This window comes from Nicotiana tomentosiformis, chromosome 8 (assembly GCF_000390325.3).
Source record: "Nicotiana tomentosiformis chromosome 8, ASM39032v3, whole genome shotgun sequence".
Taxonomy (NCBI): domain Eukaryota; kingdom Viridiplantae; phylum Streptophyta; class Magnoliopsida; order Solanales; family Solanaceae; genus Nicotiana; species Nicotiana tomentosiformis.
Window position 1 is genome coordinate 88,901,062 of NC_090819.1, and position 71,573 is coordinate 88,972,634.

At 39.3% G+C, this 71,573-nt stretch overlaps 5 protein-coding genes across 5 annotated transcripts in view; 4 read left to right on the forward strand and 1 right to left on the reverse strand.

Annotated features, from left to right (window-relative positions):
* Positions 1–2,240, forward strand: part of LOC117276515 (uncharacterized) — a 2,306-nt gene extending 66 nt beyond the window's left edge. The window contains exons 1-4 of the mRNA XM_033655839.1: positions 1–200; positions 821–905; positions 1,106–1,481; positions 2,011–2,240. The exon at positions 1–200 is cut by the window's left edge and continues 66 nt beyond it. Of these exons, the coding sequence (XP_033511730.1) occupies positions 1–200; positions 821–905; positions 1,106–1,481; positions 2,011–2,240 (891 nt within the window). The remainder of the gene's footprint in view (positions 201–820; positions 906–1,105; positions 1,482–2,010) is intronic.
* Positions 2,241–20,974: 18,734 nt separating this feature from the next.
* LOC108944952 (uncharacterized) lies at positions 20,975–22,142 on the forward strand. The gene is made up of 3 exons (XM_018770431.3): positions 20,975–21,112; positions 21,193–21,294; positions 21,482–22,142. The coding sequence occupies exons 1-3, from the start codon at positions 21,062–21,064 to the stop codon at positions 21,887–21,889; spliced, it is 561 nt and encodes a 186-aa protein (XP_018625947.1). The 5' UTR covers positions 20,975–21,061; the 3' UTR covers positions 21,890–22,142.
* Positions 22,143–24,387: 2,245 nt separating this feature from the next.
* LOC104095183 (uncharacterized) lies at positions 24,388–29,264 on the forward strand. The gene is made up of 8 exons (XM_009601237.4): positions 24,388–24,644; positions 26,366–26,510; positions 26,590–26,758; positions 27,075–27,345; positions 27,590–27,855; positions 27,958–28,173; positions 28,416–28,518; positions 28,791–29,264. The coding sequence occupies exons 1-8, from the start codon at positions 24,494–24,496 to the stop codon at positions 28,850–28,852; spliced, it is 1,383 nt and encodes a 460-aa protein (XP_009599532.1). The 5' UTR covers positions 24,388–24,493; the 3' UTR covers positions 28,853–29,264.
* Positions 29,265–30,135: 871 nt separating this feature from the next.
* Positions 30,136–31,149, forward strand: LOC104095182 (early nodulin-like protein 8). The gene is made up of 2 exons (XM_009601236.4): positions 30,136–30,416; positions 30,541–31,149. The coding sequence occupies exons 1-2, from the start codon at positions 30,212–30,214 to the stop codon at positions 30,936–30,938; spliced, it is 603 nt and encodes a 200-aa protein (XP_009599531.1). The 5' UTR covers positions 30,136–30,211; the 3' UTR covers positions 30,939–31,149.
* A 1,111-nt stretch (positions 31,150–32,260) lies between these two features.
* On the reverse strand, positions 32,261–39,126 carry LOC104095181 (putative N6-adenosine-methyltransferase MT-A70-like). The gene is made up of 7 exons (XM_009601235.4): positions 37,833–39,126; positions 37,334–37,432; positions 36,641–36,724; positions 36,215–36,570; positions 34,384–34,600; positions 33,489–33,568; positions 32,261–32,954 (listed from the first exon to the last, which is right to left on the reverse strand). The coding sequence occupies exons 1-7, from the start codon at positions 38,961–38,963 to the stop codon at positions 32,675–32,677; spliced, it is 2,247 nt and encodes a 748-aa protein (XP_009599530.1). The 5' UTR covers positions 38,964–39,126; the 3' UTR covers positions 32,261–32,674.
* Between the last annotated feature and the right edge of the window lie 32,447 nt (positions 39,127–71,573).

The window sequence follows — 71,573 nt, forward strand, 5'->3', positions numbered from 1 at the left end:
CAAGAGATATTTGATATTCTGAGAAAACACAACATGAATCTCAATCCTGAAAAATGCGCTTTTAGAGATAGTTCCGGGAAGTTTCTTGGCTTCTTGGTCTCACAACGAGGAATTAAAGTGAATCCTGACAAGCTTAAGGCCATAGAAGATATCCTTGATCATTTGACAAGTATAAAGAAAGTGCAAAGATTGACTGGCAGGTTGGTGGCCCTTAGTAGATTCATATCAAAGTCCTTGGAGAAATGCCATTATTTTTTTCGCTTTTAAAGATAAAAAATGATTTCATATGGACTTCAGAATGTTAGCAAACATTTGAAAGACCTAAAAAGGTACTTATATAGCCATCCGCTATTGTCCAAACCGAAAGAGGGTGAATAATTATTAATTTATTTAGTAGTATTGGAAGTTGCGGTGAGTGTAGTCCTGGTCCGAGAGGAGGAAGGTACACAATTTTTTATTTTTTATGTTAGTAAAATTTTATCGGGAGCGGAGACACGTTATCCGCACCTAGAGAAGTTGGATCTAGCTCTCGTAGTCGCCTCTCGGAAGCTTAGACCCTACTTTCAATGTCACCACATGGCCGTTGTGATGACTTTTTCCTTGAGGGGCGTCCTTCATAAGCCTGAATTATTGGGTCGATTAGATAACTAGGCGGTTGAAGTTAGTGAATTCAACATCGAGTATAAACCTTAGATTGTAATTAAGTCATAAGATTTGGCTGACTTTGTGACTGATTATAGTCTCGGTATGATGTCTTTAATTGCTAAGAAAGCAGCTTTCGTATCGAAAACGAGTTCTGGTGTATTGACTTTATTTACAGATGGAGCCCTAATGTAAAAGGTTCCGGTCTCGGGATAGTACTAATCACTCCTTCGGGAGAAATCCTGAGACAGGCCATTAGAACTGTTTCTTTGATTAACAATGAATCTTAGTATGAAGCTTTGGTTGCAGGACATGAATTAGCTCGGGGACTAGGCTCCGAGGTGATTGAAGTAAAATGCGATTCCCAGCTAGTAGTGAACCAGATATATGGAATCTTTGATACCAAAGAGGAGCGCATGCAACAATACTTGAATAAAGTTCAAGTATTAACTTCCCGACTTAGGGAGTGGACGATAATTCATATCCCAAGGAAGAGAATGTGGAGGCAGACGCGTTGGCCAATTTAGGATCGTCTACAAAAATAAAAGGAGCTGATTTTGGTGCAGTTGTTCAGCTATTGCATTCGGTACTAGACGTGGATGAATATTGTGAAGTTAACTCGACCAACTTAATTTGGGGTAGGAGAAATGAGTTTATAGAATATTTAAGGCATGGAAAATTGCCTGAAGATCCTAAAACTTCCCGAGCACTACGAACTAAAGTTGCTCGTTATTGCCTTGTTGATGGTCAATTATACCGAAGGCCATTTCAAAGACCATTGGCTTGGTGTTTAGGGACATCAGAGGTTGATTATGTGATGAAAGAAGTTCACGAAAGAGGTTTGCAGAAATCATTTCGGTGATTTGTTGGTGTTAAGTTGGTAATGGCCAGTTACTATTGGCCCCTGATGGAACAAGACGTGAAGGTATTTGTACAAAAATATGATAAGTGTCAAAGTCATACGTAATTAGTGCATCAGTCGACAGAGCTCCTACATTCGGTGGTGTCAACGTGGTCATTCATGAAATGGGCAATGGACATAGATGGTCCTTTGTTTCAAGGGCCCGAGCAGGTAAAGTTTCTTTTAATTCTAACTGATTATTTCAATAAATGGGTTGAAGCAAGTGCTTTTGAAAAGATTGGGGAGCTAAAAGTGAATGATTTCATTTGGGATCATATCATTTGCCGATTTGGGGTACCAAAAGAAGTTTCTTGTGACAATAGGCCACAACTCAAAGGTCCCAAAGTCACAAAATTTTTGGAAGAATTAAATATCAAAAGAATCACATCTTCCCCAATCATCCAAGCGCTAACGGTCAAGCAGAGTCAACCAATAAGGTCATAATTGAAAACCTCAAAAACAATTAGAGGATGCTAAAAGCAATTGGCCAGAAGAGCTACCAGGAGTATTATGGGCATATCGAACAACAGCGAAGTCAAGCATGGGAGAAACAACCTTTTCACTTATGTACGGTGCAAAAGCATTGATACTGGTAGAAGTCGGGGAACCGACCATAAGGTATTCCCAGGAAAGCGAGGAGGCGAATAATGAAGCAATGTTTATTAAGCTGGATTTGCCTGAGAAGCGTCAGAATTGAGCATATATAAGTATGGTGGCACAAAAGCAAAGGATGAAAAGAAACTATAACCGTAGAGCAAATCTTCGATACTTTAAAGTTGGAAATTTGGTTTTGCGAAAAGTAACTAAAAGTACCCGAGAAGTCAATGTTGAAAAGCTAGGACTGACGTGGGAGGAACCTTACCAGATTTCAGCTATAACAAGTAAAGGTTAATATTAGTTGAAAATTAAGATGGAGTAAATTACCAAGCAATTGGAACTTGATTCACCTCCAAAGGTATTGTTGTTGAAGATATTTGTTGATACTGAAAGTATGTGCTGCACTCTTTTTTCCTTCATCCAGTTTTTGTCCCAATTGGATTTTTCTGGCAAGGTTTTTAATGAGGAAGCAACGTAAAGCATACTACGAAGAAGGATCATCAGCAATAGCAAAAACTCAGTATTCAAATTCTCATACTTAGCATTCGAACAGGGGAGGGGAAACTATTGTATATCAAAGCATTAAAAGTGTCATGAAGACCGGAGACTGATAGAACCAGAAGTTATATCTTATCAATATCGAGGACAGAATGATCAATCTCGTAAAGCTAAGTAGTGCAAGTTATCCACATGTATTGATACCTTTATTTACTTAAGCAAATAAATATTTATAAAAATATACTTTTAGAAATGGAAGGAATAAATTGGCGTCCTTTTATTTTTATCTTATTTCTTGTCCAAGTTATATATTAAGACTTCTCTCATTTGAGAGTTAGTTAAACTTCAAATGCTTATGCCTAATAAACATAAGACGTCCTCTTCAAGAGCACCGTAAATATAAGGGTCCTTTCTTATGAAATCCTCATAGTTAAAGGGTAAACACCAGAAGTACGAATACCCAGAATCAAAGTTATCATATGTAAAAAAATTTCCGAACTTTATCAAATAGAAAAAATGTTTTGCAAGGAAATTAGGCAAAATATCTTTTATTTCTTAAAATGTCAAACGCAATAGAAGTTTCGACATAGTTACAAGAAAAATATATATTACATCAATTGGTTTTTCTTGTGGAGTCCGAGGGAAGAGAAATATCTTCTATATCTCTTACAGATGAAGGTTGTTATGCATCCGTTCAGTACCTTCATCCTTATCTTCTTTTTCAGCTTCCTCTTCGGTTCCCAAGTACTTAGTACTTGTGCTCGAGAAGCTTGAAGTAGTGGGCTGAGCAGGAATGTTATTAAAGGCAGTTGTCTCCAATTCAAGAGCTTCAGCGATGCAACCATCCATACTTGTAATGTCTTCTTTGGCCTCCTCCAAAGTCTTCCTCCTCAAGTGGTAATTCACATAAGTTTTCTCGAGGAGGAAGGAGTCTTCTTGATCTTGGAGTTTGGTTCGAAGCTTTTTGCTTTTGGAATGCAACTGTTCGTTTTCATCCCTCATGGTGCCATAGGTTCGGTTAAGGTTAGTATTTATCCTTATATTTTTGCGGTTCTGCTCAATGACCTTTTTGAATCTTTCCTTCATTCTGGCTCTCTTCTTCTTAGCAACAGTAGCCTCCTCGATTTTGGAATGCAAGCTTGCTTTCAGATTATGGATTTGCTCCATGGAATCATACTCATGTACTTCTGCTATAGTCACAGTGTCATGTAGCTCAACCCACTTGGTTTTTAACTTCTCAAGTTCTTCGTGTGATTGTGCAGCCTCTCGGCTATGAGCTATCTTTTCTTTCTCAGATTTCTCTAATCGGGCTTCAAGTACACCCATTGTAGCAAGACTTCCTTCTAAAGCCGGGAGACGCTTAGCAAGTTGATTTCGTTCAACAGTGATCTGATCCCATTCAGTAGGAAGTTCTTCTTTAGCCTGGATCTTCTTTTGCAAGCTCTCGAAGGTAAGGAAGTTAGCCTGAAAAGTTAAAAATTGAAGTTATTAAGGGCTATATCTAGTAAGAGAAAAGGGAAGAATGAAGTATAAGATGATACCTGAGCCAAAAAGTGTATGTTGTTATTGATCAGGCACTCCGCAGAAAGAATTTTCATCTTCCGCCGGTCCTTATTCAAAGCCAAGGCCTTCAAGTAGTCAGCAACTTCCACCGGCTTAGAGAGTAAATGACACTCATTCGAAATCGAGAGAGTGACGCTATGTTTTCCATCAGGGTTTCGAATAAATGCCAGTAAAATATTATCGATGTTCCCATAATTAGGTGACCGAGGGGAATCGACATTTTCCATTCGTTCAGTTAGAGCCGGTGGCGAGGCAGGAGCTGCTGCTGCTGCAATTGGTGTTGAAGTATAAGGTGGAGGAATATCAGAGACAGAATTCCTCTGATCAAAATCAACAGATGGAGCACGAAAACGAGACTCTGCATTTTCAAATACTTTTATTTTTGTGAAGAGTCCTTGAATTTTATTCGGTTAGGCATCAGGTTGAGCAAGGGGGATTTTCTTCTTTTCCTCTAAAGAGAAGTTGCTTCATAGTCATCGGTTTCTTCTTCATCAAGGACCATTGTGGTTGGTCCAATTGGAGCTTCTTTTGTTGAAGGCTTCTCCTTAGTCTCAGTCGTGGAGGTAAGTCTTCTTTTTGGTTTATTATCCTTAGCTTGGGGACTCAAGGAACATGGACTTTCATCGAAAGTAAGAGCGGCATCACAAGCCCTCTTATGGTCAAGGATGACTTGAATTTGTTGATGGGCCACCGTTGGGTCATGAGAGATCTCAATAATGGGGTAAATAGAAGACCTATTCGGAAGGCCTGCGCATTATGAAGAAGAGTTAGCAAATTCGTACTTCGTCATGTTGGAGATTGAAAAGGGAAAAGAGAAGTTTTACTTACCATGATTATTGGCCTTTCAATTAAACTTGGATGAAATTTCGTTCCACTTACGGGAGTGCGAGATGGAAACATCTAATATCCTTTGTACCCATTGGGTTAGGTTTCGAACTGATGGTAGAACCCAACGGGTAGCTAAAATAAGAAGAAAAAAATTAGCCAAATAAGGGATTTTATTTAACGCAATAGAAAAAAATATCTGAAAAACTTACGAGCAAAGTTCCAAGATACATGGATAGAGGGTGCTGTCGTCGGAAGAGTGTCCCCGGTGGCGATGACAACGAACCTTTCTATCCAACCACAGTCATTATTATCATCGATATTTGTAAAGATGGCACGGTGACCGTGTTTGCTGAGTTTGATCATGCATCCACAAAAATTCTTAGGGGAGTAGTGGTTGATCAAATGAGCAAGGGTGAGGGTTTCTCTGGCCGGAAGTATAATACCCGAAGGCAAACTGCCATACGCTATAGTAATGGGCTTACATGAGCCGAGTAGATTTGATAGTGGTGGCAAAACTCTAAATAATGGGATTAATGTCTTGGCACATTCTTAAAGTAAAAGGATATGTATAAACATACATGAACCCTTGTTTGTTAAAGGTGACCCTTTCCACTTCATTGGGGGCTAAGATCTCAATTTGTTCCAGTCGCAATCTTCCTTCACAACAGGAATACTAGCAGAGTGGATGAAAGAAGGATATCTATTGATAGGCAAATTTCTATCATTTTTGGGGTTAATAGGTTCCTTTTGTACTTGAAGATCCGTTTCAAAGTTTAGTTGAGAGGGTATGATTGTGTTGGTGATAGGAAGACCGACATCGACTTTCTTGGTTTTGTTCTTCTTAGGAAGGTCACTGATGACGTCCAAAGCACACCTTAAAAGAGATATGAAATGGTAGTATGCAATAATAGAAATCCAACTAAGAGTCGGGGTCGAATCCACAGGGAGGTAAGATGGGAGTTAGGGGTATATATTCCAATTTGAGCAATTGGATTATCTAGATTGCACTTCCACAACAAGGATTTGTTTTGTATTTCTAATGTTACACTAATGATTGCAAAATAAAGAAAGAAGACTAGAGATAATTGTTTTAAGATTTTTTCAAATAGCTAAAAAGCCTAGGGTTGTGACCATGACCTAGGTGTTTTCCTAATAGGATAAGGACTTTAATACTTATTTTGTCGATTGGGGTGTATTATAGCTCTCAACTCTAAATTACCCACTCAATATCTCTCGGTCAGAGAGTGGTTTTGCCCCATTTGCCTTTCTCAAGACCAAATGGGTATCACCCAAAACAGTTAATAAGAGCTCAAGTCGGGTTATTACTATATCTAGGTTGAACCATTTACTTGGGTTAATCAATCTCTTAATTGACCTAATTCCTTGTTAGCCTTGTTGTCCTAGACTGGGGCCCTCTTTCTCAAGTAAAGACTAAGTCAAATAGGTATGAATTAATATTTGTAACCAATAATTCTACAATTAAAGCATGAACTAAGCTAAATAATCAACACTCAATCATAAACAAGCATTAAATTAGATACCCATAAGGTTTACACACTAGAGTTGGGTCACAACCCTAGTAAAAGTCTAGCTACTCATAATGGGGTTTCAAGAAAATAAGGAAGAAAAAACTAATTAAACTCATAATGGAAGCTTAAAATGATTAAATCTGTTGTAAATATACCAAAGCAATGTAAAACTTCCTACAGTAGTAAAGAAAAATGGCTACAATAACTTCAGAGGTTCAAACTTAACCTAATTTTGTGAAACTCGTCTATTTATACAAGGCTGAAAATCTTGGACAAAAATGCCCCTCGGGAGGTTCTACGGCCGCACAATTCCATGTGCGGTCCGCAGATTTCTTCATCTGGTAGGAACTGGAGTTCTGCGGCCGTACATTTCTGAACTGCGGCCGCGAGGCATTCTTCTGCGGCTGCACATTCCTGGACTGCGGCCACAAGGCAACACTTTTGCGGTCCACATAATTAGGACTGCATCCGCAAGGCACTCTTCTGCAGCCGCACAAATCTTGTACGATCCGCAATTCACAGAAGCTCCTGGACTTGGTCTTTTTGCATATTCTCTGATCTTCGACTCATAGCCCAGCTTTGCGGCCGCACAATTCATGTACGGTCCGCACTTTGCGCAAATGTCTGCTAGATTTTTCCTTTTTGCTTGCTGCCGTAGATGGAATTCTGCGGTCCGTAATTTCTTCTGCCACTGCAGAATTCCTTCTGCAGACCGCATATTTGTGCTTCTGCACCCTTGATTGCTTTGTGCTTCAGATTACTCCTTTTTTAGTCGAATTTTATCTCGGGAGACCAACTTCCAGCATTCCTATAATTTTGCACAATTTCATTAGTTTTGGGAACACAATTCAATGCTTGTAGACTAAAACAAAAACTAAAGGCGCTAATAAGCCGTCAAAAATCTCACTTATCAACTCCCCCAAACTTAAGTCTTTACTTGTCCTCAAGTAAATAAATTAGTTCCCACCTCCAAAAGTTAAGTATCATTCCAGCGACTCAAAGGTAAGCCATCCACTCATCAGTCGGGACCAACAATTACCCACATTACTCATGTATTATCAACAAGGCGACAAGTTAAACATTCATGCACATATATTTCTAATGTGACATTGGGCTTCAAGAATTGACTTTACTCATCAAGGACTCTTCCTATATCATATAAGTCATGGTGGACTCCAAACTCTTGATTTATGAAAGGTTCACTCATCTCTCTCAAGAGAATGTCGCAAGTATGGCTTCAAGTACCATAGGCTTGCCCCTCATGTATATTGCCACTAATGTAAGCTCACTCAGCTTGAAATCAAGTAGGACTTCTTTCGGGATGTAATGAAGGCTTTTGGATTAGGTACACCTTTCCTTAAGCACTCCATTCTTCATTTCTCGGCTCACACTTTGCCAATTCTATGAGGCACTTTCTTTTCCTTGGGGGAGTAGAGAGACTTAACATCACTCTTTCTTGATCATTACATTCATTTTCTCCCTCTTTGATTTCTCCATGTTTGGGAATATTACCTCCCTTTGAATCCCTTCAACTCTTCCACTTGTTTGCATTTTTCTTTTTGTTCTTTTTATTTTTTTTTTGCCTTTCTTTCTCATCATTTCTTTTCTCTTTTTGTGCCTCGATACCTTTTTCAAGTTCCTCGTCTCTCCCCCAAATTTTGTTTTTAGCCATTTGTTTCTCAAGAGTGTTAAGAAAAGCTCGGGTGCCAAGAGAAGGTCATGACAAAACGGGTAAAGGCTTGTAACATGGTCATCAAATGAGAAAGGCTCGAGGCTCAAAGGGGTTGAATAGGGATAATGACATTGGTTGGCAATAGAAAACTCAAACAGGCCAAGGAGGGCCTACAATCACTTTTCAAACCAAGCAAAACTTAGGATTTTGTCTTGAAACACATTCAGGGCAAGTTCTAGACCCTTCGCATGGATACTTGGACTAGCAACAATTCATTTCACCCCTCACGCAACCGGATTGTTAAAGAGGACAGAGTCGAGGGCCCACAACGACCATATTCAAGTTTGAAAATCACCATGGTTCAATTAAACCACTCGATGGTTGCCAAAGCCAACAAAAGAGTCACTAACTAGAGTTATTTCTTTTAAAAACCTTATTTCTAACCATAAGCATGTAGTTAAGTGTGTTGGTACCAATTGAAGCATGTTTGACTCTCCGAGCATGACTAAATTAGGTTTTTTTTTATTCATTACTACTACTATTATTATCTAAACACCAAATAAAATAGACTTATTCCCTTAAGAAGGTTGTCACGCCATCCATCGTTGGGACAAGTCACCCGGTTCACACAGCAACTACCTTTGGAAAGAACTGCGACATTAAGAAAACCAAAGGCTTATTATCTACTAAAACATAAAAAGAAGATATTAAAACATAAAAAGAATCTACTAAAGCAAACAAAGAAGCTACTAACTCAAACTAAGAACTAACAAAAGAACAAAAATAAAAGAAGCTAATAAACAAAAACTATTGAATACACATAATGAGAGAAAAATAGAGAATATATACAAAATAAAAAAGAAAAAGAAAATAATATCAAGTTATTACAGGCCAAATGTTTCAGAATGTACCAAATATGAGTCCACCCCCTCATCCCCGAATAAAGATAAGCATTATCCCCAATGCTTAACAAAATAAGAGTAAATTAGGGGAAAGAGTGAAGAAAACTCCCTATGGCTCCTTGGACATCTCTGTGTCCCCAGCAATGTCACCGCCCTCAGTCTCATCCAGCTGAATCTCATCATCCTCAACTCTGGGTGTGACTGGGTTGGTGAACATCTAACGCACTGCCTCAGTAGTGTCACCAGCAGAGTCTAGTTCCTCGGACTGGCCAGCTGGTGCCACCAGTGTTGATGGTTCTGCAGGGTCTGGGCCTGAAGGGTGTGGGTCAATCAACATGTCAAAGGGGATATATCCGGCTACAACAAGCTTGGTCACCTGTCTCTGGAGCTTGTCCACTGACTTCTTACATGCCTGGGACTTCCTCATCTTCTTTACTTCTTTTCCCAGATCTTCGATCATTGACCCATGTTGTACCAAGGTAGACATGATGGTGTCGGGGAAAACTGAGGTGCCTGAATAGTAGATTGTTCTACAACAGTACTGGATAAGTCAGACTGCTTTGCAGTTGCTGTCTGCATCTAATTGTTAAGGCTCGCCAATGTCTAGGAGACTCGTAGTGCAAAAAGTGAAGTAGTAGGTATAGGCACCGACTTCAAAGCTGAGGTGGAAGTTATGGTAGGACCTGCAGTAGGGACTGAAGATGATGGTGCAGGCATAGTTGTGGCACTAGAGGATGGCTTGGTCGTAGTGGATGGAACATCAACTGCCTCTGCAACTACCACAGATGGCTCATCAGACTGGCCTATGGTAGTAGACGACTGACCTTTTCTCGTTGGGTTGTTCGCATCCATAAGTGAGTACCATGAGAAAGGCTTCTTCGGCCTCACCTTTTTATCAAAATCCCTTGGTTCCACCCGCGCATTCGTACGATACTATGTAATGGTGTTGGGGTACGGGTAGGAAGAGTCATCCTGATGGGCGATCACTGAGATATTGGCCGACATCACGGCACCCATATTATAGGGTACCGGGCCATAATAGATGCAACTAAGACTGCCCGAGGAATCGGCAAGTGAGTCTCATTTTGACTCGGGTCCAGTCTGCTGCAGACAAATGATTGCCACCCTTTTTTGCTTCAAAGCATAGTGTGCTCCTTTGGATAGGAACCCCAGCGGTGATCCATAGTGGTGGTTGTCCTGGTGCAGCTAGAATCTCCGCTAACCACGGACGAACTGCATCCCCAAGTGCACACTTTTCCAAGTATTCTTTTGGCTCGACATCATCAAAGCCCAAGTATGTGTTCAGTGTGTGCTGATCAAATTGCACTTTGAGGTTTTGCACTTTTTTCACCTTTGTCCCATTTTTGATATGCGCCACATTGGCGTCGAATTTCCGGAAAAGATATTCTTTAGCATCTGCCACACTCTAGGTAAACCATATCTACCCTTTGCATTCTCTAAACTACCTCAGCGCGGCTGGGTTGTACCTCTCTAAATCTGTCAGTAAGAACTGTCGCTCAAGTGTTAGCGACCTCACCGGCCACCATGTGCAGAAACTAGTGAAAGCTGCTAGGCTGACAAATCTGTCCTCCCAAACCTCTTTCTTCTTTGTTCTTTCAATCCCAGCAGTTGTGGCATCTCCCCCTCTACCATCATCGGGTATGTCCTGAATGGGTGTATCCTGTGTCATAGGGACTAGTGCTGCTGAAGGCTCAGAAGCCTGACTAGCACTTTCCGATCCCTCTGAAGTGTTGTGGGATGAGGACGGCTCGTCCCTAAGTTGAAGTCTCCCTGGCGGCCTGGACTATATTGCCGGTTATTCCTGAACAGAGGCTGAGTTGTCGTCTGATACGTCCCTAGACGGGGCGTATAAACTCGTCTCGGAGAGATCTGCACCTCTCCCTCTCCCGGATGTTGTCTTTTTTCTGATTTACTTCTGTTGGGCAAGAGGTAAAGCTCCCTTGCCTCGTCCCCGAGAAGGTTCACCCCTCCTTTTGAAAGTGTCACCTCTGCCTCTAGATCGAACCATTGTCTGTATCAAGCAAAGGCAGTTGTTAGTTGCAATTCAATATTCAGGAATACATAGGAGATATTCAAGAATACACCAGAAAATACAGCGAAGGTCACAAACACAGTATGCTTGCATGGTAAGGATCTGCGATCCACATAATTTTCTTACGGCCGCAGATGAGGCTTTGCGGACCGCATAATTAAGCTTTGCGACCGCAAAAGTAAAGTACGGTCCGCACAATTTCACTTGCGGCTGTATCTCAGAAACCCAAAATGTGCCAACTTTCTGATGAGAGAAAATTGGCTGATGTGCAGCCGCAACATGATTTCTGCAGTTTGCACAATTAAACCTGCCGCCACACATTGGAGTCACAAAGTGTAGACTCTCTGATGACAATGAAAGGGTTGTTCTACGGCTGCAATGGGAATTCTGTGTTTCGCACAATTTTCTTACGGCCGCAGACCCCTTCTTCACCAATGATACCCTAGATCACTTTCTGTGGATCGCACAATTAAACATACGGTCGCAAAATTCAAAAAGACACGAACAATCCAGTATTTCTATCTAGGTTTTGCAATTCCTATGCAAATTTTGACATGGTAACATTATAAAGGCATGAAAAGACATTGACCCAGTCCCCATAGAACATGTACTAGTTAACCCACTACAGATTTACTCCCACATGAATGCACAATTGAATTCTATTGACAAAATGCCTAAAATGATTAAAAATCTACAAATTAAAAGAAAAGATTAACAAGAAATTGAAGAATTCCAGATGAATAAGTGTGAAGAGTGACTGATCAAAGATGTTGTATGTGTGTACATACAGATTAACTAAGAAATTTCAAGAGAGTACTGTGTTTGTGGTCGGAGAGGGGAAAAAACGTAACAGTTGCCCTTAGCCCTCTATTTATACTACTTGGTTTTCTAAGGGAAAGAGGGGTGAGTGTGGCAGCACAATTTAATGTGCGGTCTGCACTCAGTTAGCTGGGGATTCATTTTTGGTGCTCCATCTGCCGTCCGCAAAATTCTACGTGCGGCCACAGATTTCTTATTGCGACTGCAGATTTCCTCTTACGGTAGCACATTGACCTTTTCTCTGACAGACTAACTTCAGAGAGTATGCATTTTGAATCCTCCATTTGTGCGGTCCGTAAGGTAATTATGCGGCCGTAGTGTTTTTTTTCTACAGCACTCCAAATTGTGTGATCCGCACAAATCAACTGCGGTCCACACTTCTTTCAATACTTAGCCTCATTTTTGCCCACAGTTCCTGGAAGTCACACTCAGCCCTGTAGCACACTTCAAATTAAGTTAGCACAAAAATAATACCTAACTACAAAAGAAAAACAGACGAAAGGAAAAGAAACATGGGTTGCCTCCCAAGAAGCGCTTGATTTAACATCGCTGCACGACGCAGAATACCACCAATTGAAATGTATGACCACCACGACTTGGCCATCTCCAACTCTTCCCAAATGGTGCTTTACTCGGTGACCATTGACTCGGAATACTTCATTGTTTTTGTTTTTCAAGTCCAATACACCAAAAGGTGTCATACCCATAATTTCAAAGGGACGACTCCATTTAGACTTTAGCTTTCCGGGAAACATCCTCAACCTTGAGTTGAACAACAATACGAGATCGCCCACCTTGAACTCTTTGTTCCAAATATATTTGTCATGAAGATATTTCATCTTTTTTTTGTACAAGGACGAACTTGTGTAGGCATGCTACCAAAATTCATCCAATTCATTCAAATGTGCAACCCTCAAGTTAGCGGCTACATCACAATCAAGATTCAACTTCTTTAGATCCCATATAGCCTTATGCTCAAGTTCCACTGGAAGATGACAAGCATTTCTGAACATCAACCGGTACGGAGACATTCCGATAGGTATTTTGTAAGTCGTCAGATAAGCCCATAATGCATCATCAAACTTCTTGGACCAATCCATCCGGTTAGCATTCACTGTTTTGGATAAAATACTCTTTATCTCCCGGTTGGAGACCTCCACTTGACCGCTAGCTTGTGGATGATAGGGAGGTGTGACTTTATGAGTAACACCATACTTGATAAGTAAAGTGTCAAAAGTCTTGTTGCAAAAATGTGATCCCTCATCGCTTATAATAGCCCGCGGAGTACCAAACCTTGTGAAAATATTCTTCTTCAAAAACGCCACCACACTTCTCGCTTCATTGTTGGGTAGAGCAACGGCCTCCACCCATTTGGACACATAATCCACCGCGACCAAGATGTAGGTATTTCGACAAGAACTCATAAAAGGACCCATGAAGTCAATACCCCACACATCGAAAAGATCAATCTCCAAAATGGTGGTGAGGGGTATTTTATTTTTCTTTGAGATTCCACCGGTCCTTTGACATTCATCATAACTTTTCACTAAATCACTTGCATCCTTGTAAAGGGTTGGCCAATAGAAACCACAACTAAGCACTTTGGTTGCCATTATCGCTCCACTATGATGACCGCCATATGGCGAAGAATGACAAGCCCCCAAGAATTTAACCTTGCTCTTCTTCGGTACACATCTTCTAATCACCACATCCGTACAAATCCGGAAAAGATATGGTTCATCCTAATAATAATCTTGACAATCCCGTTTGAGCTTCTTTCTTTGGTTTGAAGAGAAATCATCCGTGATGATACTACTCACAAGAAAATTTGCTAGATCTGCGAGCCATGGCACCTCTTTCATTGAAATAGCCAAGAGTTGCTCATCGGGGAAGGAGTCATTGATTTCAAGGCCATCATGCGGCCTCCCCTCCTCTTCCAATCGAGACAAGTGGTCCGCCACTTGGTTTTCACTCATGTTTCTATCTTGGATGTAAATATCAAAATCTTGCAACAAAAGCACACATCTCATCAACCGAGCTTTGGAATATTTCTTTCTCATAAGATATCAAAGTACCGCATAATCTGTATGGACAATAATTTTTGCACCCATCAATTACGGTCGAACTTCTCAATTACAAACACAATGGCAAGGAGATCTTTCTCCATAACGGTGTAGTTGACTTGGGCACTATTCATGGTCTTACTAGCATTGTAGACTGGGTGAAAAATCTTATTGATGCGTTACCCCAAAACAGCCCCAACCGCTACGTCACTTGCATTACATATGAGTTCAAAAGGGACACTCCAATTTGGAGCGGTGATGATGGGAGTAGTTGTCAAATTGAACTTTAATAATTCAAAACCTCTAATGCAATCATCATCGAAGTTGAACTTAGTATCCTTCTCAAGAATTTTGCACAACGGGTTCACCACCTTAGAGAAATCTTTGATGAAACACCAGTAAAACCTCGTGTGGCCTAAGAAACTCCGCACACCCTTCACCAAAGATGGAGGTGGAAGTTTAGAAATCACCTCTATCTTTGCCTTGTCAACTTCAATTCCATTTTTTGAGATTTTGTGGCCAAGGACAATGCCTTCCTCGACCATGAAATGACACTTCTCTCAATTATGCACCAAATTTGTTTCTTCACATCTTGCCAACACTTTATCTAAATTTTCAAGACAATCATCAAAAGAATCTCCAACCACCGAGAAGTCATCCGTAAAAACTTCAAGGTAGTCCTCCACCATATCCATGAAGATAGCCATCATACACCTTTGAAAAGTCGTTGGTACATTGCACAAACCAAATGGCATCCGCTTGAAGGCGAAAGTATCATAGGGACATGTAAAGGTTATTTTCTCTTGATCCTCCGGAGCAATAAGGATTTAGTTGTAGCCCAAATACCCATCAAGAAAGCAATAGAAAGCACGGTCGGCCAATCTATCAAGCATTTGATCTAAGAAAGGAAGTGGGAAATGATCCTTCCTTGTGACTTTATTGAGCTTGTGATAGTCCATACACACTCTCCAACCGGTCACCGTTCTTGTAGGAATAAACTCATTCTTGTCATTGGTGACCACCTTCATGCCCCCCTTCTTCGGGACATATTGAACCGGAGAAGTCCACGAACTATCGGAAAATGGGGTAGACAACCTGGCATCCAACCACTTGATAATTTCCTTTTTGACAACTTCTTGCATAGCCTCATTGAGTCTCCTTTGATATTCAATAGATGGTTTGGCGCCTTCCTCCAAGTTGATCTTATGCATGCAAAATGCGGAGCTTATCCCCCGAATATCAGCCAATGTCCACCCAATAGCCTTCTTCCTCTTTTGTAGCACTGCGAATGTAGAATCTACCTGCACGTTAGTCAAACAAGAGGAAATAATAATCGGTAAAGTAGAATAAGGGCCAAGAAATTCATACCGAAGATGTGGAGGCAATGGCTTCAACTCCAAGGTAGGAGGCTTTTCAATGGGAGACTTTGTAGGAGGAGTTGTCCTATTTTCAAGATCCAAAGATAGTTTCTGTGGTGCATAATTGTACGACCCCATTCCTTGCAAAGAGTTCACACATTCCATGAAGTCACCCATCTTGTCATCATCAAAGTTGAGCAAGACAGCCTCCACTATATCACCAACATTGATTGTGGCACTTGTATCATCAACAATAACATCGGTCACCAAGTCCACAAAAGAGCATACCTCGCTCCTACTTGGTTGCCGCATGGACTTACACACATGAAATATCACTTTTTCATCACCCACCCAGAAGGAGATTTCTCCGGCTTCAACATCACAAAGAGCCTTCCCCGTAGCAAGTAAAGGTCTTCCAAGGATAATCGGCACCTCATAATCAACTTCACAGTCTAGAATGACAAAATTCGCCGGAAGAATGAATTTATCAACACGAACCAAGACATCATCAATCACTCCCAAAGGCCTCTTTATAGTACCATCGGCCATTTGCAATCTCATAGAGGTGGGTCTTGGTTACCCAATTCCAAGGTCTTGAAAATCGAATAGGGCATCAAATTGATACTTGTCCCAAGATCACAAAGAGCTTTAGCAAACTCGACACTTCCAATTGTACAAGGAATCGTGAAAGCACCGGGGTCCTCCAACTTAGGATCCATTGAATGCACAATTGCACCCACTTGATGAGTGACTTTGATAGTTTCAAAATTCATTGACCATTTTTTCATCACGAGATCCTTCATAAACTTTGCATAACCTGGCATTTGTTCTAAAATTTCAACTAATGGCACATTAATTGAGACATGAGAGACTCTTCATCATTTGAATAAACTTTTTGAATTGATTCTCGCCATTTTGTTTGGAAAGTCTTTGAGGGTATAGAGGTGGAGGCTTAGGCAATGGTGCCTTAGCCTTTTGCACTACTGACTTCGGTATGTCAATAATGTGATTCCTAGACGAATTCACCTTCTCTTGAGTCTCTTCCACACTATCATCAATATCAATCTGAACTTCATCATTTGATTGCACCACATTGTTCGGGATCTCTTCTTCTTGTACCAATTGTTCATCATCCACAAGTTGCTTTTGACTTGAGGTGGGTGCATTCCCACCTCTTCCAATTCTTGTAGTAATGGCCATGGCATGCCCTGTATTATTTCCACCCTTGGGTTTACCCCTGAGTTACTTAGTAATGCCCCCTTAGGACGAGAATTTAGAGCTTGAGAGATTTGTCCCATTTGAACTTCTAAGTTGCGGATCGATGTGTTGTGTGAGGCAAGTTGGGCATCCGAATCGGTATTATTTTCCATCATTTTCTTGAACATGTTATCAATACGCCCCATCTCATTGTTTGAAGAACTTGGCCCATGGAAGGATAAGGAAGCGGGTTGCTCCGTTGTTGATACATCGGAGGCCTTTGAAAACCCGACCCCTGATTGCCTTGATTATTGTTCTATTGCCTTGATTGTTACCCCCCCCCCCCAATTTTCTTGATTATTGCCAGCCTAGTTTCCTTGATTGTTATTGTTATGTCAATTCCCTTGATTGTTTCCACCACTCCAATTTTCTTGGTTGTTAGAATTCCAATTGCCTTGATTGTTTTGAGGTCGTCATTGTTGTTGGTTTGGGCCTTGGAAGTTATTTCGTTGCCCTTGAAAGTTTTTCACATATTGCACCTCCTCTTCTTGTTCATTATAAGAATCGTCTTGATTTAAACCACCATCCTCTTGCACATAATTCTCCACTCGATGTTGCGCTTGTGGACCCTTGGTCCTTCTTTTGTTCACCATCATGTTTTCTCCCTCCATGGCATTGACTTGCTTAGGATTTTGCACTTGTTAAAGTTGAGCCTTTGCTAATTAATTCATGGTGGTAGTCAATTCGACAATGGCTTGCCCATGGTCATGCAACTCTTTGTGAAGGTGAATCACATTGGGATCACCTTGTGGAACATTAGCCCGAGATTTCCATGCCGATGATGTTTCTGCCATTTCATCTAAAATCTCACATGCCTCCGCATAAGGCGTAGTCATGAAGTTCCCACCGGCAAGTTGATTCACTACATATTGGTTGGTTGTGTTGATCCTACGATAGAAAGTTTGTTGAATCATATTCTCTATCATATCGTTGTTGCGACATTCCTTAATCATTGTTCTATAGCGTTCCTATATCTAGTGTAGTGGTTCATTTGGCTCTTGCTTGAATGCCAAAATCCCATTCTGAAGTGTAGCCATATGCCCCGGAGAGAAGAACATAGAAATAAACTTTTCATCCAACTCATCCCAAGTGTGAATGGAATGGTTCGGCAAACGTTCCAACCAATCTAAAGCTTTTCCGTAGAGAGAAGGAAAAAAGCCTTAGCCTCAATGCATCCTCAGAGATATTTATTTGTTTGCTCCCCCAACAAGTATCCGCAAACCTCTTCAAATGTTTGTATGCATTTTGAATTGGAGCACCAGTGAAGAAACCTCATTACTCTAGCAAAGTGAGCATCACATTGGTGATTTAAAAGTTGCCCGCCCTAATACGGGGAGGGACTATTGCACTAGCATATCCTTCATTGGGTAATACCCGGTGTGGAGCCGCTCGTGGTGGAGGTGGGGGTGGGGGTGAAGTGGGGACATTGTCATGAGGCACTCGGCCTCTTCTATTGACTTGAGGTTCAAGAGGAGCCTCATCAACTTGCTCATCCTCGACGTCCACATCCCCCAAAGCAATATTTTTGAGCTCATTGTTTGCCATGATTATACCTATGATTTATCAAACAAGTTAGTAACATGGAAAAAAAAATAAGATATTCTAAAAACACACCCAAATATATAGCTAACACCATTTTTAACTCCCCGGCAATGGCGCCAAAAATTGATGACATCCAAAGCATACCTCAAAAGAGATATGAAATGGTCGTATGCAATAATAGAAACCCAACTAAGAGTCGGGGTCGAATTCATAGGGAGCTAAGATGGGAGTTAGGGGTATATATTTCAATTTGAGCAATTGGATTATCTAGATTGCACTTCCACAACAAGGATTTGTTTTGTATTTCTAATGTTACACTAATGATTGCAAAATAAAGAAAGAAGACTAGAGATAATTGCTGTAAGATTTTTCCAAATAGATAAAAAGCCTAAGGTTATGACCATGACCTAGGTATTTGCCTAATGGGAGAAAATCTTTAATGTTTGTTTTGTCGATTGGGGTGTATTATAGCTCTCAACTCTAAATTACCCACTCAATATCTCTCGGTCAGAGAGTGATTTTGCCCCATTTGTCTTTCTCAAGACCAAATGGGTATCACCCAAAACAGTTAATAAGAGCTCAAGTCGGGTTATTACTATCTCTAGGTTGAACCCTTTAATTGGTTTAATCAATCTCTCAATTGACCTAATTCCTTGTTAGCCTAGTTGTCCTAGATTAGGTCTATCTTTCTCAAGTAGAGACTAAGTCAAATAGGCATGAATTAATATTTGTAACCAATAATTCTATAATTAAAGCATGAACTAAGCTAAATAATCAACACTCAATCATAAACAAGCATTAAATTAGATACCCATAAGGTTTACACACTAGGGTTGGGTCACAACCCTAGTAAAAGTCTAGCTACTCATAATGGGGTTTAAAGAAAATAAGGAAAAAAAACTAATTAAACTCATAATGGAAGCTTAAAGTGATTAACTCTATTGTAAATAGACCAAAGCAATGTAAAACTTCCTAAAGTAGTAAAGAAAAATGGCTTCAGCAACTTCAGAGGTTCAAACTTAACCTAATTTTGTGAAACTCGTCTATTTATACAAGGCTAAAAATCTAGAACAAAAATGTCCCTCGGGAGGTTCTGCGGCCGCACAATTCCATGTGCGGTCCGCAGATTTCTTCATCTGGCAAGAACTGAAGTTCTGCGGCCGCACATTTCTGAACTGCGGCCGCGAGGCATTCTTCTGCGTCCACACATTTTTTGACTGCGGCCGCAAGGCAATACTTCTGCGATCCGCACAATTAGGACTGCGGCCGCACAAATCTTGATGCGAGCGGCTCTTATGTGGACCATAAATGATTTTTCAGCATATGGTAATCTATCTGGATGGTGCACTTATGGTCAATTTGCATGCCCTTCTTGCAACATAAACACTCAATCTAGAAGGCTAAAACATGGAAAAAAATTATGTTACATGGTCCATCGACGTTTCTTGAAGCCAGAGAACAAATATCGAAATGATGCAAAATCATTTGATGAGACTAAAGAATCAAGACCTGCATCTTGTCTGATATCTGGGTCACTAGTTCTAAATCAAGTTAGAGACATAAAATTTACTCTCCGTCAGATGAGTGAAAAGGTAAGTGGAGTGACAAAAAATACATGAAAAAAGAGGAGTATATTTTTCAATCTTCCTTATTGGGAGCATAACTTGGTGCGACATAATCTTGATGTGATACACATAGAGAAAAATGTGTATGATAACTTGATTTATACATTATTAGACCTTGGTAAAAAGTCAAAAGATAACTTATAAGCTCGATTGGACTTGAAGGAGATGAAAATAAGACCAAGCTTATGGCCTCAATATCGAGCTAATGGGAGGGCTATATCTTCCTCCTACTTATTTCACAATGTCATCTGCAGAAAAAGAGTTATTTTACGAAGTACTACAAAATGCTAAGTTTCCACATGGCTATGCGTCAAATATCTCTCGCTGCATTCGCAAACGAAAGATATCCGGGTTAAAAACTCATGATTATCATGTTATAATGCAAAAACTTCTTCTTCTTGCATTACGGAGATCAGTAGATAAAAAAGTGAGTTCTGTTTTAATTGAACTATGCACATTCTTTCATGTTCTTTGTAGTAAAATGCTTAAAATGGAAGAGTTAAAGTTAATTGAAGAAAAGATTTCTTTAACACTATCTAATATAGAGAAAATCTTTCTTCCATCATTTTTTACTGTTATGGTACACTTAATTATTCACTTAGCAACTGAGGCTAAACTTGCGGGGCCAGTGCAAAGAGGATAGAAAGCTGGCAAGCTTTCTAGGGATTGTCGCTAGAACTCCAGAACTAACTCCATTACATGTAGATGATTGGAGAAGTTTTGGCAAAGATGAAAATAACAAATTGGTGGAATTTGTGAGGTTATGGTGCTATTATTCTTATTCTTCTTATATGAATCTAATAATATGTGATTTCTTTATACATGATATTTTCTTGTAAACGTTTGCTTATGTTTTTATAGAAGAAGTTCTCTATCCCAACGCGCGGAGAAAAGCATGTGATAAAGTCACTAGGAAAGAAATGAAAAAATTATAAATGTGATTTAAAAAGTGAGTATACGTCTAAGTATAAGACGAAAGATGCTCTACTGAAAAATAGACCAAGTCGTATACCTAGGGATTAGTGGACTGGTCTCGTCTCATATTGGCTCTCTGATAAAGCTAAGTTTTCGCTTTATAAGTCCTAAAAATACACTTAGTTGCTTTTGATTTTTTATTGGTTAGTTTTTATGTATAAATTATAAGATATTATTTTTATGTTGCAACGATAGAGGCGAACACAAGAAAATAAAAATAATAGAGCCAAGCAAAATATGCCTCACACTGGAGGATCCAAAAGTATTGCCACCTTGATGGCTGAGAAGGTATCCATGTGAAAATTACTAAATATAATATTTTAAAAACTCCTTGTCATGAATATGTGACATTGATTTTGTTGTATTAGGCTGAAAATGGGATACAGCCTACACGAGCACAAATTTTTATTTTAACTCATAAACAACGTAAGGATGGTCGACCACTTGATGAGGAGTCTGCAAAGACAATTGTGAGATTTCTTCTTAATCTCTTATTTTTGGAATTTCATCTGTTTTAATTAAATCCAGGTTCACCAATATTATTTGCATATTCAGTTCCTCAAAAACATCTCGTCCGAATTTAGAAGTATTTTCTTTTAGCAATTTTCTCTTGTTTCTGAATAGATTTTACTTTCTTTGACAACTCTCTCTAATCAGGACATGATAAATGAAAGATTGAGGAGTAATAGTGTGAGACTAAATGACCATCCTCCTCAAAATGTTGCTTGGGAAGGAAATGTATATTCTCAAGTCTTGGAAAATGAAAAAAATGGATATGTTCGAGGTTTGGGACTTGGTTTAACTCTTTCTACACTATGGGGTAGTAAATCTTCCATAGGAAATATTGATCCAGATGATTCTTCTAATGAGGTAAAAAGGTTAGAACAAAAGGTAATAGAGTTAACGGAGTTAAATGGAAAACAAAGTGAAGAAATGAGTTCGATGAAGCATGAATTATCATGGATGAGACAAGTCATGTGCAAAATTGCTCCTAATGAGTTATATATGTCTCAGAATATCAATGGAGTCTCAATTGGACAGGTAACACAAATTCAAAAGTCTTAGACATTTGTTCTGAAACTTTAGTCTTATTAAATTAATGTTATCCAACGTGCTAATATTGATCAGGTCCGTGATGCCAACAGTGGCCATGAATGAGTACCACAAGCACAAGGGAATCATAGTATTGGTGAAAATACTCCATCTTCTCATGGTATTGCTCTTATACTTGAATATGTCAACATGGTACTCCTCTTTTGAATTATGCTCAATATGTTGCGAATTGTGTTTTGCACCAGTTTGATTTTATTTCGAGTCGCTAATGTAGTGCAATCAATATCCTTACTTCTAATTGGTGGTTGGATTGTAATTTGGTAAGCTCAAGGGAGGGTGATGTAGAAAGCCCGGGTGGGTGGGATATAATAAGTTGGAGGGAAGTTTAGGATGTAACTTTAATGTAGACTTCAATTATGCTCAAAAGAGGAGAGAAAAGACTTCTGTTATATGTAATAGGAATTCCAATTTGCTACAGGATGTTGAAAAATGTTGTAATAACTTGATAAAAACCTTCTATCTGAATTGGTTGAGATGTTCAATCTTAAGGTTCTAGCAGCACCTATGAATATTATTATTCCCTCTCGTAAAAATTGTTGGCAGAAGAATAGGAGAAATTGATATAGGCGATATACTAGCTAATTGGAATTGAGGTCTAGGTTTGTTGTTACGTTTCCATAGGATGTCATATTGGCTTAAAAACTTTTTAATCTTGCCATTGATTTGTATATTAGAAGCAAATCTAGAAAACATCTAATATTAGAGATCTTAAGCTATTGTTCTTTTGGATACGTGCATCCTTGGAAAGCTGTGTCTGTTGCTGAGAAGTACCAACTTGGTTCATTCTTGTTGGATTTGCTTTTAAACTCAACAATCTCTTTGTCTTGACCCCTATGACCATTCATGTGAGTACTAATAGCTTGGTTAGTCATATAGTCGTTCCACCAACTGTTACTGAAGATAAGATAATATAGCCTCTCAGTCTGCATAGGTTGAATTTAAAATTTGGAATTGACTGGACCGACTTAAATGAATAACATGGTTAAGGAAATAGCTCAGTTGATCAAGATGGACTACTTTCACTATATATTTTAGATGTAGACTCACGATTTTTCTGTTTCACATTCAAATTTTTCTTTTGACATTCACTTATTTTATTATTTCAGGTTATGCCAATGAAGTTTGAAAATTTAGCATGGAAGGATTTCAATAGGATGAAGAGTTGCAGAAATTGTTTGAGGGCTATGCATATACTATTTTATTATTGTCTGTATTTGATAGGATTAATTACAATGACATTAATTGTTTAGTTTAAACAATGTAATTTTTTATCCTTTTCACTGATACATTCATACTATGGAATATTTTTTTTCTTTTATTTTTCTTGATATTACAATTTTATTTTATGAATTAATAGTAATATCTTTGTTAGCATTTGTCACTTGAAAGATAATTTTGACAGCAACAAATAAAGGATGTCAATAAGACTAGACAAAACATTACAATTGCTGTTAAAACTTTCATATTCTTTGCGGCGATAAATTTTATTCTTCATTTGCCGCTGAAAGGGTTACTTTTTAGCGACTATTAATTGAATTTACCGGCAATAGAAAAAAAAGCTAAAGGTGCAAATTAAGTCATTTTTGGGACAAAATTAGTAGCCATTAAAATGGCCGCTAAACAATTGCCATTAAAGATATGACTTTTAGCGGCAATTAAAATAAATTTTCCGACAATATAATGGACGCTAAAGGTGAAAACTAACCCATCTCTAGAATGAATATAGTGGCCAATATAATGACCGCTAAACAATTGTCGCAAAATATTACGCCTTTTAGCGGCAATTGAGACTGCCTTTACCGACATTTTTATAAATGGCCGCTAAAAGCTTTAGCGACCCCATGTACAACGGCCAAAACTTAATAGCTAGTAAATATTTTAGCGGCAATATTTATTACCGCTAAAAGCCTTTTCTAATGCCGCTAAAGCCCTTTTTTGTAGTAGTGTCAGGTATAAACATGTAATCGGTGCTGAATAAATTCCGAAGGTATTGGGTGGGCGGTTGTTTGAGTTAATTCTTCTAGTACGTACAATTTGAAGAGTTAACCCAAATAGCGACACTAAATATGCCCGTCATGGATGCATTGGACAGGCTACATGGACCCATCAGGCCGTTAAAAGCGCTCAGTGCATCAAATTAGGGCAAGTGCAAAGATAGTCATTCTCAAGAATGCTATTGAGAGATTAGCCAATACTTATTTTGTTATGAAATTTTAAACTAAAAATCTTGACATCGAGACATTTTTGTTCCAAAAAAATGAACTGAAAACTAAAATTCAAGATCTATTGGCTAATTCCTAAATAGCAGCCCTTTAGAGTGGCTACTTGGTGTCATTTCTACTGTCAAATTTGAACTGCTTAAATTTTAGCCCAAATCCACTAACCCGTCCAAAGTTTAACCCGAATCTATCCCATCCATAGGTGAGTGGTCATTTTCTCCTTTTAACAAACACTAGCATTCTTTCTTCTCTCTCCCATTTTCTTATTCTTCTTCTTCTATTAAAAGGGTACCCCAGCAGATCCATTTCTCTTTGATCTAACAAGGAAGAAGAAAAAATGGAAGCGTTTTACTTTCTGGTGTTTGGGGCATTGAGTGCAGTAGTAGCTGCATTGGAGCTTAGCAAAACAAGCAAAGATCGAATAACAACCTCACCTGCTTTCAATTCTTTCAAGAACAATTACATCCTTGTCTATTCTCTCATGATGGGTATCTTCCTTTTTTTCTTTTTCTTTTTCTAATGCATTACCCTATTTTGAAACTCTTTTATAAGCAATGACATTCTTGTATATTCATTCATGTTGGGTGCAAAATTTTTTTCTTTATTTTTTTTAAAATCAGTATAATGCATTACTCACTTGTAAAAATTTATAGGTCTTGAGGCTTTTGATTTGATAATTTCCATTAAAGATTGCATTTTTTTGTTTTTGATCCAACGATTTAATGTGATAGTGTAGTTGGTTTTCTTGAATCCTTCCTTTGTCAAAATTTCAATCATGGTTATGATAGCTTGAGTTAGGCATCTGTTTGCGTTTGCACTTTTTTGGGTCCTTTTTACCAATTCTTCATGTACAGCATGGGATGTGCTAGATCATAGCTAGTGAACCAAGTCTAGTATTTAAGTGGAGAAGAATAGAGAGGCCGATCCAAACAACAGATTTCGGGGTTATCAAAAGCGTATAAATATGTATACATATCATGTATGGATGGTGTAAAACAGTGGCGGAGGCAGGAATCCTAAATATGGGATTAAAAAAAATATCTGCAAAAATGCTATACCTAGAAGCTTCCCTTGTGTAAAGATGATTCCAACAGTGTATATATAGAAGAAGATAATTTTTTACCCTACTTGCACGGTGTAATATCTAAATGAATAGGATTCAATTGAACACCCCCCGGGAGGTGGGGGGTGTAAACAGAAAGTTTTGGTATATGGAGAATGGTACATACAAAATTACTTGGGGAAAAAATATAAGCGAATCTTGGCTACGTAGCTTTCAGGGAGAATTGAACACATAACTCTAAGTTTATGATACCTCAGCCTTGGCCATTAGATCATGCACTTATTTCATGCTTCTTCAACAACCAGAATTCGTTTAGATTTTATTTTTAGTCGTTTGCTTTTTAGTTTTTTGAATATTACACTTGGGTTCTTAACTTTACAATTTCCCATATTGGTCAAATAAACCATGATTTTTCAGTAACGGGGAGTAGGTGCTTTACCGTGACTTCCAAGTGTGGCTTGTCTCATATCTTATAAAGATTGTATTAGCTGAGATTGTATTAGCTGTTTCTACTATTTTCTGAAGTTAGGTAAAAGTGAATGAAATTATGTTTGCAAGTTTGTAAAAAAGTGTGCTGATAAATTTTCTATGGGGCAAAGGGTAATTTTGATTCTTAATCCATACTCCATAGCAAACATGCTTTAAAGATTAGGATTTATAAAACTGTACTAACGCAAGAAAGATTGTTTGTGGAACACTGAAGAATCCACTTTACAACCTTTAAATCGATTAGCTTGTGCTGAATTTGGCACACAAGATGAGATTAGTGGTTCAAAGCACACATGATCTTAAATTGGAGAACCAGTCTCTCTAAGAAGAAAGGGAATGAATAAATGAACTTTCTCTTGAGTATAATGAAGGTCATATAAAAGCTTTAATTTTGCAAAAAGAAAGAAATTATCAATATATTAATTGCTTGGTTTCTCATCTTATTGATACAAGCTTACCACGTGGACATATAAACTCGGTGAATAACGAGTTTCTCCTCTTTTTCCATAATGGCATCATGATTGTTAGTTGTGTGGGTGTGTGTATGTGTTTGCTTATCTTTATATCATGCGTCTGTCTATACATGTATACTGTTGATCATGCAGAGACTGCAATTTCTAGCCCCTTAAGTTACTGAGATCCTTTTTCTGGCAATAGCTGGTGATTGGCTGCAGGGTCCGTATGTCTACTACCTTTACACAACATATGGATATGGGAAGGGTGAGATTGGCCATCTCTTTATTGCTGGCTTTGGATCTTCCATGCTGTTTGGAACAATTGTTGGATCCTTGGCAGACAAACAGTATGCCCGCTATATTTTGTTAATTGAATGCTTTTCTTTTTAATTTTGAGCGTTACAATCACACTCAAATTTTTTCTAGGGGCCGAAAGCGGGCCTGTGTCACGTACTGCATCACTTACATTTTGAGCTGTATCACCAAACATTCTCCTCAGTACAAAATTTTGATGTTGGGCCGTATATTAGGAGGAATTGCCACCTCTCTCCTTTTCTCAGCCTTTGAGTCTTGGCTTGTCGCAGAGCATAATAAGGTGCTTAAATTCTTTTATGATGACTTACCTTGGTGTTCTTTTAAGATCCCTGCCAACGATTAGACACATTCCACTATCAATTATTATTAATTTTTTGGGGTTAGAAAGTTATTATTTGTAAGAATTTTTAGTTTCATTCTTCTGTAATAAAGCAGCAAACTATTCTTACTTAAGTATACATTATACATCAAAAAGCCATCTACAACTAAGAATGTGTATCCTTAGTTCACTCATATCTGATGGTAGTATCATGTACCATCATGTTCTCTGATGTATTCCTCTTTCAATGAATTTGATTTTGTATCTTATCTTGCAGAGGGGTTTTGATCAACAATGGCTATCATTAACATTCTCAAAAGCAATATTTCTTGGCAATGGTCTTGTGGCTATTTTGTCCGGGCTATTTGGAAATGTTCTTGTGGACACACTAAATTTGGGTCCTGTTTCTCCTTTTGATGCTGCTTCATGCTTCCTTGCTATTGGTATGATCATTATACTGTCATCTTGGACTGAGAATTTTGGTGACCCTTCAGAAAACAAAGACTTACTTACCCAATTCAAGGGTGCTGCTGTGGCAATTGCTTCTGGTAATTTTCAAATTTTAGCTTTGCTCCCTTCTTCTGACCTTATTTCATCTCTGCGGACGAGTATATCATAGGATGTTTTAGTAAAAGAAAGAACTGATTATAATGCAATGGAGAGACTTTTTGATTCTTCCTTGACTTGTGTTATTCGACGGTTTTCCAACATAGATAGTACAGTTGGAAAAGCTTTTTTGCGTTGTAGTATATTTGTGAAGCTTCTCTAACAGTTCTTCTCTTATGTAATCAGATGAGAAAATTGCACTGTTGGGTGCTATACAGTCACTATTCGAAGGTTCGATGTATACTTTCGTATTCCTGTGGACTCCTGCTCTGAGCCCTAATTCAGAGGAGATTCCTCATGGCTTCATCTTTGCAACTTTCATGTTGTCTTCAATGTTGGGCAGCTCCCTTGCATCTCGATTACTGGCTCGCTCATCTCTCAAAGTTGAAAGCTATATGCAGATTGTTTTTGCAGTATCTGCTGTCTGTCTCTGTATCCCTGTCTTCACAAGTGTAAGAAAGAATCCCAGGGGTTGATTTTATTAAACATTACTGCAGGTGTCATAATTCTATTTTTTCTCACTAACTCCACTACGTCTTTTTCACTTTAAACAGTTCTTGGTGACACCTGCTAATGAAAAAGGTGGAGGCATTTCTTTTTCTGGCTGCATTCAGCTTCTTGGATTTTGTGCATTTGAGGCTTGTGTTGGAATATTTTGGCCTTCTATAATGAAAATGAGGTCCCAGTACATTCCTGAGGAGGCTAGGAGCACAATCATGAACTTTTTCCGCATTCCTCTCAATATCTTTGTATGCGTTGTGTTGTACAACGTGAGTTTTCTTTCCAATCTAACTGTTACACCAACCTAAGTAATATTGTATCATTTACTTATTATTGTACTTATATATTATGTAATCTTAAGCAGGGTAGCTCTAAGAAAAAAAGATACTAGTTTATACCTTGTGTTGTGGCAGGCAGTGCTAAGTAACAAAGGCACACACAATATGTGATGTATATCCTCATACAAAGATTGCTCTTTATATGATTACTAATCCATTTTTCTTTTGTTCAGGTTGACGCATTTCCAATAACTGTTATGTTTGGCATGTGCTCTATTTTCCTCTTTGTGGCATCAGTCTTGCAGAAACGCCTCTCTGTTATTGCTGAAAAGTCGAGTAAGAACAGCTTCCAATTGTCTTTATAGTTCTTACTGCGAGTTTGATAGAAAGTTAGCGCAACGAATGATTCATCACTGTAGATATGAGATTATGTGAAAGATAGTTAACTCTGTTATAGGATATAGATTTTGGGGGCAATGTTCCTTGTCTTCATCAAACGATAATACTCATTTTAGTAGGTCAGATCTGTGTCCCGAGGTTTGTTGAAGGGTTAACTATCCGATAGTTGACACGGATATAAGATTTTTCTTTGGTTGATGCATTTGCAGAACCTCAAGATTGGGCAACACACAAGGAAAGAGAAATGGAAACCGCACCCCTAAATGCCTAAGTTGATGCAAGTCGCTGGATGAATTAATTCAGCAAGATTATGCAGAACAACTATCAGTTCTCTATACAAAAAAACAAAAAATCAATAGGGTACTGCTTATGAAATACTACACCAGTGGGTTTTTCTCGTCGAAGAAGTTACCTTCCTGAGCTCATGACTCGGGTTCACGTCATAGTTGAATCTTCATGCAACAAGTAGATTTTGCAACTGTGAGAAAAGGAGTATCCTTCTATCAATCTATGAAAGCTGATGCAGCATTGCTACACTGCATTGCTTGTTTTTTCTGATAATGTAAAAGCATATATGCCATTTTGGTTTTTCTTTAATTCATTTATAAGTATGTCTATGATATGTAGAAGACGCTGTTTGCCTAGTGCTATTATATTTACTCTGAGTAATACTCATTTTTACATGTTGGTATAGCAAATGTCCTGGCAATAATTTTAAGCAAGATAGACGCTTAACTTGAAGAAATTAAAACAAGCAATGAAGCAACAAGGAAGAAGATTAGAGTAAGGTTGAGTTTTTCTAGGAAAAGAGTAAGGAGTTACATTCTAAGGTGCCAAAAAAGAAACCAAAAGAAGGGCCTAAAATGTTGACCAAAACTTTGCAAATGAACAAACCAATGGTGCAGCAAAAATTCATACTTTTATGCTGTATATTTGTAGATAATGTGCTAGTCTACATCACATATAGGTTGACTTTTATCACTGTTTAACTAATTATAACTTACCATTTCATTAAACAATTAGAATTGGCCATTTGGGATCCCCAAAAATGAAGGGTTTGTGTAAAAATGGAATCTCAGCGTGTGTTATTTTTCTTTTGGTTCTTGTGTTGACTAAATAGCTTAAATGGAGCGAATGAATAATAAAGATTTATAGCATTGACATTAACTTACCTTGGATTGAAACACAGGTATTGTTAACCAAAAAAAATAAAAATAAAAACTGAAATAAATAATGGTAAGGGCACATGGTGACATGTTGTATAAACTAAAATAATATGCAAACTGAGGAACCATTTCCTGCTCTAATCCTTTCCATTCCCATGTTAAGCTGCATCCACTGTTTCTTTGTCCAACTGTCCATGTGCCATTGTTATTCAAATAATTGACCCTACCCAATTGTTCCTTTGCTGGAGACCCTCTTTTGCCCTTGACGGCAAGCAGCTTTCTTTTAGGTAATTATGCTATTATGGAAAAAGACAAAGGGCATTCTAGTAACTCTGCACATGTCTGGTTCACTGTGCCAATCAGTGATATAGGTGCTAATTTCTTTCTTCTAAGTTTGTGTGTGTATTTACACTCAAATTTGACAAAAGGGAAACAAAGAGTGAAGAGAGACAGTTGCGCAAGTTATGGCTACTCTTAGAATTCCAAGAAAGTACCATTCTTCGTACATTCTTTTTCAGTTCTTTCTATTAATGTTAATACAAACCAAAGTGTTGTGTTATCAGTACAAAGTTGGAGATTTAAGTGCTTGGAATGTACCCTCTTCTGCAAATAAAGATGTCTATACCAAATGGTCCAAGAATCATGTCTTCAAGATTGGAGATTCAATCAGTAAGCCTCCCATTTCTTGTTCAGATCTTCAAGATTTTCCCATTCTTACATACCCTTTAATAAAATATTCAACCCCATCAATCTGGTTTTTGAATTAATCATTTTTTTTTTTTTTTTTTTGCAGTGTTTTTGTACCCACCAAGTGAAGATTCAGTAATACAAGTGACGAAAGCGAATTACAATAGTTGCAACCTTAAAAATCCAATCTTGTACATGAACAATGGAAATTCTCTATTCAACATTACAAAACCTGGGGAATTTTACTTCACAAGTGGAGCAGAAGGACACTGTGAAAAGTTACAGAAACTACACATTTCAATACCAGGAGGAAATGGAACAACTTATGAAGAAGATTCGCCTGCTTTTGCTCCATCTGCAGATTCACCTGCTTACCCTACTGTTTTTGGCTCAATTCCTGTCCAATCTGCTAATCAATCATCTTCTGGGAAATTACAGATCTCTATTTTTGCTGCCATTGGATCAGTGTTTCTCTCGCTGCTTCTAGGAAGCACCATTTTTTAGAGAAATAATACTACATTTGGAACAGCACATTTTGAGATTTAATTCATATTTTTTGTTGTATTGAGCCATTCTATTTACTTTGTATGTTAATTTTGTGAAAAGATCATTCATGATGATGAGTTTATTGGGGGAGCTTTCCCCTCGAGCAAAATTATTGAGTTTCTTGTACTATAATCAATATTTGTGTCTCATCGATCTCATTCTCTTTAGACATCTAAGGGAATAATTCTCTCTCCTGGTTTTTCAGTTTCAATTTTTTTTTCCTGTGTTGGTTGTCATAATTTTTAAATCTATGCCCCAGTATATATGGAAAAGGAAAAGGGGAAAAAAGTAGAATCTATGAATAACGGTACAGTCAAGTGCCATCTAAAAAAAGTTAAAAGTTAATTCTGGACAGTAAGGTTCGAGGGAATAAAAGAAAAAATAAAGGAGAACAATAGGAAGTACAACAATAGGAAGTACAAATTTTAAGATTGAGCAAAATCTAGTAACTATGGGCAGCTTGGTACACTAACCTAACCTCTCACTATGTAACTGGTTTTTATCTTCTCTTTCATTTTTCCTATATTTCTGAGTCATCCCAAAGAAAAACTAAAGTATATCTACATGAGAGATAATAGTTAGATGGAGGTGCGAGGCTATAGCTCCAAATAGGGCAAAAAACCCCCACGAGACAATCCAATAACTATCATAGCACTGGACTTTGAAGATTTCAAGACTTGCCTCTTTTAACATTTTCCGAGAAAAGAAAAGCATTTCACAAGTTTAATAGTAACTCAAAAAGACAAAACATTGGTGCCCAATATTACAATTATAATGTTATTGTAGCATATGCATGCTAGCTGTAGCCAGCAATTCGCCGACAACACTTTGCACTTTCCTCGTGAAAAGGCACCAAGGGGTTGTTGAATTGAAAATCTTTATTAAACCCACAAGATAAGTGATGAAGGATTTAAACTTGGATATATAAATTGGCGAAATGTCATTTGCAGTGTGTTATAATATGAACAAAAAAAATTACATGTGTTGTTTACATAAAGTTTCATGACTTTGTTTAGTTAAACAAGATTTAAACAAAACATTAAATTAAAAAAAAATGCACTTCAAAATTAGTAAGATTCAAGATCAAGGAAAACAAAAGAAAAATAAAATGATATGAGTGTCAAATTGTACACCCAAAATCATATCCCAATTTTTTTTACAATTGAACATTACTCATAAAAATAACTTTTTATATAATTTAATATTGACCCAGTTAAAACTAAGTAATCTGGGTGTCAACACTAGGAGGGGTTCAGTTGAGTGCTTCCAATGGAAAACCATACAGAAAAGTGGTAAACTGCAGTAGCCAGAAAAAGAGTAGGTGTCTGATCATTCTTGAGCTATGACGTAGATTACACTTGCAACCCAACACTCAGGTCAGGGCAGCCACTCACTCAGGGATACATGTCCTAACAAGTTAAATGTATATGACACAATACCTAATCTTCAGCAAACAACAAACAAGGGAGTATTACATTCTATCAACCTACTATTCTTAAGACTGCTGTTAGGCTCTTTTTTATGGGCTAATGAAGGCACATTGTGACTCGTCCTGCCACCCGAAAATCTTAATGGAAGTAATACTCCACACCCATTTGCAAAAAGCTTGTCGGAGACAGGTAGAAATAGGCAGGGCAAAACTACGTGGACTACCAAGTGTTACAGGAAAATAACTAGTTCTTGAAACAAAGTTATTAGCTTGCCATCTCCACATCGCTTTTTACTGCTTTTCCTTCAGCTGCACAGGCTGCCTCTGAAGCTGTGGCCTCAGCGAACTGGGTCCCTGCAGTCTTTAGTTCCCCTCCTGCAAATGCATTCCTCATTTGATTAGAATTTGAATCTACTTCCATTGCGGACGCCCTTGGAGGTGATGCAGGTTGCACCTCCACATCTGGATATGCAGCCTTGAACCGCGCCCTAAGCCCTTCATCAACTAATCGTACCCCTTGTAGTTGGTTTCCAAGTGCCATCCACCTGATACATTTATGGATCGTTATATTGAGAATTTATCTTAACTAAGTGCAATGGAAAAATATGATGATATTAAGTCATTTCTCTACGAATGATGTCTAATGATGTTTACTAATTACTCTCTTCACTAACAAAAAACTCGTGAGAATCTCTGTTTTTCTCTTTTTTGGGAAGAACATACAAGAGAAGAGAATTAATTAGTATTCCACTAAATATGGGGATATTATCAAGCTTTTATTTTTAAAATTAAAAAAGAAAAAAAGACTTTCTTCTATTGTACTAACACTGACCCACAAACCTAATATTTCAAGCAGAAAGGACTAATTTTTGACATCACATATGGTAGGATCATATTATTATGTTCTAAGATGTGATAGAGGAAGTACTTTAAATCAAGAACATAAATTATTAGTAGAAGTTAGAAGCCCAAATCAGTTCCCTCCATATGTGATTGTGCGGGTGCAACATTCTTAAAACCATGTTTAATAGTTTCAGACTTTCAGTTGAAGAATAGCAAGTAGATCAAGAAATGCATACCCAGCATGAACATTGTGCATCCGAGCAAATAACTCCAACTTTCTTGTCCTTGGACTAATTCTTTCGAGCAAAGGATACATCTAACATGTCAAAGCAAAAGCATAGTTTATGTATAACCCAACAACAGGGCAAAGTATCAAGAAAAAATAAGAATAGATGCTAAAAGAGTACTCCCTCCGTCCCAATTTGTTATACGGATTTCAAGAGTCAAACTTCTTAATTTTGACCATGAATTCGAACATAGAATATTAAAGTTTTTTGAAATAAAAATTACATATTTGAAAACTACATAAAAAGTACTATAAGTCACGATAATTAACAATTCAAAATATTCAAAAGGCATATGCAAAAAACCGTGGTCAGAGAAAAAACTCGTTTGACTCTTGAAATCCGAATTGTTTCAAAAAATTGGGTTTGACTCTTGAAATCCAAATTGTATCAAACAAATTGGGTTTGACTCTTGAAATCCGAACTATATCAAACAAATTGGGACGGAAGGAGTAACATAGAATCACGACCACTAAACTTAACGTAACACTAAGGGTTGGGAAACAAGTTATCCTAGGATTAATTATCCCGGGATTAGTTATCCTGGTATTGTTATCCCACCCTCCCATAAGGATAAAAATAACACTACAATCCCGGGATAACTAATCCCGGGATTAGTTATACCGCGATTTTATCCCAGCCAAACGAGGGATAAACTCATCTCAACTTTAATCCCGGCATTAATTATTCCTTATCCCTTGTACCAAACGAGCCCTAAGAGTACAGACATTTTATAAAATTAGGCTATTGCATGAACACCAATAAACGTGTCTGCGCTTTGAAGCTTTCAGTTTCTAGCTCTTTTTTTCTTTTCCGAAAAGAATAGAAGAATCTAAATTTTTCTCACCTCATCTGGCTTACGACTCGTTTCCCGAACCTCTGCTACAATGACATCAGTATCAATATTCCTGTTTACCTCTGGATTTCCCTTTATTCCAACAAGGCAGTGTTCCTTGCTGTGATTGAGCCAATGGCCTGTCCGACCAGTTCTGATGATTCGCTGAAGTTGATTGGTCTTAACCCAAATGATTTCCTCAACACGTTTGTAACCCCAAAGTTCTAAACTGCAAGAATGGTATCAATGTAATGGAACTTAGCAGTCATAACTTTTTTATTCACAGAGCAGGAATTACATAATTTTAAAACATAAAACCAAATGATGACGTGAGTCTTCAGAGTTCTCTCAACTTCACCACAAACTAGAACAAGTAAAATTTGCCCCAAGGTTAACAACGCAAGCTCCTATGTATTTTTTTAAATAAGCTTCTAGTGCTTGGTTCAATAATTTAAAGAAACATTCCGACTAGCCTATTCAGTAATTAACAATTCATATCTCAGGCTCTCTTTTACCACTGAAATTACTACCGATACATAGCAAACTCTAAGCCCATCATCATGACAGAAACAACTCTTGAACAGATGGTATTGCGACAATACAAATAAGTAGTAGCCAACAAGCAGTTGTTAGTGACTGGCTTTGTGACAATCAACTATGCATCTTTTGATATTTTTTTTTATTTTTATAAGGTAACTATGCATCTTCTGATATTATTTTTTTCTTTTTGGATAAATCAAGTAATCTCAAACTTGTTCCAAACTGTTAAATTATTGAATTGTGTGACCCTCTCTTTAAAAGCTTAAGCTATTAGAGAAGGGTTTTTTTTTTTTAAGAAGCAAGAAGTTATATTGCTTGCACCAAGAGGATGCAATGATTACAAAAACAAAAAGGGGACACTTTCATTTATTTGTTTGCAAAAACACCTCCTCACATGTGGACCTAACTCTTGTTCCAAGCACATAATATATTTGATGACGGCTCTCAGCGAGACTCAAATCTAGGACCTCTGCCTCATCTAGTACCACATTTAATTGTTTGACCAATCATCCAAAACTTAAGGTAAGAGGTGAGTGTCCCAGCACATTTATGGACCATTTTGTCTGCCTTTTTATATCCAATGTGAGATACTACCTACCCTCTCGTACGTGTAAGCCGGTATTGGGGGTTCACACATAGACCTTAATGCTGATTGTGTGAGAATAGGTTCGCCAAAGATTGGGCGTGATTTCATGATAAATAATTGAAATGTATGAACATTTCATCTAGAAGTTTAAGTTATTAGAGAACCTTGGAGACCTGGGTTCAAGTTCTAGAAGAAACAAAATAAACTATGTGATTCCTTCTCATGATCTGCCTAAACTTTGATGGGCTGAGTTACTATCGGTGCTAGTGGGAGGTAGTATGTACACAGTGGAATAGTCGAGGTGGACGCATACTAGCACGGACACCATCATCATTAAAAAAAGATTTTAAGTTAATGGAGAGATACACTTCAATTTATTTATTTGTTTGCAACACAAACAATTGGAAGAAAGAAAAGAAATGCTTTTTTAGCCTATGCCCCATTGTTATAGGATCCCCATTACTTACATCATTTCAACAACCAAAAAAGCTAAGAATTATGTTATCACCACTAATAATGATGTTCCACAAGAATGATAGTCAAGTCACTCACTAATAATAATGACATTTCACAGAACAAACTATCAAAGAGCCTTCCATGTTATGCAGCGTCATACTACAGATTGTACACATCTAAGTCAAGCTATACCTGTCTACTTTTGTTATCACATAGCAGAGAAGATGTTTTATAGATTGAGATAGAGGGAAGAACTCTAACCATTCCCGCCCAAGCTCCATGGCACGTCCAGTCACCCAAAGGAATATAAGACCATCAGTTTGCAGTGCAGGGACATTTAGAGTGCGCATTTCATCATCAGCCATTGTCCCATAAGGCAATTCCATATGAATATCCCATGGTGGGTCAGCCATTATAATTCCAAACTGCCCTAAAATATCCACTCTAAATGACCGTATGTCACAATTAATCCATTGTGGTTCACCAAGCTCTACTTCTGAACAGTAATGAGCACGCTGAGGCTTCAAAGGCTTCGGAGGGGGCAAGGTAGCTGCTCCCATCATCAGGGGTGATACATCTGGTGTCGAGTCAAGCTCATAATGGACATATTTGCATGTCTGCCAATAAGATGAGTGTAATTAATCTATTTGCAAATCCTTGGGTAAACAAGTTAGTCATGGAAATTACCTTCATGTGACGGCAAGTATCAAGAAAAGAGCAATCACCTAAGTTGACATCAGTATGCACAGCAATTATTCGCCGAAAATGAACCTAAAATGCATCATAATAAAGTTATCGTATCAATCTGAAATAAAGGTAATGATTAACAAGTGCTTTTAAAAGGCAGAAAACGCAAAAAAACGGCGGGATCCATGGAGCTTGAAGCACATGCTTCTTTAAAGGAAGTGCAAAATTTACAGAAAATTAAAAATATCATACATATATGAATTAGTACAATGATAATCAAAATTCCAATAAAATAACTAATTTTGACTTCCAATATGCTACAATGACGATACCAATCCACCTCCTCAAAGTTGAGAATCAAAGAATCCACTATTTCTCGTTGGGTCAATTTCTGTGTCTCCCCACATGTGGGAATATACTAGGTATGTTGTTGTTTGTTGTCAATTTCTGTGTCATTGTTTGAATTGCACACTTAGCTGAAACCCGTAGCTTCACCCATGAAGCGACAACCCCTCGCTTCACATCACTTTAAGTTACAAAGCAATGGCTTTTAATAACATTGTGATTAACACCATCTACAATCTTCATTAATGGTTAGGATTACTATTCTATGTTCGAAACAAATAACAAATTCAGAACTCTAATTGTCATAAGATATTTAAAGCAGTGACACCTAAAATGACTTGGTCTAACCTTATCACAAGCAATATAGGAACCAGATTGGCGTCGACAATCTTCCTTTGTTAAAGCTGAACAATATTCCTTCACCTGGGAACCACCTTTGCTTTTGAACTGAAATAACATTCATATAAAAAGTCACCAATTAATATGAGATAATGTGCTACAAAAGTTTTGGGAAAGAAACAAGAGATGAGAAAAGACGTGCAGCAGAGCAACATAGGAAATTCAATCAATATGGATAAGAGAACCCATTTCAACTAAAAGGCTACAAAACGAAGTCAGGGAGAAGAAGAAATGAATTTGGACACTACAATTGAAGTAGAAGTACGAAATTGCTGTGACTTAGCAAGTTTCACTTATTTCCATAATGCAATGTACCAAAGAATGCAAATTAATCAGCTCATGATATCTGCGATAACTTTATATTAGAAGTCAGCATCTATTTGTTCAATAAAATTATCAATCAAAGCATATGATGAGATGAAATCGATAAAGGTGGAATATCCAATACCCTTGCAGCGACGGCAGATTCCTTAGCGGTAGGTCGATGAATAAGGTCCAACAACTCCTCCCCGGTTTTCGATTTTTGCATTTCCTTAAAACTCTTTTTATTCAACATATTCTCTAAATCCTTCATATCATCTTCTTCTGTCCTAGGTTTCAAAGCAATAGAATTTCCTCCTCCTACAAACCCACCATTTGGCCCCATTGGTGGTCTAGGCATCGGAGGCGGAACACCAACACCTCTAGGCATCCCCATCATACCCACCATACCTCTATGCCCACCTCTCGGACCCATATTGCCGGGAAACATAGCTGTCATCCCCTGCATATGTGAATGCTCCCACATTTCACTCATTGCCCTTCCCATTCCCATAAATCCTCCATTATCACTTCCTCTTTTCACCATTTCCTGATTATTATTATTATTATTCCGATTACCTCCACTTACACTACTACCCTCATTTTGCTTACTTTCGGGCAACTCTTTCAATAACCTAGTCCTATCAATATTCAACACCATAACCCTAGATTTTCCACTAACAACAAAATTCTCCAATTCTACACAAGCATTATCCTCCGCCATTGATTTCAAAGCCATTTCCACAGCCATTATTGGCCCCGACTCCCCTCCGAGCTCCCTAATTGCCGCCTTTTCAGCAGCCGTATGCGACTGATCATTCTCTAACTTCCTTAACAAAGTAGACGAATCAATAGCCGTAAACGGCACTCTCTCTAACAAACACACTGCAACCATCGCCCTTACGACGGACAACGGTCCCCCGCATTCATCAATTACCATTTTATCCCTCTCATTAACGCTTCCAGAAGCTTCCGAAATAGGTTTTGCGGGTGCACCACTGCTAGAATTGGGGTTAATCTTCGGGGGGACGAGTAAATTAGGGTTAGGGTTAGGGGTATTAGGGAGGGGGTTGGGTAAAGGGGTAAATGGTTTCCCATTGAAGGACGAAATGGTCTTGAGAGAGAGGTCGAGTGAAGAGACGATGTCGGGAACCAGGGTTTGTAAAGAGGCGATGAGTTCCAATTGAGCATTGTGTAGGGTTTGTATTCGGGTTTCGTGTTGTTGCCGGAGCTCCTTCACGGCGGCGATTTCGTCGGTGCCGTCCGAGTGAGTTTCCATTGTTGATATTTCTTTCAATCTTAGCTTCAGATGGCGAGGTTTAATTATCAGTGGGAAGGGTTTCTGTGAGGGGTTTTTGCTGATTCTTGTACATAATTTTAAAATATTTTAAAGGATAAATTACACTAACCACTCCTATTATATGACTCAACTGCAAACATAACCTTTATGTTTTTAGATCTAATTTATTCTTCATATATTATGAAAATACTACTTACTATATATATATTAATTTTAATAATACAATTTCCTTTTTACAAGGGTATTAGGTATTAAGATTTTAAAAAAAACACTTATTTCCACTTTACATGTGTCATTTGTGCGGGCGCAAAAGAGTTCAATATGTGCACATATCTTTCATGGAACAACTTAATTTCAATAATCAAATGCTGTTATGCAATTTATCAAATTTGGATTAACGTAATAATTTGATTCCTGGTTTTGTATACTTGCGTTTCAAAATGTGTTAATTGAGCGTGTAGCTACGTTTATTGATGTTTTATACATCAATGTCACAAGAGAGGTTGATTTGTATGGTGTCTAATTTTCGCGTGCACTAATTATAAAAGGACCTGGTTCTTCAAAGTGTTCCTTATACTACTGTTGCGGAAATAGTAAATGCGAAAAGTAAAGAACACAAGTATTTTTACGTGAAAAATACCCGGCTCAAAAGGTAAAAAACCCACGACCTACTACTCAGTAGGATTTTCCCCAACACTTCACTAAATCACCGAGCCAAACAGCATTTACAAAACTCTTTGTAAACCTAAGGATTAACTTTAATCCCGTTGTGGCAACCAGCCTCTAACTGTTGCGACAACTTCAAGTTAACTCTAACTTGAATACTCAGAGTACCTAATATAATTGCTTCTAGATAAAGGTGAAAGGTACAACTTGAAAACACCCACTACAATTGATCTAGAATAAAAGACAGACTCTTGGAACTGGTTCTTCTATCTGGTTCATGTAGTTTCAGGTTCGCACGCTTGAATCACACAAGAATTGCTTGCAAAATGCGTTGCTATTTTGCTCTCAATTCACGTTTAACTTCAGCGTTTATGCGTGCCTGTAGAATGAGAACATCCTGCAATATATAGAATTAGTAGAATGGGAAATAACTAGAGTTCTAATGCTACTCTTCCTTGGTGGAAGAGTTCTAGTTATCTTCAACTTCTAACTCCTCCCTTATCTTGGATAAAGTTCTCTTCGAGTAAGGAGTCCTTATCCTTATCATTTATGCAACCTTTTCGATCAGGAGATATCATATATAACAACTTGAGCTTATTTCCTTCACGTGCATCCCTTATGCTCGAATCTACCCGTGTATGTATACAATGTGTATGGACCTGGTTCATGCTGGAGTTCCTTTGTCAATCATCAAAACAAACTTCACTTGGGCCAACAAATTCCCACTTTTTGACGATGACAAACTCTGTGCTTTTCATAAGCATAGGCCCTGTATCAACTTAGCTCAACATCAACACAATGTTAGAACACTTTCCATTTTAAGGTCACAAGTCATCAAGAACCAGGTTCATTAGGTTATAAACATTGTAATCCAATGGAAAAAGCACTATCTTCCCCCTTTTGGCATCATCTAAAAGTTGCATAATTATGTTAGATAACCAGATTTTAATAGAAATTATTCATGGCCACTGGGGCTACTTCAAATGCAATCATGGAATCAAGTATCATTTATCAATCTAATGATATTAGCCATCTAAAAAGCATCAAGAAACAGTTAGAGCACAAAAACAGTTAATTATCATTGATACTTAGTCATCCACAAACATAAAGAGAAATAAAAACACTGGATCATGAGCAAAAGAAACAAAAAAATCTCATTCGGGTCACTGGTTGGTCTAAATAGGCTAGGAAGGTCTTAAGGCTGGGAATGACCAGGTTCTTGGTTCTTGGCTTGAAGCAGTTTCAGCATATCCTGAAGAATGCCATCATTCTTCTCATTTTCTTTTGCAAGCTCAGCTCTGAGAGCATCTATTCTCAGCTTCTACTTCTGCCAACCTCTTCTTTTGCCTTTCAATTTCAACATCCTTAGCCCCACTCTCCTGCACAAAGGCTCGCACTTTGTTGTTCACATGTACCTTTTTGGATGAACCAGCTTCTTTGGGAGTGGTGTGGACTTCATAGTCACAAACAGTCAATGTGTTTGCCCTAAAGTGATCCTTGCTTGTACCAACCTCCCATTTCTTGATGGGTACCTTAAAGTGTGCGAGTACAGCCGTGAGAATGAACCCATAGGGTATGACATGAGATTTGGTGCCAGTCAGAACCCTATCGAGAAGCTGGATGATGAATCCAGGCCAATTTATTTGCCTCTCACTGTCCAGACATTCCATAAGGACCAGGTCCATGAATGTGGAAATGTGACTCCTTTCTTGCCTAGGCAGCACAACTTTGTTAACAAATTCGAACAACACTTTGTGGGGTGGCTTCATCTCACTTTTGTACACAGCCTTGGGCTCAAGCTCTTCTTCATTGTCACCAAACTTTCTTGTAATGGCAAGGGCAGTAGGGAGATTCTCTAGACTTGGCCATTTGAGTTTCTTGTAGTCATTGTACCCTGCAGCAACCACACCCAAGATCTCTCCCAGTTCTTTGTCATCAAAACTTACTGTCACCCCTTCACCACACTGGTGACTCTACCACTTTTGATCTCACAATTTGCCATGAACTCAACTATCTCAGTTCTGGCAAGCTTTCCATCCAACTGAAGGACCATGTCCTTCCATCCTTGCAATTGTAACTTCTCCAGCAGCATTAACATACATTCCTCCTCCAAGTCCCTGAGGAGTCTACATTTCAAGATGGTTATCTTTCCAAACTTAACCATCTTGTCCTTCTCAGCATCAGATTCTTCTTCTTCTCCACTCCATTCTTCCTTCTCCACTACTTTCACTTTTCTTGATTTTAATGCAGACCTAGTTCTTTTAGTCAAAGTAGATGGCTCCGCAGACTTTGTTTTTGAAACAGACTTCTTTGTGGAAGTCCTGGCTTTCCTTGCCTTTGGACTCACACCATCCATTTCTTCTGCTTCCTCTTCATCCTGAAAAACCAGGTCTATCTCATCAATTTCAACTACCTCAACAGGCTCAACCACCTTCTTCTTTCCCTTAGCAGTAGCTTTTCTCTTACTTTCTTCTAAGGCCTTTTCCAGCTCAGCCTCACTCTGCTTCTTTTGACTCCTTGTTGCTCTTCCTCTTATAGAAGAAGTCTCTACAGGGATAGACGAGGCAGCCTTTCTTTGCTTGTTTTCCCTAGCAGTACCAGGGACTTTAACTCTTGAACTTCTTTTCTTTGTACGATTGTAACTGTCATACACCTTTTTCAGTAAGTCTTCAAGGGGTTCCTGCTCAGATGGAACAGGTTCTTGAACCTTCTTCCCCAATCTAATCAACCCCTCAGCAACTTCTCTAGATCTACTTCCCTCTTTTTCTTTCACACCTTTTCCTTTTCCTGTCGATTCCTCGCTCCCTCCTTCCATAACCCCAATAGCGTCAGTCAAACCAACAGGAGTGGGTAAAGATTCAACCAATCCTTGTCCCATTCCCCTCATATTACCTTGAGCGCCCTCACTCTCCTTTTCTTTTTCCTTTTTATTTTTACCACCCATTTTCTCAGACTCAGCGGTCTCTACCCTAGTCATTTTTCCCACCAGAACAAATCTAGTTTCCAAATTTGCAGTAACCTTAGAGGTTACTTCAGATGTAACTTTAGGACCAGATTTTACCTGCTCTGTTTCAGATGAAACAATTTCTTCCCCCTCAGTTGCAGATTTGAAAGAGTCTTCAGATTTTTGGAATTCAACTCCCTGACTTGCCCTTAAATGCTTACTGATTTTCTTGAGTTGTTCTTTTCCAGCAACAACCTTGCGAGCCAGCATCTTGAACCTTCCTTTCTTAAAGATGGGTATGGGTGAAGGTGTGATGGATGGTGTGGGTGTTGTTTCCTTGGGTGGTGATGAAGGAATTTCAGAAGGGTTCACCATTTATGTGTTTGGGTATGAGAGAAGATGAATATGTTTATGTTTGGAAGATGAGAGAGGATTGAAAAGAATTTTGATGGCTTAGAGATTTGAAGTGAAGAAACAATTAAGGGCTAATCAATTTAAAGAGGTGGAGTTTAATTGGGTAACAACTATAATAGAATGTATGAGTCCACTAAACTGTATAGAGACATGGTCCTATAACAGTTCCCACAGAACTAGCTAATCTAACAGTAAGTAAATGACATAAGAGATTTTTACGTGGAAAAATCCATGCTCAAGGGGATAAAAATCACGACCTATACTGGTAGGATTTCAACTTCACTACTGAGCAATCTTTAGATTATAACATATAGCAACCTAGAAATTAAACTCTTAATCCCTCACTAACTTGCAATACACCTATTACAAGCCACTTTGCAATACACCTATTACAAAGACTTTAACCCATGACTAACTCTAATCACGACACAAGCTCTACAGGTTTGTGGTTTTTGAGGTTCATAATTTAAGCTCCTAGATAAGCAAAGTAGGAATTATAATAAATAACAAATACAAAGATACAACTCAACTAAGGACATACAAAAGACTTGTTATGGAACCGGTCCGTAGTAGTGTTGCACTTTGTTCTTGATGCACTTGTGACTTCAATGCTGGATGATCAGATCTTGAATGCTTTTGTGAATATCACAAGTGTTCAAGTGATGTTTTGTTGTAATGCTTCTTGTTAATATCCTTTGAATGACATCACTTAGATGATGTAAGCACTTGGTTGCTAAAAAGCCCTTCCCAATGGGAAGTGACTGCTGCACTGTTTCTGCACTGTAGCATGTACAGTGCAGGCAGTCATTTTCCAACTGTAGAGTTGACTTTGTACTGGTGTCAGGAAAATCCAAAGGGATCAGCTCCCTGAGTTGATTCTTTTTCTGTCTGAAGTCATACATCACACATTAGCTTGAGTCCGTTGATAAAGATATATACCAAGTGTACATCAGGTCCTTTATCTGGTTCTTAATAATAAGTTTGTTATATCATCAAAACATAAATTTAAGATACTTTAAACCCATCAATTTCTCCCTTTTTGATGATGACAAACTTAAAAATTGAAAACCATTTGTAGAACATAATTAACCAGATAAAGTACCAGGAACTTCACAAGTTCCCCCTGACTTTATGCTTCCCCCTTACTCAGATGCCCCTGCTTCAATTTTTCTTCCCCATTTTGGCATCATTAAAAATACATAAGCAAGTAATCAGCATAAAGAAGTCTAGCCCAGCTAACTCCTGCCACATGTGTGTACACAACATGATAGAAAAGAGAAGCAGAAAAACACAAGCATTTAACAGCAAAAACAGAGTCTTCATTGATTTATAAGACATAAGCCTCTGCCAAGAAAGCAGAGGCAAGTTTGGACTGTTGAAAGAGGAAGCAGTTCAAGTGAAATCCATCCACATCACAAAAAAAAAAAAAAACTACCACAAGTCATCAAAACAAAAGAGAGAAACTTGACACTGGTCACCGGAAGATATTCCTAAGGAGCACTAGAGGAAGAAGGCTTGGAGGAGGCCACAAAAGTGTTGAGAACAAGGTCTATTCGAGCATTTGCGGACATCTGCTCTGCGAGCAATTTCTCTCGCAGGTTCTCCACCTATTGCCTGAGCTCAGCATTTTCTTTTGACAGACGAGCAACTTCTTCACTTGATGAACTGGAAGGTCCTGGTGCCCCTATAGCCTGACTTAGCTGAGTCTCAAGAATGGCATTCCTTGCCTTCAGCTTACTGATATCCTCTATAACACTATTATGGGCATTGATCAGCTGGGAGATCGTCGAAGTACTGCCCATTCCTCCAACCTTTCAACACATTCACATTCCTCCAGTGTAATTTTCGAGAAGGTCTGTTTCCTGGTTCCCATCTTGGGCTGTCCTAAGGGCACATTAAAGAACTCGAAGACACGTGCGAGAAGAAATCCATAAGGGAGTCCATGGTTCCCATCCTTGAAATCTACCACTTTCTGCATATGTTCAATCATAATGGTAGGCAAATTGATAGAGTGGAACTCATCCAATGCTTCCATTAAGTATAGATCAGACCGGGATGTGATGGACCTTCTCTCAACAATTGGTACACAGGAAGCAGAGCCTTCTTGTGTACCCGTTCCCCATGTTGAACAACGTTTTCTTTCACAATGGCGCTCCTAAAATTAGAGCCATAAGTACCTCTCACAGATGACAACCCTTCAGATGGAACCTTGAGAATGTCCCCAAACACAGTAACATCCAATACCATATCCACTCCATTCACTAAAATACAGATGTGGTCATCTTCAACAGTGAAGAGGTCGGCATAGAATCTTTTGACCTCATCCTCATATACTTTGGCCACATTCTCTTTGAACAGATGGCCCCACTGCTGAAATTCCACCATCTCAAGAATTTGTCTCATACCCGCCATTTCAGAAATCTCTGGGTCAAAAGTGTGACCCCACAGTACTTTTTGATGTCTCAACCTTTCTTGCCCTAGTACACTTACACTTTTCACCCTTTTTGCAGAACCGGGTTCCCCAATAGTTTCCAACTTCCTTTTGCCAGACCTGCTAATGGACTTGCCCTTACCACTTGATGTTACCAGAATATCATCATTAGATACAGATTTTTCCTCCACAACTTGCTTAGACTTGACACTACCTTTCACAAACTTTTTACTTGGTTTTTCAACAACTTCCTTTAAAGCACTCTCAACAGATTGTTTCTTTTTCTGAGATCTCTCAACCAGGGAACTTGGTTCCTCCTAACCATCCTCATCCACCTCTACTACTGGAATATTTTTGTCACGCACAATTTCCCCTTCCTTCATCAGCCTCTTCTTCTTCTTCTTGCTACTCATTCTGCTTTTCTTCAGGGTAGACTCAAAAGCTTCCTTCTTTTGCAACTTTGTGGTAGGTCGCTTAGAAGGGGGCTCAGGAGTGACCATGGACTTTCTAATCTTGAAGCGAGCACTGAGAACCACATCATCCTGATCATCCTCATCACTAGGTCTCACAACAGGAGGGATAGACTCCAACGGCTCAGCGTCAAAGTGAGGAGAAGGAGCAGGGTCAAAGCTGACCTGGGAAGATGATTCCTCACATGTTTCCTCAGGGAGGGGATCAGGTTCATCAGTAGGGTTCCCAGTAGCTTCTTCGGGTACAGGTGGTTCAAAGAGCACCATTGTTTCTTTTTCTCCTAAGAGCGGGGTCCTTTCCCCCTGAGACTCAGGCATGGTAGAAGGTCCTTCATTCACCAGTCCCTCAGCAGTAATGGCCAATATGTTTTCAGTGGCCTGCTTTTCCTGAGACTCTATGGGAGAAACAATGTCCAAGACTGGAGAACTTATGTACTGATCAATATCTTCCTCAAAAACCCTTTTTCTTGTTGAGTTTCACCCTCTTTTTCATCCTTGTTCTGGTTTTTGAGAGTATCAGGCAACAAAGAAGAAACAATGTCGACTTTTGAGGCTTTTGAGTCCTTAAAACTTAATGAAGGAATAGGGTCAGATGGAGTGGTGAGAGAGATAAGAGGTGAAAGGGAATCAGGTTTGGATATATCGGTGTCAGTAATGGTGGAAGAGGGTATTTTTGGTAGTGTTTCGAAGGTGGCAGATGAGTCGAAGATGTTACCTTCCAAGGTGGGTAGGGTAGCTTGCTCTTCAGCCATGGTAGATAGTTAGATTGAAGATTCTGGAAGGATGGAGAGAGAGGGGGATGATCGCTCAAGGTTATGAATGAAGGGGTTTTAAGGATGGAAAGGATAATTATGAGGGAAGAGAGAAACGGGTTCTGAAACGGCGGTAGGTTTGTGGGACGATGCACCGTTGCAGAAGGAAGTGAAAAGATTTGAAAGAAAAGACGTGATATACAAGGTCTGAAAAGGTGGATGACGTGGATGTTACTTTTGTTTCTTTTGAGATACGCATGAGATAAACACAAGACTACTAACCTGTGGTACAAGAACTAGGTTCCTGACCGGCCTTTTTTTTAAAAAAAAAAAAATTTTAACTCTCTTTTGCTGCTCATGCATTGTTCCTTCAGCTTCTATAATCATCATGCGTGTCTACCTGCAACGGAATAGAAGTGAGTTAAGCTTAGCCAGAAAACACTTTAGCTAGATTTACATGAATGTAATTTTCATAACCACAGGGAAGGGAATCAGGTTCTCAATTTGGCTTGATTAACCCTAATGCCATCCTGTTTCTCTCAAAAAATTCCCTGCTTAGAGCTTTGGTGAAGATATCTGCAATTTGGTCTTCTGTACTACAGAAGTTCATGCAAATAAGCCCCTTCTCCACGTTGTCTCTAAGAAAATGATGTTTCACATCAATGTGCTTGGTTCTCTTGTGTTGGACCGGTTTCTTTGCCATGTTGAGTGCACTGGTGTTGTCATATAACAGAGGTACACAGTCAGTGTATACCCCAAAATCCTCCAATAGTTGATGATCTACAAGAGCTGAGCACAGCAGGACGCTACAACAATATATTCTGCTTTAGCTGTTGAGAGAGCTACTGAATTTTGCTTCCTTGTACCCCATAAAATCAGACAGGATCCTAGGAAATGAGCCATTCCAGATGTGCTCTTCCTATACACAAGGTAACCTACATAGCCAGCGTCAGCATAACCAACAAGATTAAAGTTGTCACCTGAAGGATAATACAGAACCAGGTCTTGTGTTCCCTTAAGATATCTCAGAATCCTTTTAGCATCGTTTAGATGAGATTCCTTGGGATTTGATTGAAACCTTGCAGATAAACCCACACTGAATACAATATCTGGCATGCTGGCAATGAGGTAGAGGAGTGATCCAATAATGCCTTGATACATTGTTTGATTTACAGGAGAGTCAGATTCATCCATGTCTAGCTTAGCGGTAGTGGCAATGGGGGTGTCAATCACCTTTGATGCTTCCATATCAAACCTCTTCAAAAGCTCCTTGATATATTTCTGCTGACTAATACAAGTTCCCTTCGTGGACTGCTTCACTTGAAGACCCAAGAAAAAGTTCAGCTCCCCCATCATGCTCATCTCAAACTCACTTCCTATGAGTTTTGCAAATTCCTCACAAAGTGAGTCAGCTATTTCCCCAAAGATAATATCATCAACATATACTTGAACAATAAGCAAGTTCCTTCCTCGTTTCTTCAGAAACAGAGTGTTGTCAATTTTTCCTCTTGTAAAGCCATTTTCTAAGAGAAACTTTGACAACCTTTCATACCAAGCTCGAGGAGCCTGCTTCAAACCATACAATTCCTTGTCCAATTTGAACACATATTCAGGATATTTATGACATTCAAAACCTGGAGGTTGCTTAACATAGACTTTTTCCTTTAGAAAACCATTTAGAAATGTACTTTTGACATCCATTTGGAATAAGGTGAATTCCATATGTAATGCAAAGGCAATGAGAATTCTGATAGCTTCCATACGAGCAACTGGAGCGAAAGTCTCATCATAATCAATCCCTTCCTCCTAATTGTAACCTTGGACAACCAGCCTTGCCTTGCTCCTTGTAGTATTTCCATGCTCATTAAGCTTGTTCCTGAATCCCCACCTGGTTTATATGATGGTTCTATCTGAGGGTCTAGGTACCAGGTTCCATACTTTGTTCCTTTCAAATTGATGCAGCTCATCCTGTATAGCTGTGATCCAGTCTGCATCCTTCAAGGCTTCCTTAATATTTTTGGGTTTTATTTGGGAGAGGAAGGCTGAGAAGGCAAGTGAATTTCTGGCTTTTGATCTAGTTTGGACTCCAGAATCTAGGGGGGTTATTATATTATCGAGAGGATGAGAGCTTTTGTGTTTCCAATTTGGAACCTGAATCTCATTAGTGGAGGAGCTAGGCAATCCTGAATGGTTCCCTTGAATTCCTCTTTTTGCTGCTTGTGGGGTACTTTGAACTGCATCAGCTACTCTTTCTTCAGCTTCAGTGGTTGTGATGTGTGTACCTGGTTCCTCTTGAGTTGGAGAGGAAGAGGTTGCATTGCCTTCATTTGTCTCCTTTATTTGACTCATCATATCCGCCTTTCCATTTGCCATGTCAGTGATCTCTCCTAGAACCAGTAGTGGCTCACTGTCTTGATCATCCTTGTTGCTCTTCTCACCAGATGGAAGTGTCTCGTTGAAGATTACATGAACACTTTCTTCCACACACTGAGTCCTTTTATTGTAAACCTTGTAAGCTTTGCTTTGAGAGGAACACCCTAGAAAAATTCCTTCATCACTTTTGGCGTCAAATTTTCCAAGCTGGCCCTTTCCATTGTTGAGAACATAACATTTGCACCCATACGTTCTTAGGTGAGTCAGCTTGGGCTTCCTTCCATTGAGCAGTTCATAGGGAGTTTTGTTCAGGAAGGATCTGATCATGCACCTGTTCACCAAGTAGCAGGCTGTATTTATGGCTTCTGTCCAGAAGTTTTTGGCTATCCCACTATCAATAAGCATTGTTCTAGCCATATCTTCAAGGATTCTGTTCTTCTTTTCTACAACTCCATTTTGCTGTGGAGTGCTTGGAGCTGAGAATTTGTGGGTGATGTCATTTTCACTGCAGAATTCATCAAACTTGGCATTGTCAAATTCTATTCCATGACCGGATCTGATACAAGCCACTTTTGATTCCATTTTCACTTGGATTTTCTTGACAAAGGCTACAAACACTTTGAAGGTCTCATCCTTGGTTATGAGAAACAATGTCCAAGTGAATCTTGAGTAGTCATCTACTATCACAAAAATATATCTTTTTCCTCCTCTGCTTGGCACTCTCATAGGGCCACATAGATCTATATGAAGGAGTTTAAGTGGTTTTGATGTGCTGGCATCCTTCTTTGGCTTGAATGAGGATTTCACATGCTTTCCTATAGCACATGCATCACACACTCTGTGCTCCTTGAATTTGGCAATCCACGAACCAGGCCCTTCTGTATCAGCTTGTTCAAAAGAGAGAAGCTTGCATGTCCCAGCCTTCTGTGCCATAACTCTGCATCATCATCAACTGCTTTCAAGAAGCTCATATCACCACTTTGTAGGGACTCGAAATCAGCAACGTAGATGTTCTTGTATCTTTTGGCCACTAGTACCACTTCACCAGTTACTAGATTAGTAATTGTGCACACCTTTGACAAGAACTCCACCTTGTTTCCTTTATCACAGATTTGAGAAATACTCAAGAGACTATACTTCAGAGCATTTACATAGTACACATTCTCAATTGAGTGTGAGAGAGACTTTCCAACTTTTCCAACACCAAGAATGTGCCCTTTTTTCCCATATCCAAAGGATACATTCCCTCCCTGCAGGGCTTTTAGTGAAAGGAAGTCCATGGTATTCCCAGTCATATGCTTAGAGCATCCACTGTCTATAATCCATTGTTGACTGCTTCCTTTCACTGTTCCCTGCACAGATAAATCAAGGGTTAGATTTAGGAACCCAAACAAGTTTGGGTCCCTTGTAATGAGAAAAGGGATGAATGAGAGCTCTTCTAGTCCATGCAGGCAACATGCGTTTTTTGTGAGTGGCACCTGGTCCTCTTCCAGTAGTTACTTTTTCAGCAAAAACTTTATTTTTCTGAACAGACTGGACTCTGGTTTGGCAATTTTCCTTGAAATGCCCATTGTTCCCACAGTGGGTACAAAACCAGTTATCAGGTACAATGAGGTACTTGCTATGAGGGTTATAGGGAAATTTCTTCCTTTGGAACCCTATTCCCTGCATGTTTCCACCATTATTAAAGTACATGGCAGTAATAACATCTGAGGACCAGGTCCACTTAAGAGATTTCTCAAGATCATTTTTTACTTTCTCCAATTCTGCTTGAAGCTGCCTATTTTTCTCAAGCTCAGCACACAAACTAGTTTTCATATTATTTAACTCATTTTCAAGTTTAATATGTGCCTCACTAGCTACTTCCTTCCCCTTTTCAGAATTTCCAGGCCTACATTCTGCTTTAAGTCCCTCAATTGTTTCCTCTAGGTCTACGATTACCACTAAGAGATCATCTCTTTCTTGCTTAGTAATGGAAACTTTCTCCACTAAGGCATTCTTTTCTTTACTTAAGTTCTCTGTGGTTTCTTTCAAGTCAACTACAACTACCATTAAATCATCTCTTTCATGTTCTACACTAGCAATTTTTTCTGTTAGAATCTCCTTCTCATTTTTCAGATTTTCTATAGTTTCCTTCAGGTCAACTACACAAACCACCAAGTCATCTCTAATCTGCTCAGCATCTCCTAACTCTATGGTCAAGGCATCCTTATCACTCATAAGACTATGATATGCATCAATCAAGACATTAGCTAATGACATGATTTTCTTAGGAGAGTAGGATTTCAGATTCCTCTCAACATCCCTAAAGTTTATCTCATCATTGTCATCATCTTCATCATCATCTAACTGAGACATCAAAGCAAATATTGAGTCATATTCATTTGCTTTATTTTTAACTGCCATCATGGAACTATCACCTGCATCATTTTCTTTTTCTGATTCACTGGAGGAGTCTCCCCATGATGCAAGAGCTTGCTTCACAACATTGTCAGCTACGTTTTTTTCTTTTGAAGTGTTTGTTAGGAACCGGGCTCCTCTTGGCTGCTTTATCAGAGTTGTTCTTGAAATGCTCTTGCTTCAGAAGAGGACAGTCCTTGATGAAATGCCCTGGCTTTCCACACTTATGACAGAGGTCATAATTCTTTGGTTTGTTGGAACTGCCTCCCTTTGGTATAACTCCATTTATTCGAACCATTTTCTAAAACCTTCTGGTAAGGTATGCCATGTCACTATCCTCCTCACTGGAATCATTGTTTTCAGCTTTGAGTATCAAGTTTTTCTCCTTCTTTGGTTCTCTTCTTTCAATGTCCTTCTTTCTCTTTATCTCGTAGGTTTTCAGATTCCCAACTAGCTCGTCCATGGTCAATGTCTGCAGATCCTTGTCTTCAGTGATAGTATTCACCTTACTTTCCCAGGAGCTGGGTAAAACACTAAGAACTTTCCTCACGAGCTTGTTCCTAGGAATGATTTCTCCAAGAGAGTGTAGCTCATTTATAATGGAAGTGAATCGAGTATACATGTCTTGAATGGATTCATCATCCTTCATTCTAAAGAGCTCATACTCAGTGGTGAGCATATCGATCTTGGACTACTTTACTTGAGTAGTTCCGTCATGTGCCGTTTGTAAAGCTTCCCATATCTCCTTGGCAGACTGACAGGCTGAAATCCTGTTATATTCATCAGGTCCTATACCACACACCAAAATCTTTTTGGCGCGAAAGTTCTTCTCTACAGCTTTCCTGTCAGCGTCATTGTACTCCTTACTGGTTTTCGGCACCATTACAGCAGGTTCTCCTACCTTCTTTGTTGGGACATATGGACCATCACAAATAACATCCCATAACTCGGAATCTTCTGCCATTATGAAGTCATGCATTCGAGTATTCCACCACCCATAGTATTTACCGTTGAATCTTGGGGGCCTGTAAGTTGATTGTCCTTCCTCGAAGTTTGGTGGAGCAGCCATGGTGAGGATCCTCTCTAGGTGTTAACCTTTTAGAAAGAACCTGCTTTGATACCAATTGATAGAATGTATGAGTCCACCAAACTGTATAGAGACATGGTCCTATAATAGTTCCCACAGAACTAGCTAATCTAATAGTAAGTAAATGACACGAGAGATTTTTATGTGAAACAATCCCTGCTCAAGGGGATAAAAAAACCACGACCTACACTGGTAGGATTTTAACTTCACTACTAAGCAATCTTTAGATTACAACCTAGGAATTAAACTCTTAATCCCTCACTAACTTGCAATACACTTATTACAAGCCACTTTGCAATACACCTATTACAAAGACTTCAACTCATGACTAACTCTAGTCACAACACAAGCTCTACGGGTTTGTGGTTTTTGAGGTTCCTAATTTAAGCTTCTAGATAAGCAAAGTAGGAATTACAATAAATAACAAATACAAAGATATAACTCAACTAAGGACATACAAAAGACTTATTATGGAACTGGTCCGTAGTAGTGTTGCACTTTGTTCTTGATGCACTTGTGACTTCAATGCTGGATGATCAGATCTTGAATGCTTTTGTGAATATCACAAGTGTTCAAGTGATGTTTTGTTGCAATGCTTCTTGTTAATATCCTTTTAATGGCATCACTTAGATGATATAAATACTTGGTTGGTAAAAAGCCCTTCCCAATGGGAAGTGACTGCTGCACTGTTTCTGCACTGTAGCATGTACAGTGCAGACAGTCACTTTCTAACTGTAGAGTTGACTTTGTAGTGCTGTCAGGGAAACTCAAAGGGATCAGGTCCCTGAGTTGATTCTTTTCTGTCTGAAGTCATACAACACACATTAGCTTGAGTCCGTTGATAGAGATATATACCAAGTGTACATCAGGTCCTTTAGCTGGTTCTTAACAATAAGTTAGTTAGATCATCAAAATATAAATCTAAGATAATTTAAACCCATCAAACTACCTTTACAGAAGTTCAGAAGTTTAGAGGTCTAATCAATCTAGGAGTCAGTTTGAGGAGACGTTTGTGACTTTTCCTAGAATCTAGGCACTTATTGCGTTTTGGGACTTTTTTGAATGAAACTGGTTCATTTTGTCATGGATAAGCTCAAAGAGGTTAGGATTAAATGGGACTCTCCTCTTGATCATAATTCAAATATTATTATTCCAAAATATTCAGTGTGGAGAATACGTACCAAGTAATCTTGATGAACCAGGTTCTTCACTGAGAAATCTCTTGTGTAAGTCTGAATTTTCCAAAAAATTAGAGATAATATCATTGGAGATTAATGAGTCATTTTAGCACATGGAACAAGGCTATACTGATGAAAGTATGAGACTCAGCAAAGTCTAATCTAATTATGTACAAAAATTCACAATTTCTCTAACCAACTTTTGAGTTAGAACTGGTTCCTTTTAGGTGATCTTAATCATCCCTAATTCTAACTTGCTCCTTTCAAAGTGATCTCTACTTAGAGCTTTTGTGAAGATGTCAGTTATTTGCTTGTCAGTAGCACAAAATTCCACAGTGATCAAACCCTTCTCATAGTTGTCCCTTAAAAAATGATGTCTAACATCTATGTGCTTAGTTCTCTTATGATGAATCGGGTTCTTGGTCATACTAATTGCATTAGTGTTGTCACAAAAGATGGGAATAAAACCTATATCAATTCAAAAGTCCATTAATTTATATCTGATCCATAATAATTGAGCACAACATGAGGCAACAACAACATACTCAGCTTCAGCAGTAGATAAGGCCACATAATTTTGCCTTTTGGTGGCCCAAGACACAAGACATGATCCAAGAAAGTGTGCCATACCTGAGGTGCTCTTTCTATCCACGAGAAAACCTGCATAATAAGCATCATCATATCCTACTAAGTTGAAATTACTATCTTTTGGATATCATAGACAAAGGTCAGTGGTGCCTTTTAGGTATCTCAAGATCCTCTTGACAGCAGTTAAGTGAGACTCCTTTGGACTTGCCTGAAATCTAGCATAAAGGCCTACACTGAAAACAATGTCAGGTCTACTAGCAGTGAAATACAACAAAGAGCCAATCATTCCCCTATATAACTTCTGATCAACAGATGAACCAGGTTCATCTACATCCAATTTTGTGGTTGTTGCTATAGAAGTGTCGATTTCTTTGGAATCTTCCATTTTAAACCTTTTAAGCAACTCTTTCACATACTTCTGTTGATGGATCATAGTTCCATTTAAATTTTATTTTATTTGTAAGCCTAAAAAGAAATTAAGCTCACCCATCATACTCATTTCAAATTCACTCCCTATTACTTTAGCAAATTCTTTACTTAACTTATCAGTAGTTGCTCCAAAAATTATATCATTGACGTATATCTAAACTACCAAGAGATCTTTACTTTTTTCTTTAGGAATAAAGTATTGTCAATTTTACCTCTCTTGTAGCCATGCTCAAGCAAGAATTTTGATAATCTTTCATACCATGCTCTTGGAGCCTGCTTGAGCCCATAAAGTGCCCTTGTCAAGCTTGTACACATGATCAGGACATTCCTTGCTTTCAAAGCCCGGAGGTTGCTTGACAAACACTTCTTCCTTTAGATAGCCATTGAGGAAGGCACTCTTGATATTCATTTGATGGAGAGTGAATTCCATATAAGCAGCAAAAGCTATAAGGAGTCTAATTGCCTCCAATCTTGCAACTGGAGCAAAAGTCTCATCATAGTCTATGCCCTCCTCTTGACTATATCCTTGAACCACTAATCTTGCCTTGTTCCGTGTAACTGTTCTATTTTTATCAAGTTTATTTCTGAAGACCCATTTTGTATCAATTACTTATCTGTCCTTGGGTCTTGGTACCAGGTGCCAAATTTGACTTCTCTCAAATTATTTGAGTTCATCTTGCATTGCATTCACCCAGTCTGCATCCTGCAAAGCTTCAGCAACATTTTTAGGTTCAATTAGAGATAAAAAAGCATCAAAAGCACAAAGATTCTTCAAAGAAGATTTGGTTTTGATTCTAGAAGTTGGGTCAGTGATTATGTTCTCAATGAGATGAGAACTTTGATACTTGTAAGGTTTCACAACCAGCTGGTTTCCCTAGATGTTCCTTTAATGTTTTGTTGCTAAGGAACATGTTTATGAACAGGTTCCCTTGAGGTTTAAGGATTACTTCCTCTTTGTTCAGTTCTCCATGTCAATTTGCCCTGGGTGGAAGGACCTGTTCCATCACCTGTTCCTACTTCTGATGCAGCTTCAGTCTGTGCTGTGGTTTCATTTGAATTTCTCACCAGCCCAATTGCTTCATCATTATATTCCTGCCTCTCAGAAAGAATATTAGTTTCATCAAAAACCACATGTACACTTTCTTCTACACACATAGTTCATTTGCTATAAATCTTATAAGCTTTACTATGTGAAGAATATCCCAAGAATACTCCCTCATTACTTTTGGGATCAAACTTACCTAGGGAGGTTTTACCATTATTGTGCAAAAAGCACTTGCATCCAAATGCCCTAAGAGGGGATATGTTTGGCTTTCTCCCTTTAAGTAACTCATAGGGAGTCTTCTCTACAAGAGGTCTAGTCATGCACCTGTTTATGATGTAACATGCAGTGTTCACAGCTTCTGCCCAGAAACTATGGGACAATTTACTAGAAAGAAGCATAGTCCTAGCCATATTTTCAAGTGTCATATTCTTTCTTTCAACTACTCCATTTTGTTGTGGAGTCCTAGGAGCAGAAAAATTATGATTTATGCCATGCTCATCACAAAATTCAGCAAATTTAGCATTCTCAAATTCAGTACCATGATCAAACCTAATTGATGTAAGTTGATTACCTAGTTGTTTCTGAGTTTTTCTAACAAAATAAGTAAACATGCCAAATGCTTCATCTTTAAATGTTAAAAATAATATCCAAGTAAACCTAGAATAATCATCAACAAGCACCATCACATATCTCTTACCACCTCTGCTTAATATTCTCATTGGTCCACAAAGATCCATATGGACCAGTTCCATCATCCTGGTGGTGCTTAACACTTTCTTGCTTTTAAAAGAGGATCTTACCTTCTTCCCCCTTGCACAAGCCTCACAAACTTTATCTTCCTTAAACTTAATGTTAGGTAGTCCTATCACCAAATCCTTGGAGACTAGTTTGTTTAGTTGACTTAGACTGGCATGTTCAAGTCTCTCGCCAAAGGAGGGGATCATTATCCAACACACTTAAGCAAGGGAGTTCATTTTCTGAAAGTGTGAATAGATCTACAACATATATGTTGTTCACTCTTTTTCCCTGCAAAACTATTTTGTCAATGGTAAGATTAATCACAAAGCATTTGGTAGATGTGAATGCTACCATGTTACCTCTATCACACAATTATGATACACTTATTAGACTGTACCTCAGTCCATCTATCAAGTAGACGTTCTCAATAGAGTGAGAATCAGTCTTACCTACCTTTCCAACCCCAATGATCTCACCTTTCTTCCCATTTCCAAAGGAGACATTACCTCCTTTAAGGTTCTCAAGTGAAAGGAACTGGTTCTTGTTTTCTGTCATGTGCTTTGAGCAGCCACTATCCATGTACTATATTTGGCTGCTCCCCTTCACTTGAACCTGCAAAAGGAAATCAGGGGTTAGTCTTAGGAACCCAAACTAGTTTGGGTTCCTTTCTATAGGCAAAAAGGGTGAATCAAATTATTTTTAGAGCAACTTGGTAGCCTATTTTTCCCTTGAATAAATTCTTTGTTCTTTTTACTTGCCTTTTCTTTTGTAGTACATTCACTTTTATAGCGACCTGTTTTACCACAGTGTGTGCAAATCTTGTTCTCAGGAAGTGTGAGGTACTTGCTTTTGGAATCCCATTTAGGTGCCAGATTTCCAAAGCCTAGTCCTCTTCTGTTGCTACTATGGTGTTCCTGTAGCCATGAAAGTGCATCGGAGAACCTATTCCATTTACAAGTTCTGTCTAGCTCATGCTTGACCTTTCTTAGACCCTCCTTTAGGATTCACACCTGCTCATCCCTTTTATACAACTCATCTTTCATTTTTCCTACATTTTCTTCTAGAGTGAGTTGTGTGTGATCAGCTGTCTTTTTACATGTTCCTAATTTTAGTTTTATATTTTCAGATCTAAGTTCTAGAATAGTTGTGTCAAGTGCATGAACTTGGTTCTTCAATACAGTATTTTCACTTACAGTCTCACTAACCCTAAGTTTAAGGTTTTTGCACTTAGCTTTCAAAATCACACATTCTTTAGACAACGGTTCCTTTTCATTGTTTACATCCTCAGATTTATCAATTAATTCTAGAAGTAACTCAGATAACCTTTCTTTAGACAACAATTTAATCTTGTCTTTGAGATGAATTACACTTATCTCAGTTTCTTCATCATATTCTCCAATGGCTATAAGTGCTTGTTCATCCCCATCATCAACATCTAAGCTTTCATCCAAGCTTTCTCCCCAAGTAGTGACCATCACCTTGGTTAATCCTTTGCTTTTCTTGGGTTGAACATGTTCCTTTTTTCATCTCTTTCCTTCTTTCATTCAATTTCCCATTGAGGACAATTCTTGATGTGGTGATCAGTCTTTCCACACTTGTTGCATCTATCATTAGGTTGCTTCTCGGGAACTTTTAACTTACTATAGCTTCCACTTCGTGAAGGACCCTTTCCTCTCCTCAAGTATTTCTTGAAGTCCTTGGTGATCCTGGCCATTTCATCATCTTCTAGAATAGAACCTTCAGTGATTCTGAGTGTCAGGCTCCTTTCCTTTTTAAGTACATCCATTTTTACGGTTTGTCTCCTAAGTTAATAGGTAGTAAGATTTCCAATTAATTCATCCAGTGGCAGAGTGGCAATGTTCTTTGATTCTTGAATGGCAGTGATAGTGATTTTGCTCTCCCAAGTAATAGGCAGAACCCTTGTCAATATCTTTTCGACTCTATCTTTTTCAGGAATAATCCTTCAAAGAGACTTTAGTTCATTTGTCAAGGTAGTGAACCTTGTGTACATCTCTTGAATGGTGTCTCTTTCCTTCATAGTAAAGTTCTCATATTGAGAATACAGTAGAGTTCCTCTGGATCTCTTCACCTGAGGTGTTCTTTCATGAGCCACTTGCAGAGTGTCCCAGATTTCTTTAGCAGTGGTACAACTTTGGATTCTGCTGTACTCATCTGGACCAAGTCCACAAATAAGCTATTTTTTGGTTTTAGCATTCTTCTCCCATTTCTTTAAGTCCTCAGCAGTGCAATCCGCTCTTGTCTTTGGCACCTTTACTCCTTCAGCATTTATCTTCAAGGTAGTTAGTGGACCATCGGTGACAATATCCCATAGCTCATAGTCCTCTTATATAATGTGATCTATCATCCTGTTTTTCCACCAAGAGTAGTATTGGCCATTAAAGAGTGGTGGCCTAGCAGTGGATTGCCCTTCCCAGTTTCCAGGTAGTGCACTTATCTTGATCTTCTCCTAAGGTGTTAGCCTCTTCAAGAATAACCTGGTTCTGATACCAATTGATATTTTATACGTCAATGCCACACGGGGGGGGGGGGGGGGTGATCATTCTCTAACTTCCTTAACAAAGTAGATGAATCAATAGCCGTAAATGGCACTCTCTCTAACAAACACAATGCAACCATCGCCCTTACGATGGACAACGGTCCCCCGCATTCATCAATTACCATTTTATCCCTCTCATTAACGCTTTAAGAAGCTTCCGAAATAGGTTTTGCGTGTGCACCACTGCTAGAATTGGGGTTAATCTTCGAGGGGACGAGTAAATTAGGTTTAGGGTTAGGGGTATTAGGGAGAGGGTTGGGTAAAGGGGTAAATGATTTCCCATTGAAGGACGAAATTGTCTTGAGGAAAAGGTCGGGTGAAGAGACGATGTCAGGAAACAGGGTTTGTAAAGAGGCGATGAGTTCCAATTGAGTATTGTGTAGGGTTTGTATACGGGTTTTGTGTTGTTGCCGGAGCTTCTTCACGACGGCAATTTCGTCGGCGCCGTCCGAGTGAGTTTCCATTGTTGATATTTATTTCAATCTTAGCTTCAGATGGTGAGGTTTAATTATTAGTGGGAAGGGTTTCTGTGAGGGGATTTTGCTGATTCTTGTACATAATTTTTAAATATTTTTAAGGATAAATTACACTAACCACTCCTATTATATGACTCAACTGCAAACATAACCTTTATGTTTTTAGATCTAATTTATTCTTCATATATTATGAAAATACTACTTACTATATATATATATATATATATATATATATATATATATATATATATATATATATATATATATATATATATATATATATATATATATATATATTAATTTTAATAATACAATTTCCTTTTTACAAGAGTATTAAGTATTAAGATTTAAAAAAAAAACACTTATTTCCACTTTACATGTGTCATTTGTGCGGGCGCAAAAGAGTTCAATATGTGCACATATCTTTCATGGAACAACTTAATTTCAATAATCAAATGCTTTTATGCAATTTATCAAATTTGGATTAACGTAATAATTTGATTCCTGGTTTTGTATACTTGCGTTTCAAAATGTGTTAATTGAGCGTGTAGCTACGTTTATTGATATTTTATACATCAATGCCACAAGAGGGGTTGATTTGTGTGGTGTTTAATTTTTGCGTGCACTAATTATAAAAGGACCTGGTTCTTCAAAGTGTTCCTTATACTACTGTTGCGGAAATAGTAAATGTGGAAAGTAAAGAACACAAGTATTTTTACGTGAAAAATACCCGGCTCAAAAGGTAAAAAACCCACGACCTACTACTCAGTAGGATTTTCCCCAACACTTCACTAAATCACCAAGCCAAACAGCATTTACAAAACTCTTTGTAAACCTAAGCATTAACTTTAATCCCGTTGTGGCAACCAGCCTCTAACTGTTGCGACAACTTCAAGTTAACTCTAACTTGAATGCTCAGAGTACCTAATATAATTGCTTCTAGATAAAGGTGAAAGGTACAACTTGAAAACACCCACTACAATTGATCTAGAATAAAAGACAGACTCTTGGAACTGGTTCTTCTATCTGGTTCATGTAGTTTCAGGTTCGCACGCTTGAATCACACAAGAATTGCTTGCAAAATGCGTTGCTATTTTGCTCTCAATTCACGTTTAACTTCAGCGTTTGTGCATGCCTGTAGAATGAGAACATCCTGCAATATATAGAATTAGTAGAATGGGAAATAACTAGAGTTCTAATACTACTCTTCCTTGGTGGAAGAGTTCTAGTTATCTTCAACTTCTAACTCCTCCCTTATCTTGGATAAAGTTCTCTTCGAGTAAGGAGTCCTTATCCTTATCATTTATGCAACCTTTTCGATCAGGAGATATCAGATATAACAACTTGAGCTTATTTCCTTCACGTGCATCCCTTATGCTCGAATCAACCCGTGTATGTGTACAATGTGTATGGACCTGGTTCATGCTGGAGTTCCTTTGTCAATCATTAAAACAAACTTCACTTGAGCCAACGTTTATATTGCTGTTTGTGACGTGTATGAATAGTTTGGTTTCAACTCCGACTGGTTCGAATGTGTTTTGGACAAGTTCGAACCTAAAAATTAGGTGCAACAATTGTTTCTCCTATATGGTGCAGTTCTGCAATCACAGATTCATTCTAGGAAATTGACTGGTAATAGGGGCGGATCTATAGCCTTAATTATAGGGCATGCGAACCCATGATCCCTTCACCAAACTAGATATTTTACGTATATATTTTCTAGAATTCGTCCAATATTATGTATTTGCACCCATGCTCTATAAAAGTTGAATGGTGCACTTGGTTCAATAGTTAATTATTTACTCAAAGAAACAATGATCAATTCTCACTTTACACTTTATTTCCTCATTTCTTTTATGGTTCACTCATATTCTAGATATCCTAGATCCGGCGATAAGGTTTCTCGCCAGAGAAGAGACGCATTCACGGAGGTTCAACCAAGCGCAACTTCGAAATAGTGAGTCAAAAAATTGACCCCGGGCCCGCTTGGTCGAAACCCGAGGTTCGGACCAAAATCCTTTTACCCATTCACCCCCGAGCCCGAATATGTAATTAGTTTTGGAATCTAACCTCAAATTGAGGTCTAAATCCATAAATTCCCGAAATCCCTAGTTTCTACCCTAACCCCTAATTCTACCATGAAAACTCTAGATTTTAGGTTAAAAATTCAAGAAATATAACGGGTAATTGAAAGAAAATGGTTTAGAATCACTTACTAACAATTTGGGGAAGAAATGACTCTTGAAAAATTGCCTCTCACCGTTTGGTTTTTAAGAAAAATGGGTTTCTCGCTAAAATCACGTTTTTGGATTCTGTTAAGTGTTGGGCGACAGTGTTCATCGCGTTCGCGAGAGCACTGTCGCATTCGCGAGGCAGTGCTCGCATTCGCGTAGGATACCCTTCCCTGGTCTTCGCGTTCGCGAGACATTGCTCACGTTCGCGATGAAAAAAAGGCTGACTCCCCCTCCCCAGTGCCTAACACTACGCGTTCGCGAAGGGTAACATCCCCATCGCTTCGCGTTCGCGACCAAGTCTTGGCGTTCGCGTGAGTACCTCCGCGAACGCGAAAAAGAACATGCCAGAATACAGAATCTGCAGAAAAAACCAGATTTTCAAAGCCCAAAACATCCCGTAGCCTATCCGAAACTCACCCGAGCCCTCGGGGCTCCAAACCAAACATGCACACAAGTCCAAAAATATCATACGAACTTGCTCGCACGATTAAATCGCCAAAATAATACCTAGAACTACGAATTTAGCACCAAATCAAATAAAATTCTCAAGAACACTTTAAAATTTATATCTTCTCAACCGGACGTCCGAATCACGTCAAATCAACTACGTTTCTTACCAAATTTCACAGACAGGTCTTAAATATCATAACGAACTTGTACCGGGCTCCGAAACCAAAATACAGACCCGGTACTAACAATGTCAAACATCAATCAATTCTTAAAAATAATTAATTTTCAGACTTTTAATTTTTATCAAAAATTCATAACTTGAGCTAGGGACCTCCGAATTCGATTCCGGGCATACGCCCAGGTCCCATAATTCGATACGGACCCACCGGGACCGTCAAAACATGGATCCAGGCCCGTTTACCAAAAATGTTGACTGAAGTCAACTAAAATTAACTTTTAAGGCAAAAATTCTTATTTTCATTAGTTTCAACATAGAAGCTTTCCGAAAACTTGCTCGGATTGCGCACGCAAATCGAGAAGGGTAAAAATGGCATTTTAAGGCTTAAGAGCGCATATTCGAGTTCTAAATCATAAGATGACCTTTTGGGTCATCACAATCTCCACCTCTAAAACAACCGTGCGTCCTCTAACGGACATAGAAAAGTACCTGGGCTGGTAAAAAGGTGGGAATATCTACTCTGCATATCAGACTCGGACTCCCAAGTAACTGCCTCAATGGACTGACCTCTCCACTACACTCGAACTGAAGGGTAACTCTTTGACCTCAACTAACGAACCTGTCGGTCTAGAATGGCCACCGGCTCCTCCTCGTAAGTCAAATCCTTGTCCAACTGGACAGAGCTGAAATCTAACACGCGGGACGGGTCACCATGATATTTTCGGAGCATAGACACATGGAAAACCAGATGAACTGAGGATAACCCTGGAGGCAACGCAAGTCTATAAGCTGCCTCTCCCACTCTCTCGAGGATCTCAAATGACTGGATATACCTAGGGCTCAACTTGCCCTTCTTCCAAAATCTCATAACACCCTTCATGGGCGATACCGGAAAATATTCTTTCTCTAACTATGAATGCAATATCACGAACTTTACGGTCGGTATAACTCTTTGCCTGGACTGAGCTATACGAAGTCGATCCTGTATTATCTTGACCTTGTCCAAGGCCTCCTGAACTAAATCTGTACCCAATAACCGAGCCTCCCCCGGCTCAAATCACCCAACTGGTGACCTACACTGTCTACCATATAATGCCTCATAGGGAGCCATCTGAATGCTCGACTGGTAGCTGTTATTGTAGGCAAACTCCGCTAATGGAAAAAATTGATTCCAAGAACCTCCAAAGTCAATAACACAGGCGCGAAGCATATCCTCCAAGATATGAATAATATGCTCTGATTGCCCGTCCGTCTGAGGATGAAATGTTGTGCTCAACTCAACCTATGTACCCAACTCACGCTGAACTGCCCTCCAAAAGTGCGAGGTAAACTGTGTAACTCGATCAGAAATGATAGACACGGGCACCCCGTGAAGACGGACGATCTCATGAATGTAAATCTCTGCCAACCGCTCTGAGGAATAGGTAACTGCCACAGGAATAAAATGTGCTGACTTGATCAACCTGTCCACAATGACTCAAACTGCGTCAAATCTTCTTTGAGTCCGTGGGAGCCCAACAACAAAATCCATAGTGATACACTCCCACTTCCACTTAGGAATTTCTATCTTCTGAAGCAAACCACCAGGTCTCTGATGCTCGTACTTAACTTGCTGACAATTTAGACACCGAGCTACATATGCAACTATATACTTCTTCATTCGCCTCCACCAATAATGCTGCCACAAGTCCTGATACATCTTGGCGGCGCCCGGATGAACAGAATACCGGGAACTGTGGGCTTCTTCAAGAATTAATTCACGAAGCCCATCCACATTAGGCACACAAATACGGCCTTACATTCGCAGAACCCCATCTTCCCCCACAACAACTTGTTTGGTATCACCGTGCTGCACCGTGTCCTTAAGGACAAGTAAATGAGGATCATCATATTGCCTCTCTCTGATACGCTCATATAAAGAAGATCGAGCGACTGTGCAAGCTAGAACCCGACTGGGTTCTGAAACATCTAACCTCACGAACTGATTAGCCAAAGTCTGAACATCTGCAGCTAATGGCCTCTCACCAACCGGAATAAAAGCAAGACTGCCCATACTCACAACCTTTCTACTTAAAGCATCGGCCACCACATTGGCCTTTCCGGGGTGATACAAATTATAAAATGGTGATATCATAGTTTTTCAACAACTCCAACCATCTTCTGTGCCTCAAATTAAGATCCTTTTGTTTGAACAGATACCGAAGGCTACGATGATCAGTAAATACCTCACACGAGACACCGTAGAGGTAATGCCTCCAAATCTTCAGCGCATGAACAATGGCTGCCAATTCTAAGTCATGAACAGGATAATTCTTCTCGTGAACTTTCAATTGCCGCGACGCATATGCAATTACCTTGCCATCTTGCATTAATCCTGCACCAAGCCCAATGTGAGATGTGTCACAATATACTGCATAAGATCCTGATCCTGTGGGTAACACCAATACCGGTGCCGTGGTCAAAGCAGTCTTGAGCTTCTGAAAGCTCGCTTCACACTCGTCTGACCACCTGAATGGGGGCACCCTTCTGGGTCAATCTGGTCAACGGGGCTGCTATGGATGAAAACCCTTCCACAAACTGACGATAATAACCTACTAAACCTAGAAAACTCTAGATCTTTGTAACTGAAGTAGGTCTAGGCCAATTCTGAACAGCCTTAATCTTCTTAGGATCCACCTTTATGTCTTCTGTCGATACAACATGCCCCCAAAAATGCAACTGAGTCTAACTAAAACTCATATTTTGAAATTTTGGCATATAACTGATTATTCTTCAAAGTCTGAAGCATACTCTGAAGATGCTGCCCATGCTCCTCTCGACTGCTGGAGTAAATCAAGATATCATCAATGAATATAACCACAAAAGAACCCAAATAGGGCTTGAACTCCCGATTCATCAAATCCATTAGTGTTGATGGGGCGTTGGTAAGCCCAAATGATAATACTAGGGATTCGTAATGCCCATACCAAGTCCAAAAAGCTGTATTAGGGACATCAGATGCCCTAATCTTCAACTGATGGTTACCAGACCTCAAAATTATTTACCCAAATTAACGAGTCACATTTCTGGCTACGTGCAGGTTGGTTTTAACCTAGTGTACGAAGGATACTTTGGCAAAATTTTCCAAAGTCTCTAAGAGTAAACATTCGAGGACGAATGTTCCCAAGGGGGGAGTGATGTTACACCCTATATTTTCGTACGTAAAAATGCGTCGTAAGCAAACTAATGTAGGACCAAAAATGAGATAATATTTAAAAGTATATAAAGTAAGTTAATCATGTTACCTCTGAGGTTACAAATATTGAAGATCATGAACAACAAGTACAAAGAGGGTTGGACAGTTCAGAAGCTAAAGCAATTAAATAAAACAATGTTTCGTCGAAAGTCGACAAGTTGGGAATGTTATAACATGTACCTTTGGGGTGAGACTAGGGTGATTAACATGATAAGGAGATTATGTTATGATTTATATTAGTCGTATGACATCCGTGTGTTATGTTTTAATGTCAAGCGAGTTGTGGAACAAAAGTCGATGAAAGTCATCACAAGTTACACTCATAAGTTTTACTGAAATTTTGGGTCAAATGTAACTGTGATTTTCTCCGAATATACTTAGAGTTATGGGATGTTCCACCCATCAAATTAAAGATCTATGAGTCTATTTTCCAACGCATTAAACCGTTTGTCAATATGACATTGGAGTAGAAAGATATGGGCATTTGTGCGATACTGCGCAAGCTGCTAGGTGACAAGTAGGTGTGTCACCTACTTGCTTAAATGAAAGCCCAAAAATGGGCCATTTCAGGTCGTCCAAAGAGGCCTTTTAAGGGCCTATTTTCTTCATATATTAGACTTAAAATAGAGCATAATAACCAGACATAAGCTCTGCAAAGAATCCTCCCAAAAATTTCCACAAACCCTAATTGATTTTCTCTCCCTTTCAAGTTCCAATTGGAGGTAAAACCTAGAGTTTGAAGAACCAAGATAAGAGCTGAGTTATCCAACAAATAACGTGAGTTTACTTCTCTCTTTCATCCAATTTTTCTTCTGTAAATTCATGGTAAGTCGTTCTATACTTGTAAGAACTCACGGGATGGTGATCGGAAGCCGTGAGTTCGAGTTATTCACTTGTAGCGGACTATTTTGTGGATTGTTTTGTGTTGCTGTTGGGCTGCGTGTTTTACTACTATTTTGTGGAGTTTTGGAGGAGAAAGGGGGTTTATAAACACCATATAAATGTGGGGTGGTTGGCTGGTAGTTCGTCATAACATTTTCGGGTCGTTTGACACTACTACGGTGGTCGTTTTGTGTACGAAGAGATTGGGGTGTGTTGGGCTGTTTTGTAGTATTTGATGGTGTATATAGGGCTGGAAAATGATGTATATATGTTGTTATTGTTCTGTTCTTGTATTGTTGGTGTTATCTTGAATTTGGAGGAAGTAAGGATTATAGGGGAGATGCTGCCCGTTTTAATACAAAATAAGTTTGTCGTTCGTTGTGCGATAGTTGTACCTTTCGTAACTTAACGATAGTATTATTATCGTTCTTGTAGATTAAGGTGCAAAGAGGTGAGTTCAACTTGGTGATTGGAAAGATTGTGATAAGGTATGTTAAGGCTAAGCCTTCCTTCATTTTGGCATGATCTCGTAGCTACATGTGTTAGTAATGAGACAAAAAGAGAAGTTCATATTCATGAATTTATTCACACTATTCTAGTCTCATAAGTTACAATATTATTCCTTATCGAGATTCTATATTCAATTTAGTATTGTCTTCTTCCAGTCAAGAGAGCAACAAGCCTATATATACAGTATTACAGTATTTTCATTACCATCGAGCTATAATCGATGGGCAGGCCCCTATTGGGCAACCTCTGATCAGATGGAAAGTTATATACCGAGCCTACTGTGGCCGAGCGCCTATGAGCGAGCCCAGCATGGTCGAGATACATAGCCTAGTATGGCCGAGCACCTATGAGCGAGCCTACTATGGCACAGCAGTTATATATACCGAGCCTTATAAGGCCGTACAATTATTTTACTTACTACATTGAAGGAGTTGAGTCAGTATCAGCAGGTAAGTATATCTCCAGATCATCTTTGACTCCCAGTTACTTCCAGTTATTATATTATCAGTTCAGTTTCGATTTTCAGTTATGTTATTGCCTTACATACTCGGTACATTATTTCGTACTGACGTCCCTTTTCCGGGGACGCTGCATTTCATGCATGCAGGTTCAGATAGACAGACGAGTAGATCTCCTCAGTAGGTGTTTCCCGAGTTCAGCCTGATCGGTAAGCTCCACGCCTTTCGGAGTTGCCAGGTCTAGAGTGTTGTGTACATCTTATGTATATCTGTATATATGTTATGGGTAGGTCGGGGCCCTGTTCCGATCATAGTACATCTATCAGTAGAGGCTTGTAGACATATCCTGTTGGTTAGTGCAGTATGTTGGGTTTGTAGGCCTGGTATGTATAATTTGGTGGTTTGTCAGCTGTAGTAGCTATGACGGCCTTTTCAGCCTAGCTTTATATTGATGTTTAGTTAGCGCTAGTTTCCATTCAATTTATATTTTGCTTCGCAAATTGTCTTGCAAGGTGGCCCCATGGCCAAAGTATGACATTATGTGTTCAGAGTCCCTTAGTCGCAATTTGGTACGCCAGGTTAGGTGAGGCACCGGGTGCTTGTCTCGCTCCTAGGTTCGGGGCGTGACAAACTTGGTATCAGAGCAGTTCTATCCTAGGGAGTCTACAAGCCGTGTCTAGTAGAGTCTTGTTTATAGATGTGTTGTGCACCACATTATATAAGCAGGGCACTACAGGGCATTTAGGAGTTGGTTACCCTTCTTTGAAATCTAAATCGTGCTATAGAACTGAGTTATAGGAAATTTGAATTAAACTTATGTGTTGGTGTTTGCATGCACAGATGACGGTGACTAGGAAGACTACGGCTAGCCAGAGGAGAGATACAGCAGTAGGTGAGGGGACCAGCAGGGTACCCCCAGTAGATGGGGCCCAGTCTGAGGCTCAAGGTGAGACCCCTACTCAGCCATTACCGGCTCCTCCACCAACTACGGAGATTCCTAGGGAAACCGCACATCCAGTTCCCCCTCCACTTCCATCAGATCAGGACTTAAGGAGTGCGGTGCATTTGTTGACACAGTTGGTAGCTACCCAGCAACATGCTAGGGCATCAGCTAGTGCAGGAACTTCTGAGGGGTCTGGGAGTTCAAGGGTCCGAGAGTTTATTGCTTTGAGTCCCCCAGAGTTCACGGGGACAGATCAGAGGGAGGACCCGTAGGATTTCATAGATCAGCTTCACAGGATCTTTCGTGTTATGCATGCCACGGAGAAAGAGGCAGTTGAGCTAGCAGCTTTTCGACTCCGAGATATAGCCATCCTTTGGTACGAGGGATGGGAGAGGTCCAGGGGACGTGATGCACCTCCAGCTATTTGGGAGAATTTTTCAGATGCCTTCCTTGACCAGTACTTACCACGGGAGATCCGACAGGCTCGAGTCGATCAGTTTCTAGCCCTCAAGCAGGGTAATATGAGTGTTCGAGAGTATAGTCTCCGTTTTGACTCATTGGCCAGATATGCACCATCCATAGTTGCTACTATGCGGGACAGGATTCACAGGTTTATAGCAGGGTTAGCCCCAGAGTTAACCGAGGCATGTGCCACCGCTGCATTGCAGGATAGTATGGATATCTCCCGGATTCAGGCATTCGCCCAGAATATAGAAAGGGGTAGGCGTCGGCAGCAGGGTACAGAGAGGGCTGAGCTAGGGCAACGTAAGAGGATGAGATTTCCCAGGTCTCAGGAGCAATATCAGGGTAGTTATAAGACCCAGTACTTCGGACGGCCACCTAGGCCTCTGCTACCTCAGTTACAGGGTTACAGGTATGAACGTTATACTAAGTCAGGACCAGGTGAGAGCTCACGGGCGTCGGGTTTGCAGCGACAGCGAGGATCTGCGCAGACATGGTCATTTCCTCCACGGTGTGACATCTGTGGTAGAGGACACTTGGGCCAATGCCGAGCAAGTTCTGATGCTTGTTATACATGTGGGCATCCAGGGCATATGATGCGAGATTGCCCAAATAGATATTCGGGGGGAATGGCACAACCAGCGAGTTCAGCAACAGGATCATCTATGTCAGTGCATCCTTCAGGGCGCGAGTCTCAGTCTTCGGCTGGTAGAGGTCGGGGCAGAGGTAGAGGTTCCAGTTCAAGTGGTAATCAGAACCGTATCTATGCTTTAGCGGGTCGACAGGACCAGGAGTCTTCACCAGACGTTGTGACAGGTATATTAACCATTTGCTCTCACGATGCTTATGCTTTGATAGACCCAGGATCTACTTTATCGTATATTACCCCATTTGTCGCGAGGAATTTTGGTATAGTGCCTGAAATACTAAGTGATCCTTTTGCGGTATCTACACCGGTCGGAGAATCGATTATTGCTAGACGGGTTTACCGAGGTTGTACGGTGACAATTTGTAGTCGTCAGACCTCAGCTGACCTAGTTGAGCTAGAGATGATGGATTTTGATGCTATCATGGGCATGGACTGGTTGGCAGCTTGCTATGCCACAGTTGATTACCGAGCAAAGGCAGCCAGATTTCAATTTCCGGGTGAGCCAGTCCTTGAATGGGTAGGTAATACACCAACACCCAGAGGTAGGTTTATTTCCTATCTGAAGGCGAGGAAAATGATCGCAAAATGGTGCATTTATCATATTGTGCGAGTTAGAGATGCAGATGCTGAGATACCTACACTTCAGTCTATTTCCGTAGTCAAAGAGTATGCAGATGTGTTTCCAGATGAGCTTCCAGGTATTCCTCTAGAGCGAGAGATTGATTTTAGCATCGATTTGCTTCCAGGAACTCAACCAATATCCGTCCCTCCATATAGAATGGCACCTGGCGAATTGAAGGAGTTAAAGGAGCAGTTAAAAGATTTGTTGGAGAAAAGTTACATTAGGCCCAGTACCTCACCTTGGGGTGCACCAGTACTATTTGTGCGGAAAAAAGACGGCTCGCTGAGGATGTGTATCGATTATAGGCAGCTGAACAAGGTAACTATTAAGAATAAGTATCCACTTCCAAGGATCGATGACTTGTTTGATCAGTTGCAGGGGGCTAGATGATTTTCAAAGATAGATTTGAGGTCGGGGTACCACCAGGTCAGAGTTCGGGAAAAAGATATTCCGAAGACAGCCTTCAGGACCCGATATAGCCACTTCGAGTTCCTTGTCATGTCCTTCGGGTTGACTAATGCACCCGCTGTATTTATGGACTTGATGAATAGCCTATTCCGGCCATTTTTAGATCTGTTCGTGATAGTATTTATTGATGATATTCTGGTTTATTCCCGTTCAAAGGATGAGCATGCAGACCACCTGCGAGCGGTACTCCAAACCCTCCGTGATCGTAAGTTGTATGCTAAGTTTTCTAAATGTGAGTTCTGGTTGAAGTCTGTAGCATTCTTGGGGCATATTGTATCAGATGAAGGGATAAAGGTGGACACTCAGAAGATTGAGGCCGTGAAATATTGGCCTAGACCTACCACTCCGACAGAGGTTCGTAGCTTTCTAGGCTTAGCAGGATACTATCGGAGGTTCGTAGAGGATTTTTCTTCCCTTTCGGCACCATTGACGAAGTTGACACAGAAAGAAACTAAGTTTCAATGGACAGAGGCTTGTGAGCGGAGTTTCCAAGAGCTTAAGAACAGGTTGACCTCAGCTCTAGTTCTAACCCTTCCAGAGGGTCTAGAGGGTTATGCCGTGTATTGTGATGCATCAGGTGTCGGGTTAGGATGTGTCCTGATGCAACATGGGAAGGTAATTGCGTATGCTTCAAGGCAGTTGAGGAAGCACGAGAGGAACTATCCGACCCACGACCTCGAGTTAGCTGCGGTTGTCCATGCACTTAAGATATGGCGGCATTATTTATATGGTGTTCATGTTGATGTAATTACTGATCATAAAAGCCTACAATATATCTTCAAGCAGAAAGAGTTGAATTTGCGACAGAGGCGATGGCTTGAGTTATTGAAAGATTACGATGTTAACATTCTCTACCATCCAGGGAAAGCTAATGTTGTAGCAGATGCATTAAGTCGTCGATCTATGGGTAGCTTAGCACATGTAGATCCCGAGAAAAGACAATTAGCTAG

What these genes read in the sequence shown, in the direction of transcription:
- LOC108944952 (XM_018770431.3), top strand. Translation starts at nt 21,062, where the DNA reads ATGCCTCACACTGGAGGATCCAAAAGTATTGCCACCTTGATGGCTGAG. An exon ending in CCACCTTGATGGCTGAGAAG is followed by an intron (nt 21,113 to 21,192) that starts GTATCCATGTGA and finishes TTGTTGTATTAG; the next exon opens with GCTGAAAATGGGATACAGCC. An exon ending in AGGAGTCTGCAAAGACAATT is followed by an intron (nt 21,295 to 21,481) that starts GTGAGATTTCTT and finishes CTCTCTAATCAG; the next exon opens with GACATGATAAATGAAAGATT.
- LOC104095183 (XM_009601237.4), top strand. Translation starts at nt 24,494, where the DNA reads ATGGAAGCGTTTTACTTTCTGGTGTTTGGGGCATTGAGTGCAGTAGTA. An exon ending in TGTCTATTCTCTCATGATGG is followed by an intron (nt 24,645 to 26,365) that starts GTATCTTCCTTT and finishes TTCTGGCAATAG; the next exon opens with CTGGTGATTGGCTGCAGGGT. An exon ending in TATGCGTTGTGTTGTACAAC is followed by an intron (nt 28,174 to 28,415) that starts GTGAGTTTTCTT and finishes TCTTTTGTTCAG; the next exon opens with GTTGACGCATTTCCAATAAC.
- LOC104095182 (XM_009601236.4), top strand. Translation starts at nt 30,212, where the DNA reads ATGGCTACTCTTAGAATTCCAAGAAAGTACCATTCTTCGTACATTCTT. An exon ending in CAAGATTGGAGATTCAATCA is followed by an intron (nt 30,417 to 30,540) that starts GTAAGCCTCCCA and finishes TTTTTTTTGCAG; the next exon opens with TGTTTTTGTACCCACCAAGT.
- LOC104095181 (XM_009601235.4), bottom strand. Translation starts at nt 38,963, where the DNA reads ATGGAAACTCACTCGGACGGCACCGACGAAATCGCCGCCGTGAAGGAG. An exon ending in ATACTTGCCGTCACATGAAG is followed by an intron (nt 36,571 to 36,640) that starts GTAATTTCCATG and finishes TCTTATTGGCAG; the next exon opens with ACATGCAAATATGTCCATTA. An exon ending in ATGCACAATGTTCATGCTGG is followed by an intron (nt 32,955 to 33,488) that starts GTATGCATTTCT and finishes TAAATGTATCAG; the next exon opens with GTGGATGGCACTTGGAAACC.